Below are 72089 nucleotides of genomic sequence, written 5' to 3'. Positions count from 1 at the left end.
TTGGAAAATGGAAGACACTGGCAGCAATCCACAGGGTTAGAGCTAAGAACATCAAGCTTAGCCTTCCTGCAAAGGACTCCTTGTCCCAATCCAGGAAGATGCTCCTGTACCACAACCTAGGCACCAGTGATTAAATGTGAGTAGAATTTCAAACTCCTCACCCACATCCTTCTCTTATAAGGAGAAGGATGTGTCCAAGCAAATTTGAACATTTTGCTCAGAATAAGTAACAAGAATTATAGAAATATACTGAACTTGTTAAGAAGGAAATTTAAAAAATATATTATATCCCGAATTCTGAAGAAAAATAGTATGAATATTTAGCCACATTTCCATCCATTAATATTTCTCCAAAATATATCACAAATTCATATTAACAAGCACAATTGTTTTTTGCATCATATATGTGTTGTTCTAAGTTTTGCCCATAATATATTATTGTGGCATTTGTACCCTTAAACCACTGGAACATAAGGCCTAGAGTTGGGTAGCAAATGTAAGAGCTGGTCACCAAAGATGAAAGGCTGATGATTAGACCTGCCTTCTGGACTCAGCCATAGCTTTAGTCTCTACTTTTCAATGCCTCTCACTCTAGCAGCTTCCTGTGGGCTTTCCAGGAATACTTCTCCCTCCCAGAGAAAGGAACACTTGCTGACCAATCTGCTCTTTCCTCTCCACTTCTGGTGTCTGAGCCTCCAGAACTTTCTTGGCTCTCTCCTGTGTCCTCTCTTTGGTCCACAGCCTGTAACCTTCTCCCCTCCAACCCTTGCTCCTACCCAATGCCTGTCATTTCTCAAACCTGATACTTAGACCTACCTCAGACCTGAGCTTACTGCAACATCCTGGAACTACCCCAGAACATGGGTCTGCCAGCTAAGATCTCACCCTGGGAACCCTTGACCTTCCATCTCCCCCTGCACAGCCAGCCAACCCAAGTAAGCTTCCTGACAAGCCCCACTTACACTCCTATTATTTGCCTTCCTAAGTTTCTACCTTGGACAGCCTTGGACAGAAAGTATCATTTTAACATATATGTAAAATAAAGGAGTTGAGCATGGAAGACATGTGGTTCAATGTCAATTTTACATTCAAGAAATGGGACTCAAGCTGGCTGTGGTAGAACATGCTTATAAATCCAGTGGCTCTGGAGGCCAGGAGGATCATGAATTCTAAGTCAGCCTCAGCCAAAGCAAGGTGCTAAGCAACTCAGTGAGACCCTGTTTCTAAATAAAATATAATATAGGGCTGGGGATGTTGCTCGGTGGTTGAGTGCCTGAGTTCAATCCTTGGTACCCCATACCCCCCCAAAAAAAGAGAAAAAAGAAACAGGACTCAGCTAAATTGTCACCAGAATATAAAGACAGGGATATCCTCACTAATATCCTTTCAAAATCATTCCAGAGACCATGTCAGCCAGGTGAGGAAAGCATGGAATACAAATTTGGTATCAGCTATGAATTCCAAGGCACTGCCTTTCACAGGTCATCTCCTACCAAATACCCAGCATAGTAGCTTAACTTGTTGAACTTAATGAAGGCCCAAAATAGCAATGACTAGCTTCTTCAGAAGGACTCTAAAGAGTTTCTCCATGACCTCTCACCTGCATCTTTGCCTTAGCTGAGTTACCAAGGTCCCAGTATCTGAGGGTGAGAGGCTTCATTCTGTGTCCATTCTTTCAAACTATTCCAGCTACCAGTCTTCTGAATCCCAGGTCCTCTGTCTATCAGAAGCCATCACATTCCGGAGGTATGAGTTTGGGGATAGGGAGTTCCTATAGACTACCCTCAGAGTGCAGTTCTCTAGCTACTGTCCACAACCTCAGTTATAGCAAAGGCTTTCATGTCTTCAGACATGGCAGGATTGACAGATAAGGCTGGAGAATAGGGACTAGATGTTCCAGCTCTGTGTTAGTTTCCATTGCTATAACAAAATACCTGAGAAAATCACCATGGAGGATGAAAGATTTATTTTGGCTCACAGTTTCAGAGGTTCACTCCATGCTTAGATGACCCCCAGGCAGAAACATCACACTGGATAAGTGTTATAGAGGAAAGCTACTCTCCTAGTGGCTGCCAGGAAGCAAGGAGAAAAAGGAAGGAGTTGGGGACAAGGTATAATCTCCAGGAGCATGCCCCCAGAGACCCACTCACTTCATCTAGGTCCCACCTTCCAGAGTTTCTATCACCCTCCAGTGGTCCAGTCAGCTATGAATTCTCCAATGAGTAATCCACTGATGAGATCAAAGTTCTCACAATCTAATCACTTCCCCAAACCTTTGAACATAACAGCATTGAGGACCAAATCTTCAATCATTGAGCCTTTAGGAATATTACATATTCAAACTCTTAACAAATACCATAGTGTGACTTCTGCATGTTCTCTCCTGCCCAAGAAAACCTATATATCATTCCCATGAGAGTGATAATGTTTACCTTAAGTTTACAAGATTTGTTATAAAGTTCTGGGAAAAGGAGGACCTACTACCATCCTATATCACTTCATGGGATTCATTATTTATATTTTTTAAAAAAAAAGTGACCCAAGTTCTTTATCATTAGTGTTCTCCATTAGCAAAGCACAAGTAAATAACTGAGGCAAGATTATGACAGACTTAGGACGCTCAGGATCCACCCAAATATCCTAGTCAGAGTAAGTTTCAGTTGCTTCAGTCAGCAGGGGTCATTCTCAGAGATCACCAGTCCAGGGAGGGCAGTGGGCCAGGGACTACAGGTGATATTCTGACATGGGATGGGAAAGACCCTAACAATGGGGCATATTTGACCTGATAAAGGTTAATTGCCACAAAGACTTACTTTTGGCTTGCATGTTGGAGTGGGCAGGAGATCAAGAACACTTTCTTCTAGATGGCCTTTGAAGTCATGAGCTGACGTTCAGAACACACTGGTTTCTCCCAGATGAATGAACAGCCAGGAGATTAGCTGACCTCTGAGTCACTGAAGGAGAGTAATAGCTGAACCTCTTCAACTCAAAGTAACCAAGACCAAAGATATATCCCTCAGAGGAGATGGAGATGTCCAAGGAGCTATACTTCTCTTAGGGATGTTTTGGGAGTATGCAAGTGCCTTTCTTTCCAGATGCAAACACCTAGGCATAAGCAGTTTTCTTCTGGAAAGCCTACAGTTGCTTGTTAAAAAGGATAGAGAGAGAACCTAATTCCAGACCAAACCCAGAATCAGGCACAATTTCCAAGTTTTAGATCTTTGCATCAATCCTGCCAATCCTTCTGTGCTCTCCCAATGACTAATCCTCAGTATTCTCATATTTTTTTGTCTTGGGGAGAACAGAATCACAGCTCTTTAACTTTTCCCACAGCAAAGGATTATAAGAAGGCATTGAAGAGAGAGAATGACCCTAACCACAAAGGGGCACACTCCTTAAAGGCTGTGATTCAGATAAAATTTGTGATTCAAATATCTGTGACCATACTCTGTATTAGTCTGCTAAGTCTGCCATAACAAAGTAACATAGCCTGGTGGCTTAAACAACAGAAATTTATCTTTGGTTTGGGAAGCAAGAGGCCCAAGATCAAGTTTCTGGCAGGATTGGTTTTCCCAGGGCCTCTCTCCTTGGCTTGCAGGTGACCACCATCTTGCTATGTCCTCAGAATGGTCTTTTTTCTGTGCGTGCAAACCCTGGTCTCCCCTCTACCACCTATGTCTCTGTGTCTCTCACTCCCATCTCCTTAAAAAGACAGCAGTCATTGGATTAGGTCCCATCCATATGCCCTCTTTAGCCATAAACACATTTTTAAAGACTCTATCTCCATATAGTAACATTCTAATATTGATGACTAAGGGGTTCAAAACACAAACTAGAGGGAGACAATTCAGTTCATAGCAGGGCCTCTGGTGGAGCTAAAATTAACATGGAACATCAATGGCAGCATTTAATACAAATAATAATACAAATTCCTTTACTTTCAAATACACTTTCAAGAAAAGCCTACCAAAGGGGGATTTACATGAAGCACAGAGAGAGAACCTGGAGAGCAGCAGATTGATTTGCACCTGGATGAAGCCTCTGAAGTGTAAGAAGTGATTGGCCCTGAGGCAGAGGTGCAGGCAAGCATGAGAGGGAGTCAGACCCTGTGGTTTGGATTGGACACTGCCTATGGTTTCAAAGCAGTCCATGATGATCCTTTAACATCTCTGAAATAAGTACTTGACCTTATAGATAGTAGAAGAAATTAACATGTTAAGTTTCCAACTGCCTACGAGTAAGAAAAAAAAAATCTCTGCCTAGATATTTAGGTTAGAGGAATAAGTTACATCAGTAGAAGAAAACACAACACCATTTGGGAATTCAGCACATGATGGGAAAAACATGATAGCTGATGATCTTCTAAAGAAAATATCATTACAGAAATAAATTCCTGAGAAAGAGCTCGGGAAAGTTCTCACTGGTAATTGAAGAAGAAGACAGGATGTTAAATTGGCATGAATAGCATATATAGTTTAGAGTTGGCATTCAAAGCCTCAACAACTTTCTGAACAGATGTACAAACAACCAACATCTTGTACGCAGAGCCTTAGGTTTCTGTGAATGCAAGAAATGGTAAATATAAAATGATACACCTACAGTAGTCTGCTTTATTGCTTAAGGGCAAATTTGGGATTTATTTCAAAGGGGAAATAAAATAAAGTCAGGATATGAATATTCAGAGATTGGTATTCAAAATCTGATTATGCAGAAGACAAAAACCCCAGAAGCCAAATAATTGTTTGAGAGGAAGGGGGAAGTAAATACTAGAAATAGGAATCAAACTAGCACAAACAAAAGGAGAAATTTATTCTAAGTGTTTCAAAGTCTCTCTATGTTTCATGGAACTCTGGTAGAGAAGCAATAGAATAAACACTAACACAAATCCCCAATCACCCTCTTTCTTCTCTGCCTCTTTTCATGAATACATATTTTTCCTTACTCTGACTTTAGAGGAGCTTTCTGTTCATCTGCTTTTTGGAATATGGCCATCATCAAGTGAGAGATATGGAAAATAACATCCCCCAAGAAAAGGGGAATGACAGCCCCTGGGGAGAAAAGGAGGACAGTGTGATCCTGAGAGGAGGAAAGGAAGGCAAACAATGGGCTTTGGGTTCTGGGCTTTCATCCCTTTCCAGTAACAATGAGTCCTGGGTGGAGAAGCAAATGATGGACTCCCAATAACAATGAGTTTCAAGCTTTTTTTTTTTTAAAGGAGGAAAAGTTTATTTGAGGGCTCATAGTTTCAGAGGTTTTAGTCCATAAAAGGCCATCTTCATGCCTTGGGGCTCGAGGTGAGGCAGATCATCATGGTGGAAGAGTATGGCGGAGGGAGGCAGTTCACATGGTGATCAGAAGCAGAGAGAAAGAGACTCTACTCTCCAAATACAAAATATATACTCCTAGCTACAGCCCAATTCCCACCTCCTCCAGTCACACCCTGCCACTTCAGCTGCCATTCACTTAATCCCATCAGGGGATTAATTCACTTTTGGGTTAAGACTCTTATAACCTATCTTTTTTTTTCTCATTTTTATTAATTAATTAATCAATTTTTTTCTTTTTTTTTAATTTTTATTGTTGGTTGTTCAAAACATTACATAGTTCTTGACATATCATATTTCACACTTTGATTCAAGTGGATTATGAACTCCTATTTTTACCCCATATACGATTGCAGAGTCACATCGGTTACACATCCACTGATTTACATATTGCCATACTGGTGTCTGTTGTATTCTGCTGTCTTTCCTATCCTCTACTATCCCCCCTCCCCTCCCCTCCCCTCCCATCTTCTCTCTCTACCCCATCTACTGTAATTCATTTCGCCCCCTTGTTTTTTTAGGCCTTGAACTTGCACAACTAGTTTCCTGAATGCCCAACCGGCATATCCTCAGTCTCTAGTGATTAAGTCACACTAAACATTCTGCTATGATTGACTCTCGTTGAGATCTAAAAAACAGACCCCTCTTGTAACCAGTCACCATTTTCCTCCCCATTCCGACAATGCTTAATAAAGACAGCTTGCTGATCTGTTTGAGGTCTGCTTCCATTTTGGTTATTTTTGTTTACAACCAAGAGCTCTTATTATAACTCCTGAATTCAAGAAAGTGACAAGTCCATCCTGGAATCTGCTCTAGAATCCATTCCAAATGCCTTAGAAGGATACTGAGCAGCTTAGCTTGAGTCTGTTGCCTCCTCTGTACAGGTCTATTGGGCCTCAGAATTTCTCTGTCCTGTCCTCTTCCTTTCCAACCTCAGGTACAAGACAGACCAGTTCATTTCAATTTATTCATGCCCTACAGATGCCATTTCTGGCCATGGCTGCCTATAATGCACCACTGAATATGGAAGCATCTCGAAACTCTGCCCAATATGATAGTGCTCTATTAATATCCTTCCTATGTCTTCAAACTTCCAATTCATCTTCAGGTTGTGATGGAGACCCCTCCATCCATGGATGCTCATTTTTAGGCCCAAGTATTTGTTTCCAATACATCATAAGGACATACAATATGAGGACATATAATATGAGAGAAGTACAAATCTTTTTCCCTGAAGGAAAGACAATGAAGAACTGTACTTCTTTTGAAAAAACACTACTCATCAAATCTACTGATTACTCACATATATTGTCGTTTCATACTAGATAGTCCAGATTTGAGTAAAAGTTTGTCAAACAAGGACAGCCTGCTCTCAATTATGAAACAAATTCCACAGAACAGTATTTTTCAAGCTGTCTCCAACCACACTGGTTGTTTTGAAGATGAAAAATCCTAGATCCCAAAAAAAGTGAAAGACCTCTACAATGAAAGTTACAGAACACTAAAGAAAAAAAATTGAAGACCTTAGAAGCTGGAAAGATCTCCCATGCTCTTAGATAGGTAGAATTAATATTGTCAAAATGGCCAAACTATCAAAAGCACTATACAGATTTAATGCAATTCCTATTATAATTCCAAAGACTTTCTTTGTAGAAATAGAAAACACATTCATTAAATTCATTTCGAAAAATAAGAGACCCGGAATAGCCAAAGCAATTCTTAGCAAGAAAAGTGAAGCAGGAGGCATCATAATATCAAGACTTAAATTTTACTACAGATCCATAATAACAAAATTGGCATGGTATTGACACCAAAATAGACATGTAGATCAATGGTACAGAATAGAAGACATAGAGAAAAAAAACACATAAGTACAGTTATCTCATACTAGACAAAGGCACCAAAAACATACATTGGAGAAAAGTTAACCTCTTTGACAAATGGTGTGGGGAAAACTAGAAATCCATATGTAGCAAAGTGAAATTAAACCCCTATCTCTCACCCTGCACAAAAATCTAGGATTTAGGCACTATAACAGAGACCTAGTAGAAGAAAAAATAGGTCCAAATCTCTATCACAATGACTTAGGAACTGACTTCCTTAACAAGTCTCCTAAAGCACAAGAAGTTAAATCAAGAATCAATAAATAGGATGGATTCAAACTAAAAAGATTCTTTGTGAAACAATCAATAATGTGAAGAGAGAGCCTACAGAATAGTAAAAATCTTTTGCCACACGCACCTCAGAGAAAGCACTGATCTCCAGGATATATAAAGAACTCAAAAAACTAAATTCCAAAAAAACAAATAACCCAATTAATAAATGGGCTAAGGAACTGAACAGACAATTCACAGAAGAAAAAATACAATTGGTAAACATATGGCACTTGCCAGTAAATGGATGAAATTGGAGAATATTATGCTAAGTGAAATAAGCCAGTCCCCCAAAAAAGTTTATCTCTAGCAATTAGAGAAATGCAAATCAAAATTACACTGAGATTCTATGTTCTTGAACGATTGAATGGCAATCATTCAAGAACATAAGCAACAATAAATGTTGGTGAGGATGGGGGTGAGGGGGAGGTATACTCATACATTGCTGGTAGGACTGAAAAATTGGTACATCCACTATGGAAAGCAGAATGGAGATTCATAAGAAAACTTGGAATGGAACCACCATTTTACCCACTTATCCCACTCTTCATTTTATACCCAAAGGACTTCAAATCAGCATACTACAGTGATGCAGCCACATCAATGTTTATAGCAACTTAACTCACAATAGCCAAACTATGGAACCAAACTAGGTGCCCTTCAACAGATGAATGGATTAAGAAACTGTGGTATATATACACAATGGAATATTACACAGCCTTACAGAATATTGAACTTACGGCATTTGCCAGTAAATGGATGAATCTGGAAATATTACGCTAAGCGAAATAAGCCAATCCCAAAGACACAAAGGCTGAATGTTCCCTCTGACATGTGGATGTAATTCACAATAAGTGGGGAGGGTGGGAGAATAGAGGTATTTTGGACTAGACAGAAGGGAGTGAAAGAGGGGAGGAGGTATGGGGTAGGAATGATAGAATTAATCATACATTGTTGTGCATGTATGCTTACACAATTGTTATAACTCTAATTCATGTACAACCAAACAAATGAGAAGTTATACTCCTTTTATGTATGATGTGTCAAAAATGCATTTTACTGTCATGTATAGCTAATTACATCAAACAAAAATATATTTCAGCTGGGCACAATAGCACCTGCCTATAATCCCAGCGGCTCAGAAGGCTGAGACAGGAGGATCGCAAGTTCAAACCAGCCTCAGCAAAAGTGAAGCGCTAAGCAACTCAGTGAGACCCTGTCTCTGTACAAAATACAAAATAGGGCTGGGGATATGGCTCAGTGTACAAAAAAAAATTCCTGGACCCCAATATTATTTCCAGAGTCTTTTGAGCTGGGGTGTGAGGTCATTGCAATTTTAATACTTTAAGTAATGTTAGTTGCAACCTCTCCAACCACTCCAATCATATCTATAAAAAGATAGCACTCTTTCTCTCTTAAATACATGGCATGCATCCATTCATACAGGAAAAGAAAAGGTGTGAACTTTTCTCTTGAAGCTATGTATGACCCTGATAAACCCATAGAGTAGAATGTGATCTGATATTAATGACAAGCATCACTCTGAGCACCTTGGATACTTGTATTGTGACTTGTTCATTTTTTCTATTCCTAATACCAAGAAGAGCATCTGACTCAGTATTGAAGTACTTATCAAATGAATGAATTTTACAAAGGCTTGCCTGCGGCATGAAGCAAGCAAGATATGCTTCAATCTTTGTGTTGTGTGATATCCTACTCCATACAAATCACCATTCGAGCCTCAAATTGGGATTTCTGACTTTCTTCTCATTTGACTACGTATAAGTGAAAAAGATTTGAATTTGATAGTTGATTACTTAACAGTAGTCAAGTACTTTCAATAATGTGGAGAATGGGGCTGGGGATGTGGCTCAAGTGGTAGCACGCTCGCCTAGCATGCGCGGGTTCAATCCTCAGCTCCACATAAAAATAAAGATATTGTGTCCTAAAACTAAAAATAAATATTAAAAAAATAATGTGGAGAATATTATGGGTTTGGGAAGTATACCTTTAAAGATTTCAAGATGAAAAAAATGTCATATATACAGAAGGACATGTAAAATATTCAAGTTGAAACAGTGGTAGCAGAAGGTAACAAAGGAAAATTAAAAACAGAAAACAGTACAAAGTTATACTTGCTCTTCCTTCTTCTCAGCCTTTTAAGGAAACTTGCACTGGGGACAATCCCTGATTCCTAAGCAGCCATATCCCATACCACAGGAGCACAAAAGCCCCAGCTGATTAAGCCAGCTTGGGTTTTTGAACTGAGTGTAGACAGATCCACAGACCATGGGTCTATGAACCTAGGAGGGAACAGCAAGCTGAGCCTTTCCCATATACGAAGAATCTGAACTTATAAAGATTAAGTGAGATCTGAGTATACAAATGTCCCGTGACACAATAAGAACAATCAAAACCAAACAAAGGAATGTATAAAGATACAGATAATTCATAGAATAAAATATTAGGAAGAAAAAAAAGAACAAAGCAAATTTTAGAAGTTGTCTGAATCCGTTCAAGGAAGCCAAATCTCTTGGAATCATTGGAAATCACATTCAGAAATTAATCATCCAGCATCATTAATACCTAATCAAATTATATTTCTTATTTTTAAACATCTTTAATCTTCTGGTTAATTTTAAAAACATGAAATAATATATTGCATACTTTAAATAATATTGGAAAATAAAAGTTGACATTCTTGCCACCAAATCACATATTTTCAAGATGACCAGTTTATAATGTAATCACACCCCACTACAACAGTGGGAGTTAAAGTCCTAAAGAAACAACTGTCACAGGAAAATGTCCCCAGAAGAAAGAAGGCCCTGAAACACTTCCTCTTGCGCCCTCTGATGGAGCATGTCCTGATTGCCACAGGATGAGGCCAATCTTCCTACTGGTTCAATTCAGCAGACAGAGGTCTGGCCTCAAGTCTTTCATTCATTCAGCAACTATTTGTCAATTCCATCTCTAGATATCAAGCACTGCCCTAAGAGCTGAGAAAACAATTATAGATATGACAGATATGATTTCTAATTCTCTCTCTATATATACAAGCAAGTAAAATTATGAAGTATGATGAAAAAAGCAAAGAAAGTACATGGGTATAAAATGGATATAAAATATAAAACTACAAGATGGTCAGAGAAGAAGGATGAATATGACTGAATTGTGGAGCAATGGAGAGAAAGTGTATGGAAAGGTCCAAAGGCATGTGGGAAAGGGTCTGGCATGGATAGGAAATAAGAGCACAAGGATTGGCGATTAGTGAGAAAAAAAAAGGACTGGAAAGGCACACTGTAGCTACTGTGGGGAGAACAGATCAGAGACAGAAAGAAAAGTGGAAACACTGATAGGATATGAAGAGATGATGGTGCCTGGGGCTAAAGATGCGGTGGGATAGGTGGAGAGAAATCTAAGCACCAAGCACCCCAAGGTATATTTTTGCTCATTCTTTCCTTTGTTCTCTTTCATGCTGGGAATTGAACCCACAGCCTCACACATACTAGACAAATGCTCTCCCCCTGAGCTACATAAACAGCACCACCCCAACCCCCCACTTTATTTTTAATTTTGTGAGACAGGGTCTCACAATTTGCTGAAGCTGGCCTCAAATTTGCAATCCTCCTGCCTCAGCCTAGGAGGTGCTAGGATTTCAATTGTGTGCCACCATCCAAAGCCTGAGATACATTTTTAATGTATAATCAGTGATCTACTAGGAAGTCTAAAGTAATTTTTATTCTGAGGGATAGGTGTATATCAAAGACTGCCAGGTTTCTGATACATGCAAAAGGTTGGGACTATCACTATTCCTGTGGAGAAAACTAGTTTTTGAGGAATTTTGGAAGTCTAGTATGAAAAAGGGAGATAATAATGTAACATAGTACATATTGTATCTGAGAGATTCGGGGGAGATTCAAATAAAATGGCAAAATATTGAGTACTTAGGTGACTGTGTTGCTCAGGGGTTAAGACTGAACAGAAAATAAAAATAGGAAGAGTGGATTATCAACATAAAGATGTTTTAGGATGAAATAATCAAGGGGATGGAAATGTTCTTTAGAGGAAGAATTTAGATTAGAAAGTGAAAGGAATCTAAAGCTAAGACCTAAGGAATGACAACATTTGGGGTTTGGATAGAACACGAGGAGTAAACTTTTAAAAGAAACTATTCTTTTAAATGATTGCCCTTGATATTACAGCATACACCTTAAATTTATTCCAAGAAGTTACTGATTGTCACTTTTCCCACATTGCCATTAAGTTCAGAACTTTAGCACACTCTATTTCACTTAATTCTTCCTAGCTAAGGTTTTATTCTTGTAATTATTTAAACGCTACATAGCCAAATAATCAGTGAGTTTGAAGACACATAAATAGGAACTTCTGAAACTGGCATTCAAAGAGAAGAAAATGGAAAAGACATAACAAGATATCTAAAACCTAGAGGACAATTACTAAAACTATGCATAACAGAAATGCCATGAAGAGAGGGAAGAGAAAAAGGAACAAAAGAAATATTTGGAGTAATAATGAAAGAGAATTTTCCAAAAAGATTTATGGACACTAAGTCAGAGATTAAAAAAATAGAGAATGCCAAGCAAGTGAAACACAAAAAATAAAAACGAAAAACTACATCTAGTTAGTTATACCATGGTAAAAAGTGCAAAAAAACAGAGGCAAAGGGAAATTCCTAGAAGAAGTCAGATGTAAAAAGTCACCTTACCTATAAAGATACATGTGCTGATAGATAAGTAAAATGAATGGCAGCAATGACATAAGGAACAGGAGGGAGAAGTTAGAATTGTTTTGTTATTATAGGTTACTCACATTACCCATGATGTAGTGAGTGTTATTTGAAAGGAGACTTGGATTATTTTTTCTTTTTTTTTTTTGATATAATGAGGCCATTATACTTTTTTTTAGTTATACATAGCATTAGGATTTATTTGACATAATTATAAAAGCATGGAATATAATTTGTTCTAACTCAGTTTCTAGCACTTCCCCTTTCCCTCCTCTCCTCCTCTGTTTCCTCCCCACCTCTAGTCTACTGATCTTTCTGCTATTTACTCATGGTTTTCTTGTTTTATTTAGTCTTGTGAACATACTTGATGGTAATATTCACTATGATATATTCATATATATACATGGTGACATGGCTCCCCATCTGACAGGCCATGCAGCATACTGGTCCCTGCCGAGAATCCATAGCAGAGTATTAGAGCAGCCCAGCAGAGGTCTGGGTAGATGCAAGCGGTAGGGGCAAGCACAGCCTGTGGCCTTGTAGAGACAGCTATATAGACCTGGTAGTCTGAGGTGCTTCGAGCCGGAGTGGCCAACCTGTCACCCTTCCTCAGCCAAGCCTGGGCATGGTAGGAATGTCTGCTGCCGAAGCCCACTTCATGAAGCCCTGCAGCCTGGAACCTGCAAGACTAGACCATCCTACAACCTTGACCTCCACTTCCTGATCTGCAGAGAGAAAATGAAGGTGTGCCAGATCCAAAGGGAAGTCAGGACTCCAGAGTTGACCAATAGCCACTTAGTACATTTATAAACACTAATTAGCATGAATTTGGACCCATAGTATCAGTACTTATTTCAAACCCAAATTAGCATAAGTTTGGACGAATTGCAGCAACCCAAGTGCCTTATAAACCCCTAGACAAGCACACTCCAATAGAGAAAACCTGCTACCAGGTCTCCCCTTGCACTGCAACAGTTGGCAAGGATGTGGGGGAAAAGGTACATTCATACAGTGTTGGTGTTACTGAAAATATATACTCAGTATATATTTGAATATATACTGAGGAGTGGGATAACTGGGTTTAGTAGTTCCATTCCTAGTGTTTTGAGGCATCTCCATACTGCTTTCCAGATTGCTTGCATTAATTTGCAGTAACACCAACACTGTATGAATGTACCTTTTCCCCCAAGTCCTTGCCAACATTTATTGTTACTTGTATTCCTGATAATTGCCATTCTGACTGAAATGAGATGAAATCTCAATGTGACTTTAATTTACATTTGCCTAATTGCTAGAAATGTTGAACATTTTCTCATATATTTATTGACCATTTGTATTTTTAATTTTCAGCAGTATCTGTTTAGTTCTTTTGCCCATTTATCAATTGAGTTATGGGTTTTTCAATGTTAAGTTTTTTTAGTTCTTTATATATTCTGGGTATTAATGCCCTATCTGAGGTATAGGTGGCAAAGGTTTTCTCCCATTCTCTAAGCTCTCTCTTCCTTCTCTCATTTCCTTTGCTTTTTAATTTGATGCCATTGCACTTAAAGAAGAAAAGATAAAATGGAAAAATCAGTTTTAAGAGTCTTGTTAAGGAAGTCAGATCCTGTGCTGACACATTGGAGTGTTGGGCCAACATTTTCTTTTAGCAGTTGCAGAGTTTCTACTCTAACTGCGAGGTCTTTGATCCACTTTGAATTTTGTGCAATGTGAGAGATATAGATTAAATTTCATTCTACTATATATGGATTTTTGTATTCCCAGCACCATATGTTAAAAGGCTATCTTTTCTCCAAAGTATGTTTTTTGCACCTTTATCTAGTATGATATAACTATTTATGTGGGTTTGTCTCTCTCTTCTAGTTTATTCCATTGTTTTTCATGCCTGTCTTGGTGCCAGTACCATGCTGTATTTACTATAGCTATGTAGTATAATTTGAGGTCCAGTATTTTAATATCTCCTGCTTCTCTTTCCTCTCTAAGGATTGCTTTGGCTATTGGGGGTTTCTTATTTTTGCAAATCAATTTCATACATGCATTTTCTACTTCTGTAAAGAATGTCATTGGAATTTTGATAGGACTTGCATTAAATTTAATGTGCTTTTAGTAGTATGGCCATGTGGACATATTAATCTGCCTGTTCAAGGACATGAGAGATCTTTCCATCTTCTAAAGTTTTCTTCAATTCTTTCTTCAGTGTTCTATAGTTTTCATTGCAAAGGTCCTTTTCCTCTTTCATTAAATTGATTCCCAAGTATTTTACTTTTTGAGGCTATGCTAAATGGAATAGTTTTCCTAATTTCTTTTTCTGCAGATTCATCTTTGGAGTTTAGGAATGTATTTGATTTATGGGTGTTAAGAAATGAAGTGAAATTAAGAGCTGGTGTATTGAAAATATTTACAAAATTATCCCACCCCTCTAACAAGATTGAAAGAAAGAATTTCTAATATCTGGACTGAAGCACTGGATATTAATACAGACCCTGTAGCTACCAAAAGAAAAAATAAAGAAATTCTATGAAATACTCTTTACACACAAGGTCAACAATTTGAACAATATAGGCCAATTCCTCAAAACATCACCAACTATGTCAAGTCATCCAATATGAAATAATTTAAATAGCCCTATAAATATTAAGAAAACTAAATTAGCAATCAAAAACCTTCCCACAAAATAAACCCAGGCCCAAATGACTTCACTGGTGACTTCAAAAAAACATTGAAAGAAAAATTACCACTAATCCTTCACAAACTCTTCCAAAAAATTAAGGAAGGACATTTCTTTATAACTTCTTCTTTGAAACCAGTATTACTCTGATATAAAAATTGAAGACAGTACAGAAAAAGAAGCTATAGACTAACATCACACATCATGAGATAAAAATCCTTAATGAATATTAGCAAACAAATCCCATAAATATGTAAAATAATTATACTATGTTACCAAGAGAAGGTTTAATTCTAGGATGCAAGACTTGTACAATATTCAAAAATGAATAGAAGTTATATCATCCTATTAAGAAGTTCAGGAAGCAAAATTATATTATCATATCAATCAATGCTAAAAAGCATTTTACAAAATTTAAATCTCATTTAAGATTTAAATTGTTAAAAAACTTGCAGAAAACCAAGAAGGAATGTTTCTCAACTTAAAAGAGCTTCCACAGAAGTAAACAGCTCACAATTTTTTAAAGATAAAAGAATGAATGCTTTGCCCTAAGATGAGGAATGAGGCAAAGATATACTTTTTATCACTCTTTTTCTACATAGTACTGGACATTCTTGTCAGTGCAGTAAGACAAGAAAAGGAAACAAATGAATTCATGTTGCAAGAAAGAAATAATAGTGCCCCTCTTCACAGATGGCATGATTGACTATATAGAAATTCATAAAGAATCTCTCCAAAACATTAGAATAAGCTGATTCAGCAAGATGGCAAGATATAAGACAAACAATTAGCATCTACCACATTTGTTCTTCACTAGTAATGAACAAGTGGACAACAATATTTAAAATATAATACCATTTATAATTCTTCAAAAATTAAATACTTAGTAAAAATCTAACAAAATTCATAGGATTTGTATGCTGTGAATTTTTGGTATATATATATATAATTATATGTGTGTGTGTGTGTGTGTGTGGTGGGGATAGAATATTTGTGTTTTCATCACTGTTTCCTTTCTGGTACACAACTCCTAAAACCCTTGGAATTTCTAAAGTGATGAATGTCTTGTTGTATACTAATGGATTAACTGATGGGTCGGGGCTCCTGAATAGCTTCTGGGTGGGAATGTTTACCAGAGGAGCCATCCATGTGATTAGAGGATTGAAAATTTATTCCAACCCCAGCCTCTGGGGAGGAAAGAGGGGCAGCAAGTAAAGTTGAAGACTAATGGCCAATCACCCATGCCTATGGAATGAAGCTTCTATCAAAACCAAAAAGATCAGGATTTCTGAGAATTTCTGGAAAGCTAAACCTGTGGAAGTGCCTAGAGGTAGCCATGTTAATCAATTTTCTGTCACTATGAAAAAATACCAGAGATAAAATCAACTTAAAGGGAGAAAAGATTTATTTTGGCTGTTTCAAAGATTTCATTTGGCCCTGTTGCCTTTGGGCCTGTGGCAAGCTAGAACATCTTAACAGGGAGTACATGGTAGAGCAAATCTGCTTATCTCATGGAGGCTCAGAAGCAAAATGAGAGAGGAGGGGACCTGGATCCCCATATGTCCTCCAGGGGCATGTCTTTAGCACACAAGACTTGAGGGATACTCCAGATTCAATGTGGTACACAGAAAAAGGTATGAAAGCTTTACACCCCTTCCCACATAGCTTGACCTATGAATCTCTTCCACCTGGCTGTTCATTGCTACCCTTTGTACTATCCTTCCAATAAATAGGTAAACAAAAGAAAGTCGTGTCTCTTAATTCTGAGAGCTACTCTAGCAAATTAATTGACCCCAAAGAGGGAATAGTGGGAATGATCAATTTATACCTGACCCATCTGAGTACAGATGATAGCTGATGACTTGTGACAGGCATCTGAAGTGTGGAGCAGTCCTATGGTACTGAGCCTTAACTGGGGGATCTGACCTTACCTCCAGGGAGACAGTGTCAAAATTGTATTGAATTAGAGGACAGCCCACTGATGTTGGCTGGAGTATCTACCAGAAAATTGCTTGCTTTCTGTGGAAAAACCCTCACACACCTGGTGACATAAATGTTGAGTGAATGATTGTGTACAAAGCAGGAAATGCATTTTGGGTTTTGCTCTATCTTATATGCTGAAAATAACAAAACACTTATGAACAAAATAAAGAAATCAAAGATCTAAATAAAACACAGAGGATATTCATGAATTCAAAGATGTAAAATAGTAAAGATATCAATTTTTCTCAAATTAATCACAGTTTTAGCACATTCCTTATGAAAACCTCAGCAAGAATTTTTGTAGATAAAATTTATATTTAAAATTAAAGGAGGGCCTGGGGTTGTGTCTCAAGTGGTAGAGCCCTCACCTAGCATGCATGAGGCACTGGGTTTGATCCTTAGAACCACATTGTTGAACCCTGATGCAAAGAAAAGATCACCAACTCCAATTTTAAATCGAATTAAAACAAGCTTGTATTTGTGTACACAAAGAGAGCTGATCAGTGGCTGTCTCTCCTAACATTGGCTAGAGATCAGCACCCCAGCTCTCCAGGAATGAGGTTTTATAGCAAAAAATGTTGCAAAAGGGGGTGTCTTGAGAACTTACAGATAACAGGATTTTGACAAACAAAATACAAAGACAGACAATAGGTTAATGATCTACGTGGCTTAACATTTCAAGGTAGGGAATAAATTTAGATCGCAACATCAGAATTTATGAGGTGCTGCTGAGGTTTCAGAGAGGGTTGTTACCTGGTCAGGGAAAGCCAGGCATGGATGAGTTCAAGGCATGGGCAGGAATTCCAGACCAGTTTAGAAATCACAGTAATTTATAGTAATACAGGAATTAACTTTTCATGACTTCGTGATGAGATGGCTCCCAATCTTAAGATGGAATTAGGCTGGGTTCATCACACATAACAATAAAAAATAAAGGCATTATGTCTACCTACAACTAAAATGTGTGTGTGTGTGTGTGTGTGTGTGTGTGTGTGTTTATGGAACTAAATAGCTAAAGCAATTTTGAAAAAGAAAAAAGTGGTAGGATGAAGTCTACCCAATTTCAAGACTCATCACTCAGCCGCAGTAATCAAAACTGATTTATTGCTAGGGGATAAACATACAGACTGATGGAACAGAACAGATGCCAGAAATAGACCCATAACAACATGCCCAACTGATAAGAGCAAAAACAGTTCAGTGAAGGGAAAATACCAGTAGTTGAATATCTGTGGGAAAAGACAAAGCAAGACAAAACCTTCAACCTAAATCTCACCTAGTGCAAAAATTAACTCAATATGGTTCATGACTTAAAAATAAAAATGTAAGACTATAAAACTTTTAGAAATAAAATACCAGAGGAAATCTTTGGGATACAGAGCTAGGCAAAAGTTCTAAATGTATAATTAATAAAAGAAAAATTAATCAACTGAACATAATAAAATATAAAACTTTTGCTTACTGAAAGACTGTATTGAGGAGGCAAAAATGGAAGCTATGAACCTGAAGAAAATATTTGCAAACCATGTATTTGGCAAAAGCCTAATTGTTAGGAATAGAAAGTATTCTCAAAATCACCATTAAAAATCTGATTTGAAAATGTATTAAACACAAAAAGACAATTCTGAAAACACAAGAAACATTGCTGAAGAAAATGTGTGACCCATGCAGAGACTAGAATAAATATTTCTCTGTGTTTTATTGGGCCCCAACAGAAAACAGAGCTTATTTTTCCTTTAGAATGGCTGAAGGAGTGCAGTGTAAATTCAAACAGATGAATCTATTTCCTTGATATTTTCAGGTAATGAACCAATAAGTCCAGTGTGCATGAAGGGGCATGCTTAAAGTAGGTAGAGTTGAATTTTGATTAAAACAGGCTTCCAGGTTCATGTTGTAAGTCTTTGATCATTCCTTCCCAGTCCCCTTATGATCTCTTCTGATACAGCTCTCTTTTAAAATGATAGTATACCCTACCATATGCTTCCCTGAGCAATTACACCTATTTTCATACTATATACATTTACCTATGAGATGACTATTCCAAAGTCTCCAAGTTAGATCTTATACATCATCTCTCCCTAGCTCCAGGTGAGTTTGATGTGGCTAAAAAAACACCTATAAATTATGTGCCACAGAGAAGAGCACAAAATTGAAATTGGACAATCAATTTTCTTTCCCAGTGATTAGTATGGGCATTAGGGGAGAAAAAAAAAGATTTCTCTTATTCTGACAGTTATCATTCAAGACAGTGTAAATGTGGAGCTGCCATCTTCTTAGCCATCTGAGAACTGCCTGAGAGTGAACTTAACCCAGAGAAATGCTAAACTAAGGCACAGAGGTGAAGATGAAGTAAAGAGAGAATATACCTGTTGAAGTCATTTCAACTCCCTACTCTAGTTAGATATGAAACCAGTGCTATCCCTTGAATTGACTGTCTACATAAAATATTTTCTCCATGTTGCTTAAGGTAGTTTGAATTTGGGGTTTGTCATATAAAATAATCATAATGATGATCATCATAATAATAAATGATAACTTAACCCTCATCATTTCTTCTGCTATACCTTTCTCTTACTTTGTCCTATGGCTAGCTGCTATATGGAAAAAAAAACCTATTTTATAAGCCTCCTGGGGAATCTTCAGGGTATAAACAGAATCAGTCACAGAGTCCTTAAAAAAGCACTGGCCTAACCTAATTAGAAATATGTTACATAAAACTCTGATAAAATTTTAAGGTACATCAACATATAAAACAGCATTAGGAATGAAATTTTATACAAAAGTGTTGAGAGGCACAGCCGAAGGGGCCCCAGCAAACTTCCAGCTACCAGTTCATGATTGGCTCACAGCGGCCCCAGCAAACTTCTAGCTGCCAGCTGATTGGCTCCTCTGTGGTGATGCTCATTGGGCTGTTTCCCCACCCTTTCAGACCATGGAGCTGCTCATTGGGGGACTTTTTTGGCTCCGCCCATGCAACCCAACCAATCAGCCTCAAGAGCAGGAGGAGTGGGGGGGGTTGAGAGGCTTGTGGGAAGCCTGTGGTGGCAGTTGGACTCTGAGGGAATTCCTGAAGAGCTCCTGTGGTGTGGCATGTGTTCTAAAAATAAAGTTCATTTCTGCTTGATAAGTGGCTCCTGAATTGTGCCCAGCCAGACTGTGGCATTTGGTGGCCTGCATGGGAACGACTGAGGGTAAGTGATAAGGTAAACTGCTCGCCCCTGAGGGCAGGGCGAGAGGATGGGTAGCCATTTTAAGATTCTTCTTTTGTTTTGCTTCACTTTTAAGTTGCCTGTCCCTGGAGATGTGTAAGATGGAAGGAAAACCGCTCACATCTGAGGAACAGATAGGAAGAAAGGACGGATGGACATTTCAGGAGGATAGAAAGGCTATTATAATGATTTTTTGTTGTTCCAATTTTGTTTCACTCTGTTTCAGTTTTGTTTGGCGTTATCTTGTTGGGTTGTATTATAGTTATAGTAGAAATATGGGATCCAAAATTAGTAAAAAACAAACCAAAAGAGTGTTAAGTAAATTGTTAGAGGAAGGAGGAATCTCTGTAAAATCAAGAACAGTCAGAGCATACGTTGATACAATACAAAAAATGTAGCCCATGGCTGTTTAAGGAGGAGTTGTTAAATATATCACAATGGAACCATCATGGTGAAGATTTAAAAAGAATAGAAAAGAAAAGCTCAGGGACTCTGCCAGTTGGAACATTGCCATTGTGGACATTCATATCTTGTTTGCTTAGTCCAAAGCCTTCAGTTCAGACAATGGTAGAGGAAGGAGAAGACATATTGTTTCAAGTAAAAGAGAAGGTCTCTCGAGCTAGTCAGACAGAGGAAAAAATTCAAGTAAAAGAGAAGGTCTTTCGAGTTAATCAGACAGAGGAAGAAAGTTTAGAGCAGAAAAAGCCATCAGGGGAAAAGTTACAACAGGAGACTGCTACTAACACCTTTCTATCACTAGAGGGTGTAAGTGTCCAACCAACAGCGCCACCTCTACAGGAGACTGCTACTAACACCTTTCTATCACCAGAGGGCATAAGTGTCCAACCAACAGTGCCACCTCCATATGCTGGGAGGCCCCCAACCCTCGCAGTTGATAGATGGGATCCTGAGACAGGACCTCAAATATTAACATGCCCTGTATTTGAGCAGGCAGGAGGGCAGCGAATTCACCATGCTTTAGATTTCAAAACAGTGAAGCAGCTAAAAGAGGCTGTAACAACCTATGGTCCTCAAGCACCCTTCACTGTAAGCATGGTCGAATTCATTACCAACTTGATGACGCCAGCAGATTGGGCTAGTATGTGTAAAGCTGTGCTAAATGGAGGACAATACCTGTTATGGAAGGTTGCAATGAGGAATTTTGCAAGGAGACGGCTAGGCGAAATGCAGCAGCTGGTTATCCTCAGAGAAATCTAGATATGTTGTTAGGAAAGGGACCTTATGAGGATCAGCAGCAACAATTTGCATATGATCCTGGCGTATACTCACAAATTGCTGCAGATGCGGTTAGGGCTTGGAAGACTTTACAAGGACAAGGAGGTTTACAAGGTCAATTATCTAAGGTAATACAAGGAGCTAATGAACCTTACGCTGAATTTGTAGATAGGCTTATTCAAACAGCTACCAGAGTTTTTGGGAATACAGAACAAGCAATGCCATTAATAAAACAACTGGCTTATGAGCAAGCGAATCGTTTGTGCAGAGAAGTCATTAGACCATGGAAACATGAAGATTTAAACACATATATTAAATTATGTAGAGACATTAATGAACAAGGACAAGTCGTGGCAGCTGCAGTACAACAGGTTTTAGATGCCAGGCCAAAAACAATCTACAATTGTGAACAAACAGGACATTTTTAAAGGAATTGCCCCATAAGAGGAGGGTTTAACAAAACTAGGTATCAAAGGAGTAGAATACCGGGTATTTGCCCACAATGCCATAGAGGGAGACATTGGGCTAATGAATGCCGTTCTCAAACCACCATAGAGGGTACTCCATTATCAAAAAACGAATAAGGACCAGGTGTTTATCCACAATATTGTGGAGAAAGACATCAGGCTCCATTGCCAAAAAACGGACGGGGGGCCCAATGCTCTGGGGCCCAAGACCACAAATATATGGAGCACTGGAGGAACCCAGGAACCCCATCAGGGTAGTGCCCAGGACACATTGTCCATTAAATCCCTCACTAGACAAACCAGAGGAAGCACAGGATTGGACATCTGCGCCTCTGCCAGAGCAGTACTAACTCCAGAGATGGGAGTTCAAATCATTCCCACAGGGGTAAAAGGACCTCTTCCCAAAGGAACAGTAGGCTTATTATTGGGACACAGTTCTTCTACTCTAAAAGGACTTATGATAAGTCCTGGGGTAACTGATCCTGATTATGAAGGTGAAATAAAAATTATAGCCAGTTCTCCAAAGGGTATATCAGTAATTTCACCAGGAGATAGAATAGCACAGTTACTAATAATACCCAGACTACATGATAAATTTTCCAGTCATACTGTAGAAAGAGGTTCCAGGGGATTAGGCTCCAGAGGTGTAGATTGGGCTATGCTTTCTTTAAATTTAGATTCTCGCCCCATGCTAAAACTAAATATTCAAGGACATGAACTTAAAGGACTACTGGATACAGGTGCAGACCTTAGCATCATCTCTCCTCAAGAATGGCAAAAACATTGGCCATTACAACAAGCCACTCAAATGCTTCGAGGCCTAGGAGTGGCAACTAATCCCCATAGAAGAGCAATGGTATTAGATTAGAAGGATCCTGAAGTCTTATGTATTGGATCATCTTCCCATAAATTTATGGGGACGAGATGTCCTAGATCAATTAGGACTAACATTAACAAATAACATCAATCCAAATGCACCCACTATTATGGCTAGACAAGGTTTTAGGAAAGGAAAAAGTTAGGAGAACAAGAACAAGGTATAGCAGCACCAATACAAATAGATCAAGGAACAGACAGACATGGATTGGATTTTCAGGAGGGGTCACTGAGACAATAAAAATTACTTGGAAATCAGAAAGACCAGTATGGCCCCTGACTAAAGAAAAGATACAAGCAGCCCATGACCTGGTCAAACAACAATTAGCGGAAGGACATATACAACCTTCTGTATCTCCCCATAATACTCCCATTTTTGTCATCAAAAAGAAATCTGGTAAATGGAGATTATTGCAAGATTTAAGAGCCATTAATAATGAGATGGTTATTATGGGACCTGCTCAATCAGGGATTCCTCAATTGTCTGCTTTGTCAAAAACCTGGTATGTTTTAGTTATAGATATTAAAGGTTGTTTTTTTTTTCAATTCCAATTCATCCTGAGGATAGTCCACGTTTTGCATTTACTATCCCTGCACTGAATCATGAAGATCCTGATCAGAGATATTAATGGAAAGTACTCCCTCAAGGGATGGCTAACAGCCCAACTATGTGTCAAATTTATGTTAACAAAGCAATCCAGCCACTTAGAAATCAAAATCCTGAACTACAAATATTTCATTATATGGATGATGTATTATTAGCACACAAAGATAAAAACACATTGCTGGAGTGTTATGTCACACTTACAAACTTATTAAAAAATTATAATCTAGAGATAGCAATAGATAAAGTACAATTAAATTTTCCAATTCATTATTTAGGAGTTCTATTATCCTCAACCATGGTCCATCCACCAAAAATTCAAATACGAGTAGATCAACTCAAATCACTTAACGACTTTCAAAAGTTATTAGGAGACATAAATTGGATAAGGCCTTATCTAGGTATACCAACAGGAGAGTTGGGACCTTTATTTGATATCCTAAAAGGTCCATCAGATCCAAATTCACCCCGCATGTTAACGCCTGAAGCAAGAAAGCCATTAAAAATCATTGAAACATATATGGAAAATATGCATTTGGATAGAATTGATATAAGTTTGCCTTTATTATTTATTGTAATACCAACAAAAAATAATCCTACAGGAGTATTTTGGCAAGAAGATCCATTATTATGGGTATATTTATCTTATTCTCCTAACACTATTCTTACTAGGTATCCTGAGGCTGTAGGACAATTAATACTCAAAGGAATAAAAGCAGCAAAGGGAGTGTTTGGAATTTCTCCCAATAAAATTATTACTCCATATACTATGGATCAAATTGATGAGTTAGCTAATGAGTTAAATACTTGGGCAATAATCATGTGTAAATCTAATGTTTCATTTGATAACCACTTACCATCTAATCCTTTATTGTCTTTTTGGTCATTGCATCCTGTAATTTTTCCAAAAATGACAAGAAAAACACCTATCATGAATGCTCCAAATATATTCACTGATGGGTCAAATAATGGTACATTTTTAGTACCCAAACAATCAGCTCAAAAGGTAGACCTTAATGCAGTATTACAAGCTTTTGTGATGTTTAAAGATTCTGTACTTAATTTATTTTCCGATAGTCAATATATAGTTAATGCTATAGTATCCTTGAAGATGCTGGTAGGATTTCCCCTTCCTCTACTGTTTTCTCTTTGCTTTCCACTATACAAAGTCTAATCTGGGACAGAAAAGATCCATTCTTTATAGGACATATCAGGGCACATACAGGATTGCCTGGAGCCCTTAGTTTGGGCAATGATTTAGCAGATAAAACTACACATGACATACATGTTTTCTCTAACTAGAAGAAGCTACAAATTTTCATTAAAAGTTCCATGTCAATGCTAATACTTTACAAAAGCGTTTTAAAATAACTAAGGAACAAACTAGACAAATAATAAAACAATGTCAAAATTGTGTGACCTTTTTACCACAAGTTAATCTTGGAGTCAATCCTAGAGGACTGATACCTAACCATATTTGGCAGATGGACATCACACACTTGCCAGAATTTGGAAAATTAAAATATTTGCATGTTACAGTTGATACTTCTTCCAGATTTTTGATGGGCCAGAGAAAAAACTAAAGATATTATAGTTCATTGCTTACAATATTTTGCCACTGTGGGCGTTCCAAAACAGTTAAAAACAGATAATGCCCCTGGTTATACTTCTACCTCTTTTAAACAATTTTGCTCATCTTTTGGCATTACTCATATAACAGGAATCCCATACAATCCACAGGGACAAAGCATAGTTGAAAGAGCTCATCAAACTATTAAAATGTACTTATTAAAGCAAAAAGAGGGAATTGGGAAGGGGTATATATTCCCCAAAGATAAACTTAAAATAACCCATTTTACTCTAAGCTTTTTAAATTTGGATTCATCAGGGCTTAGTGCTGCAGAAAGGCATATGTGTCCAAAGAATGTACATAAGCCCAAGGTACTTTCGAAGGATATTCTAACAGGACAATGGAAAGGTCCTGACCCAATAATTGTCTGGAGTCGGGGGTCTGTTAGTGTGTTTCCACAGGGAGAACAGCAGCCGATTTGGATTCCAGAGAGATTAACTAAGGTCCTGACCCAGTGATTATCTGGAGTCGGGGGTCTGTTTGTGTGTTTTAAAAGGTAAACAGCAGCCAATTTGGATTCCAGAGAGATTAACTAAAGCGATTTCTACAGACCAAAAAGAAGATGATTTGGCTCAAATCCATAACAGCTGATATCCAAAACTCCAGTTTGGCTACCCTTACATCTGCGACAGAACCAGGATGCTTTTTTCAATATCTATTTTATTATTGCCCTTTCCCACATCATGAAGTTCTATTTTGTTTTTTGAGCTCATACAGACCTAGGTTAATGTTTTGCTGATCAGTTCTATTTTTTTGACTATAGAGTTTTTAAACATTGCAATGGAGATTTCACCTGTAAAAAGTTATAAGGCCTTTACTATTATGTTATATGTTGTATGTATTATATTATGTGTGCACACTTGTGTTTTATGTTGTATGTTTGTATGTACGTATGTCCATATATCATATATGATGAGCGCTCATGAAAAAATGGATCCAAATTTTTTTTATTCACGTGATTTAAATGGTTTAATTTAAATTGGGTAAATAGTTGTTGAGGATTGTTTTAATATGTGAACAAAAAAGGAGGTTAACAGATCTGTTTGTTTACTTTCACCTTTCCTTTTCATTATATTTAATAATTCTGTTCAAGATAATGTAAATTGTTCAGAAAATTGGTTCTTTTAGTGCCTTCTGGAATGTTACATAATTTTTTCTTTAGCCATTATTGCCAGAATTCCTATCTTCATCCCAGTGCCGGTGAAGACAAAGATAAAACCAATCTACAGCTTCTGCAATAGCTATCACTGAACTGCTTGGAGAACTTGCCTGGACTATGTATCACTTGTATGCATTGTGAACTCACTTGTATACATTGTGAACTATCTGTTGGTGCAGTGACTTGTGGTAGTGTTGGGGTATTTTTGCTGATGGCGTCATCAGTGGTACAATTTCTCCAAAAGGAGCCATCAATTGGCTTGGTGTATCCTCCTCCCTTCTGCTTGTGATGGTAGTTCAGCTAAAATTTGGGGGCCAACAGAGGTGAGGCAAAGAATCTCACCCCCCTGCTGATACAAAGACCTATCCACAGGTGTGGCTGTATGCTGGACCGGTAGTCAATGATGGGTAAGATCCAATTGCAATGGTACCAACCTAAGACAGGAGGCTGATGCCTTGAGATCAGCTCATCCGATGACAGGTAAGAACCATATGTAGTTTTGGACAACCTAAGGCAGGCATGGTCCCTAAGCCACATGCTTGTTGTTTAAACAGAGAGGGGGAGATGTTGAGAGCCACAGCCAAAGGGGCCCCAGCAAACTTCCAGCTGCCAGCTGATGACTGGCTCACAGTGACCCCAGCAAACTTCTAGCTGCCAGCTGATTGGCTCCTCTGTGGTGATGCTCATTGGGCTGTTTCCCCGCCCTTTCAGACTACGGAGCTGCTCATTGGGGGACTTTTTTGGCTCTGCCCACGTGACCCAGCCAATCAGCCTCAAGAGCAGGAGGAATGCGGGGGGAGGGGGGGAGTAGAGAGGCTTGTGGGAAGCCAGTGGTGGCAGTTGGGCTCTGAGGGAATTCCTGAAGAGCTCATGTGGTGTGGCATGTGTTCTAAAAATAAAGTTTGTTTCTACTTGATAAGTGGCTCCTGAATTGTGCCCAGCCAGACTGTGGCACAAAAGGATTCACCACAAAACTCACCAATGGATCTGTATCAAATTAATTTGCTGAGACAACAAAGAAATAAATTCTTCTCCTGTAGCTACCATTGGATTAGGCCATAGGACCCTTGACTGTAAGACATTCCACACCAGTGGGAACCAGAAAAGCTCAGTACTCTTCAACTGAGCAAGGACCCTAAAACTCAAGGTATTAGGCAGTTATATTAAACCAGACACATATGAACCCCACAGGCATTAGCTCACATATCCCAACTTGTCAGGAATTGGGAATTCAGAAAACCCTATCTATTTCCAAGGCTCCAAAATAGCTTGCCTTCAATTTATCAAGATTTATTCATTAAAACATATCATTATCCAAAAGAACTTCCTTTTTAAATGGTCATACATCACACCCTAGAAAGATCCAGTTTGGCTGAAATTCAAATTCAAGAGATCCTGGTCCCCTGAGGCATCAAAAGTTTTCTAGATGAGTTCTGATATCTCTTTCCCTTGCAGCCTAGTTACCTAGTTCAACTTGGAGCAAATATTCCCCCAGTGATAAAACTTTCATTCTTTCTTCCAAAGTGAAAATTACTCCTCACAACATCCTAAGGCTCTGGAAACTTTTAGTCACACATTAAACCTTCTATAAAGCCCCCTAATTGCTGGCTTTACTTTCCTTTTTCCTGAACTGTGGGCACAGAAATATTCTGGTATTTTCTTTTCTGCCCATGCAATACCTATTCAACTCTTAATTAGCTTGTTCTAAAAAGTTAACAAGTATACCTGAAAAAAATATGATGTAAAGAAAACCTAATTTGTCATCTATGGTGTCTAGTCTTCTCTTTTATTTGCAACAGTTGATTCTCAAATGGGAGTGTTTTTTGTCCCTACAAAAGACATTTAGTGATTTCTGGGAACATTTTTATTTTCCTGATTGGGAGAATGCTGTTATATATAGTGGATAGAGGTCTTGGACACAAGACCTACAATGCATGGGACAGTTCTACTTAAAGAGTTCCCAGGCCAAAAATGTCAATAGTATTGCAGTTGAGAAGGTCTGATTCACAAGATCAACATACTTCACTCTAGATCAATATTATATCTGCCTTTCCTTCTTGGGACATCTCATTGAATATTAATAATTTCAGGACAGGGACTTTGCTACTAAGTGAAAAAAAAGTAATTAAGTATTCTGATATAAAGATAGATTTTTAGGTCCCTTTTAGTTCCTGGGGGCTAATAGCTAAAATTATAGAAAATGAAATTAATTTTAAACATACTCGATCATCAATACTCAGTGTTGTAAAGAGCAATAAATATGGGCTGGGGATGTGGCTCAAGTGGTAGCGCGCTCGCCTGGCATGCGTACGGCCCGGGTTCAATCCTCAGCACCACATACAAAGTTGTTGTGCCCGCCGAAAACTAAAAAATAAATATTAAAAAAATTTTTTTAAAGTGGGTCTCATCCCATTGCTGGCTTTAAAAAAAAAAGAACAATAAATATAAGACTTATGCTACCCTCAAAGAGCTTAATAGTCTTGAGGAGATAAGGCATGTGCACTTGAAAAGCAGTGACACTAAATAGAAGTACAGTGTTTAGTATGTAAATAAGAATGACTGGGAATAACATACTTGAGTTGGTCCTTAAACAACTGATTAAAAACTGAATGAATTTTAGAGCTGAAAGTAATTAACAACATTTCATTAAATCTTTATTTTACAGGTAAAGTAACTGAAACACAGAGACCAACTGTTCAAATTAGGATAGCAAATTTCTGAGACAAGAACTGTAGTCTCCTGATGCCTGACCCTTTGCTACTGCCCTGACAACACACTACCTTTGTGGTTGCTGGGAAAGAAGAAAAAAGTAGAGAAGGCTCTGTCTGCTTCTCAGTGAAAATGTACATCATCATCATCATCATCATCATCATCATCATCATCATCATAGCAGACATGTGATGGGTGAGTGAACTGGGGAAGGGTTCATGTTATGAAGCATCAGAAATTCAGACTTGAAAAGAATGGGCATCTTGTTATAAAAAGGTAAGACTAAACAGATTAATAATATTCTCATTCTAGGTAGAATATAGGAATATAGGAATTTCAGAGAGGATCAGATTCCAGAAGCTGAAGGGTATTTATGGATAACTTGGTGAAAGAGGTAGATTGTACCTGAGTATTCTTTCAGGAGGCATGTGATTTGGGAGGACATAAGAATATGATCTAGCATAGAGAAGGCTTTATGGAATTAGGAATTAAGTAAGCCAAGTGACTTTGAAGACTGAAGAGTAAAGCTAACTGGAGTCCAAAGAACTGGGAAACAAGACTGAAAAGGCAGGATGGGTCCAGATTGTGCAGGGCCCAAGGGCGCTGAATTTACTCTTGCAAAGAGAAATCACTGCAGCGGCTTAAACAGATTAATGTCTTGATTAATGTCTTAGGAAGACTCAACTGTTAATAAAGATGTAGAAGATGGACTGTGCCATGAGAGAGAAAAGGAAAAGACAAGAAGCCATTCATTTATCTAGTGAGAATAAAAATTAAGAATAACAATACTATATAATATCTATGATGTATGGAGTAATTACTTTGTTTATACTGCACTAACATGCATTTTCCCATTTAATGCTTACCATAGCCATTTAAAAGTTGGATTATTGTGTAAAAGAGAAAAACAAACCCCTTTAGCTCACTTACCACTCAACACAACACTTCTGATGCCAGAGGTATGGGGTTTGTTTCCTCATAACTAAGCAACCAAATCTGTAGAAGACACTTAGCTGGGTGTCCTCTGATTCAATTCTGACACTCTCTACCTGGAGATAGGGTAATATTCCACAGATAAAGAACTCAGTTCCCCAAGATTGCTCCCTACTTTAGATGCCAGTCACAAGTTACGGTAGTCTGATCCACCAGTCTTAAATTGGGGTTTCCAAATCCCCCTTCTTTTGTTCAGTTAATTTGCTAACATGGCTCACAGACATAGAAAAACACTTATGCTTACTTGTTTATTATAAAAGAATTACAAATGATAGCAATGAATAGCCAGATGGAAGAGACGCATAGAACAAAGCATATAGTAAGAAGGGCACGGAGCATTCATTCCTTCTCCTGGGTTGCCACCTTCCAGGAACATCCAGATATTCAGCTATCCAGAAGCTCTTCAAACTCAATTCTTGGATTTTTATAGAGGTTTCATTATGAAGGCAAGATTGATGATACAACAGGCCTTAGTGATCAAACAGAGCAGCGCCTCTCTCCCCTCTTCAGAAGGCAGGGAGGGGGCTGGAAGTACCAATCCACTAACCATGCCATGGACTTTCTGGCAACCAACTACCATCCTGAGGCCATATAGAAGCTGCCAGCAACTAGTCGTCTCACTATCATTCAAAGACATTCATCATTCCAAATATTCCAGAGGTTTAAGGCCTGTGTGCTAGGAAATGAGATAAAAACTAAGTATATGTGATATGTGTTTATCTAGAGAGACAGAGCATGCTTGTTATAAATCACAAAATCACAATTATCATCTCTGTTCTATAAATAAGAGAATTTAGTCAGAAAAGAACCAACCTAAGTACCTAAGAACAACTTAAGTACAAAATATGAATGGATAAAGAAAATGTGGTATATATACACAATGGAATATTACTCAGTCATAAAAGAATTACTTCATGCCATTTGCCAGAAAATGGATGGATCTGGAGACTATTATGCTAAGCAAAATAAGCCAATCCCAAAAAACCAAAGGTCAGATATTCTTTCAAATATGTAAATGCGAAAGGTAGCAGAATACAACAGTTACTATTATGGTATTATGTAAAAATGGATGTGTAACCAATGTGATTCTGCAATCTTTGTAATATTTTGAATAACCAATAAAAAATAAATAAATAAATAAATAAATAAAAAATATGTAAATGCTAACACACAACAAGGGTGGGAGGGAAATAATAGAAGTTCAGTAGATTAGACAAAGGGAAATGAAGGATTGGGGGACAAGAAATGGGAAAGAGAGTAGAATTAATTTGATTTAACTTTCCTATGTACATATATAAATATACCACAGTGAGTTGCTACATCATGTACAACCACAAGATGGGATCCTAATTAGAATAAGATATACTCCATGTTTGTATAAGTATGTCAAATTATACTCTGCTGTCATGCACAACTAAAAAGAACAAATAAAAATACTTTTTGAAGAGGCCAATAACTAGCCCGTATCACACAAGTAGGGAATGAAGGAGCCAAAATTTAAATAAACAATATATAACAATATAACTCTATAAAATAAGCCTGTACTCTTTACTATGTTAAATAATCTATGGAAGTCCAGCACACGAGAACAAATAGAGTTACTGGTGTTAGGTGTCCTATAATTAAACCAAACTCTGAAAAGAGTCAGGTAGCAAAAAAAAATAAAAATAAAAAGAGGATTCAAAGCAATCAATCAGAAAGGACCCAGTTCACTTGGGCCAGAATTCTAAGGATGTCCCTTTTGCTTTAACCCTATAAGGAAATGGCAATCCATTTTTGTTCCCTGTTTCTGCTTTCTTCAGCCTTTTTCTGTCTATTTTGAAAAATAAGGAGTTGTCTAATTCTGGAATCACAAAAGTTAATTAGCTCTTTAATTTGTTTTGATTTTGTCTTTTGAAAGTCATATCCCCCCATATCATTAATGTTTTACTTAAAGAGTTCAAAAGCAAAATAATTAGAGGTGAACTAGTAAATAAAGGAGAATTTACTAGGGAACAACTGACAAAACTTAAAGCTTATTAAATATATAGAAATGAGAGAGTAAAAACAAAAAACAAAACACAATCATTTCTTAAGTATTAGGAATGTGAGAAAATAATATCATGGATAGAAGTAGCAGAATCACAAATGAGAATCCAAAGGAAAAAAGAGTAATAAATATTTCAGGATGTTGGATTTGAGAAGATGAAAAGATATCCAAATGGAAATTTCAGTACACATCTAAGATTTTAGAAACTCAGGGGAGAGCCAAGAATTGGAAATACAGATTTTGAAATTACCCTACATAAAATGGAGAATGAAAGCAGCAAAACTACTAAAGTCTTCAAGGTTTTAATAAAAGGATTGATCCTTGGGGAAACAGCAAGAGTTCAGAGGCAGAAGAAAAGTGGGTGGAGAGCCAAGGAAGGGTGTTTCAGATGAGAGCATTTCAAGGAGAGAGCAGTGAGCAAGCACAGCTGCCTTTTCTTCATTCCGTATTCCCTCAAGAGAGACCTCATTCTCATCCATTACCTTGGCTATCATCTACTCATATGCAAATGAGTCACATGCCCATATTACCTGGCTTTTCATCTTAGTTTTCCCTAAGCTACACACTCAGATTTCCAACTGTCTACCCTTATCTTCACCAAGGCCATCTCAAATTCAACATGCTCAGAATCAAACACTGCCTCATATAATGTGATCTTCTTCCAGTCTTCCTTATCTCTGAAAATAGCATCCCACTGCACAAACCAGAAAACTATGAATAATCCATGACCTGTCTCTTATACCTCAACCCCAACCAATCCTCATTCAAGTCATTCTTAGCTTTCTTAACATCTCTGGCTATTACAATCTTAGCCTAAGATACCACCACCTTCCATCTTGTACATGCAACTACCTCCCATTTGGACTTTACATATAATCTTGCTCTCCTCCATGTAGACAAGATGATCATTTCAAATGCAAACCTGACTATATAACAAACACCCAATTCTGTTTAAAATGCTTGCTTTCTTAGCTCTTGGGGTCTCAAATTCCTTGCCTTGGCCTACTTGACCTGCATGATTTGGTCCCTGCCTACTTCTTAGTCTCATTACTACCATCTGTATTTTGTTTTGTTTTGCTAGTCCTCTTTCAGTTTCTTGAATCTTCTAAGCTTCTACTCACATAGACCTCTGCATATGCTTTTCCCCTCTACCTAGGAAATGCCTTTCACTCCCATCTCTACCCTCTATATCCTTTTGCCTACTTATCTTTCAGTGATACTGTGCCAAATCTCCCTATTATTAGAAGTTCTTGTTGAATTCTTGCCTCTCCTTAGCACTGACTAATCACAGTTGTAATTTTACAATACTTTGTGATTGTTTGATCAATGTCAATTTCTCCTGACAAGAAGCTTCATAAGGGCAGAGGTTATGTCTTTTTTTTTTTTTAAATTATCAAATCATCAAGACACACCACTGTACCTAACATGGTTTTTAATATTTGTTGAATCAATTATTACATACATATATATATATATATATATATATATATATATATATATATATATATTTGTAGGTGGACACAATACCTTTATTTATTTTTGTGTGGTGCTAAGGATTGAACCCAACGCCTCACACATGATAGGTAAGCACTCTACCACTGAACCACAACCCCAGCCCTACATACTCTTTTAAAAGTTAAAAAAAAAAAAATAGGATTGACTAATAAGACAATTGAGTTGACTATTAAGAATGCTGATGACCTTTGAGTGTACACTTTTAATCTACTGATAAGGTAGAATTCAGAATGAGGGACTTAAGGAGCAATGGCAATAGGGAAGAGAAGATGGACAAGAAGGGTAACAGGAGGCAGCACCAGTTATCAAGGGAAAGTTGTTTATTTTTATTTTGTTATTCTTCACATCATTACTGGTGTTCCCCAGTTCAAGGAAGACTTAAGGAGGAAAGAATTTAAAATGTTAGATACAGGATATAATTAGTGAAACAAGATAACTAACATTGAAGGAGTTTAAAAATGTCAACAAAGTGTGAGGTAAGAAAAGCTGTCATAAAGGAGGGGTCAATTTAAGCACACAACTAGTTGAAATATTTGAAACATAAAGATGATGATGGGTTAATAAATCAATTATACCTGATGGGCAAGGCACATAAAAGAGCGCTGTGGTTTACATCAAAAGGTAAGGAAATCATGTTAAACTATGCCACGTAGATGTAATCAGCAAAATATAGATATGGGAAACTTCATAGAAGCAACAACTTGGTCCTTTAACAAATTGCAAGAGAGATAAAAGTGAACATAATAAAACATTATGTTCCCCATCCACTGAATCCTGAATTGCAAAAATTGAACTTGAGAACCTGAACTGCTTGTTTGTATAAGATGGAAAATATTTAATTTGTAGAATAAAAAAAAAAAAACTTAAAAGACATAACAACAATCACAAAATCACAATGTGTGAATTTGACTGGATCCTAGTTCAAGGAAGCAAATTATAAGAGAGAAAGAAGTGGAAAATTAAACAGTGGATATTTGATATTAAGTAAATGCACTAAATACTTTAGGTGTGATTATAGTATTACAGTAATGCTTTGTTATACTGAAATCAATTTTGGGTGGCTGATATTTGCTTCAGAACAACAAGTATACACATAATATGGAAGCAATAAATTACGAATTAACATTGCTAGAGCTGGTATGGAGTTCATTGGGCTTCACTATAAAATGCTTGAAACTTTCCTTGATAACTTTTAAAAAAGATGAGATTTGGTTTCCAAGCACAAAATTTTCTTTCATATACTACATTTTAGATCACCTTGATTAATGCTTCCTGGTCTACTAGTCTAGTGAACTTCAGAAAACCGTGGTGATCATATCTAGGTAAATTTAAGAGATGCACCAAAAAAACAGGGTTGGATAGAACACTTAAAATCTGAAATATAACAGGAGTAGATCTTTCAAAGTATTATTAAAAGAGTTTCAAGGTCAAAAATTAATATATATGATAACAAGAAACAAAGAGGGGCAGGTCAGGGTAAGGAGTATGTCCAAAACAATGGGTAAAAAAATGATTTCCTCTACTCCCTGTTTCTAAGACACATTCACTGGGGATTCCCTGCCAAGGAAAAAGTCACTCAGGTATAAAATGACCAAACCTGAGCAAAGAAAAGAATGAGATTTTGCAAAATGGAGTAAGGTCACTCAAATCACCACAACCTACTTCTGTTATCTTTTCTGTTTCGTTCATTCTATTTCCTTCCTCCAAATTCCGAATGTGCTTTAGAAGTTAGTGCAAGGCAGAGACAAAGACGGGAGACTAAGAGGTAATAGAAAGTGTTTGTATAAAAGGAATAAAACATTATGTTCCCCATCCACTGAATCCTGAATTGCAAAAATTGAACTTGAGAACCTGAACTGCTTGTTTGTATAAGATGGAAAATATAACCATCAGGATTTGAAAGACAAGTTGTTTAGATTGGCTGCACGGCAGTGACTAAAATATTGAACTATAGAGAACTCTTTCTTAACCAGATCTCATCCTCAGCAATCCTCAAAGCATCAGCCTTTTACTTGCTGGTATATATACAAAAGTAAAAAAAAATTAAAACGTCTGTCATTTTAAATATATTTTGGGGCAGGGGAGTAGTAAGACCATGTGAAGTGTATAGAAAAAAAAAAAAAAAGTATTACGTTCAGCAAGAAAGTCAGTGGTTGGAGCATTGTGGAAGAGTGACAGTAGGAAATGTGGTTGGAGACACAGCAATGGGCTCCCACAGTCTTTATACAGGAGGTGGACATATCAGACCCCGGGGTGGCACATCTGAAACAAAGCAGAATTGCCTGAAGTGGTGCCAAAAGTGCTCTGCAGCCCTCTGGCCGTGAAGAGTTGGCAAGGGTGTAAATTGATCCCAGATTAGGTCAGCCTCTCCAAAAAAACCCAGCTACATCGCCACTAATCGAGAATTGAGAGTCCTCTCCTTTTTCTGGGACCTAACCTTACCGCCAAACTGAATACTTGATAAGGTGAAGCGGAAACGATTGCTGAAAACCAGCCTCAACCTATCGGGTCAGAACAGCAGTTAATTCCACTGCCCCAGATCCCGGGCTTCCTCGTGCCTGTGCTAGAGGGCCGTAAGAAAATATGCACCAATCATAAGGCAGATATGGAGTACGAATCGTCCTCAAGGCCAATAAGAGAGCTGGTAGGCGGGGCGGAGGGCACGGGTTCGCTCCCGGGGTTTAAACCTCCAAAGCCAGACGGTTAACGGCTAGGTGGGTGCGTGGGCGGGTAGTACGCCTGCGCGAGACCGAAGCACTAACCGAAATCTGCGGGGCTCATCTGGTAGGGCAGCCCGAGGCGGGGTGACTTTCGGACGTCGGTGAGGCGGGTGAGCTGGGCCGAGGCTGAGAGCCGTAGGGGCTGGGGGATGCTCGCCCACTACTGTGGGAGCCAGTGCTTCCTTTTCCTCTATTAGACTCTTAAGGAATTGCAGATTCCCTCCCCTTTTTCCTGGAGCGCCGTCCCCTAGCCTGGCGTACTTAACGAATCCTAATTGTGTGTTTCCTAAGGCGCTGTAAGCCTTACTGTTCAGTGCACAGGGCGACTGCAGGCCCTCCAGGTCACAAAGTGTGCCTGCTGATCGTGCGACGCTGCCCGCCCTTCGGTCGGTCGCTTGTGAGCTAGTGCACCGAGCCCTGGGGGAGGTGGTTCCTTTCTCCTGGGAAGGAACCGAACTCCTGGAGCCCCTCCCGGCCAGCTGGTTTCGACTGTTGTCTTTGTTGTTCTAAAGAGCAGACAGAAAAAATAAAAATAATTTTTAAAAAAAAGAGCAGACAGATCTTCTTACCGTCGAGTTACTTTTTTGCGGACTTCTGGATCTGATCATACCAGAAAGGTGTTTGTCTAATGAGTTAGGATAGTGGGTACAAGGACCCTAGGTAGTCTTATCCCAAAATGAAAATAAACCCTTTCTTACTGTAAAATTACATAATCTAATTAATAATGCAAATTTTAAAGAAACTACGATATCCTTTTCAATTGGTAAGATTTTTCAATATCCAGCGCTGTAAGATTGATAAAATAAGCCCCACCCTACCTCACCCCCGCCATACTCCCTATGTTAGGGGTAATTGATTTTTCTAGAGGGCAGTTTATCATCTTGATTTAGGATTTACGTTGTACCATAATTTCTAAGACATAGTCCACTTCCAGGAATTTATTCTAAGGAGATACATCAGACAGAAATGTAGACTTATATATGTACATGTTTTTAGAAATAAATAAGCAATATTAAGTACACATAGATGAGAAAGAAAATAAGTCCACCAGCCACAACTAATCATCAAATAAAAAATACTATTTGATTATATTTTCATGATTATCCTTATTAAAATGTCATTGCTTTGGTTACCATGAATACACAGATTATGTCTTATTCAGTCAGTGCCATATTCAGAACATGTTTCTATGCCATTGTAGCTGAATGAATGGTACGGCTGTATTGTACCATATATTTAGCCAGTCCCCTAATGATGTTTGTTTCCAGTTTCTTCATGATCATAAAATAGTGTGTTACTGGTCGCTTGTACATATACATGTTTGCATTTTATCCAGTGTTAACTTAGAATAAATTGCTGAAAGCAGATTAGGGGTTTTTTTAAAATATTTTTTTAGTTGTAGTTGGACACAATACCTTTATTTTATGTGGTGTGAGGATCAAACCCAGGGCCTTACATGTGCTAGGCCAGCGCTCTACCACTAAGCTACAACTCCAGCCCAGCAGATTAATTTTGAAGTGATTATTTCTTCACACTCATCAGCACTGAGTATTGGGGGGGGGGGGGAACTTACCAGTCTAAAAAGATATCTTAATTTGCATTATTAACGAGGTAAACATTGTGTTTTAGTCATTATTTTTTTGGCAAATATCTTTATTATTTTACTGATATGTGTACTTTTTAATAACTTTTTAAGAAGAATTTTAATTAGTGATTTTAAACATATTACAAGTACTTTACCCAGTTTGTTGTCTCTTTGACCTTATTATGGTGGTATTTGCTTTAAGATAGGGTGTTTTAATACTTTGATTCTTTAAGTTGTCTGCTTACCTTCCCTAAGGTAGAGGAATTTTGTTATAACTCTGCAGTAGACTCCTTATAATGCTTGGAATCTTTGGACTCAGCTCCCCTATCTGCATTTAAAATCCTTCCTCCTGTAAAATCCTTTCAATTTTAACTAGCTAAACCTGGGACAGTGAGTCACTTGAGATTTTTGAAAAAAAATATATTGTTAGGATAGTTTTGACCAAAATATCTATCTACAAAAATATAAGTTGCTCTAGCAAGTTTCCCCTCTAATAGAAAAGATTGCTGTGTCTTAATATTAGAAAAAATTGATGACCTGTGGACCTTATTAAAGTTAGCATCTTAGTGTTTGCAAACATCTATCTTCACATGTTCAAGGACAAATGAATGTGATGTAATTTAAACACAAAGAAAACACTCATGGTAGTTACATATGCCATCTTTTAAAAAATCTCCCCTGGCTTTAGTATCAGAAATCCTCCCAGTCCAGGGTCCCACAAATCACTAAGGATTATCTCATTTGAACCCAACAACTTTTGATATAATTCTTTCTATTCTAAAAACAGATAAAGTAAATCTAATTCCTAGTTTGCTTTCTTCTAACACTCATTGAGTCCCTTCTATGGATCAGATTTGATTTTATACAAACACCACCTCCAATAACAATTTGGCAAAGGTACATTTGGGGTCCTTTCATTTACTCCATCTGTTATGACTGTCCTGACTTTTTCCTGTGGTAACTATCTAAAATGAGGTTACTAAATCATTACATTTCCATATTTGATGATATAATCTGGTCAATCTTGAAACAATTTTACTTAAAATTTGACCCTGATTCTCTCTTTGTTTCTATATAATCTCCTAGCATATAACTTTTACCTAGTGCTTTTTGTCATTACATATCATGGTTTTAGAGTCTTTTTTTTTTTTTTAAGATGAGGAATGATTTCTTAAACTCTCTTTGCCTTTTCTAGGTTTTTGTTGTTTTGTTAACGTGAATAATGCCAATCAAGGTACATTTGAAATAAGGTAAGAAACTGAAAAAAGTAATCAATTTGTTTTCACATGTTTAAGTAAGGATAGTCTACCATGCTCAGTGATTACACTAAAAACAAGATCTTTACATCAAAATTAAATGGCAAAGGAATAATATTTTATGAACATTCAGATCATTGTGAAGTATTGGTTCATCAGATCCCCCAAATTGACAGATATTCAATATCCAGAAGACATAGATCATACAGTTGGTTATTTTAAATAAATTCATTCTGTATCACTATCTTGCCATTTTAAAATGTAAATACATTCTGGTTCCTTCTCTGCTAGGATGCAAGTCCATCACAATGTACCTCCTCACTTGATAGTTCCACAGGATCATCTCACTTTTCTTAGGAAAGTCAGTTCTATGTAATATCAGTATTATTTCTAATGGCCCCATGTGTTTCTTATATTAACAAGCAGTTTAATAAAATCCATATTTGAATACTTGGAGTCTTGAACAAAAAGCAAACTAGTTATTTGTTGAGTGGTAAATGAAACTTTGGGTCTCATAGTAATGTGGATAACACACTCTACAGTAATGGTAGTTAACTAATGAAGCAGAAGTATGAATTCATTTGCTTTGTTATCATTTTTTGTGTTAATAAAAGACAACGTATTAAGAACTTTGAACTCTTTTAAATACATATTGATGTTTATAAATAATATTTTAAGGGTCACTTAACAACTGTTTTGAGAACAAAGCCCCACTTCGTTTTCCTATCTCAGTATGTAGTAGTACCAGCTACTCTTTTGTTCAGATCTCAATCTACAACACTATCCTAAAAGCCTTTCTACTTTTTAACACTACATTCACTCAGACACTGAGTCCTACTGCTGCCTCTTTAACCTCAAATTTATCTTCTTTCCATCCCTTATTACTCCTAATACAGATCTATTCTGTAATCTATTGCCTCAATTACTCCAGTAGCCTCATTGGTCTCTCTTGCCTTTTTTCAATTAAAGTATACCTAGAGCAGTGCTTTTGCTACATAGATCTTCTGTCTAGCTTTATTTCCACCCCCCCAATCTAAGATTTTTAAGGAAGGCCTACAAAGGTCTACAGATATGACCCATGCCTGCCTTTCTAAACCAAATTTTGCCAAACTGAGGTACAGTTTCCTGAATATATATGCTATAATCTCTAACCTTTATACAAATTGCATCTTCTGAGTTATACAGTTAAAGCTCTGTTTTGTTTTGTTTTTTTAAAGAGAGAGAATTTTTAATATTTTATTTATTTTTTTTTAGTTTTCGGCAGACACAACATCTTTGTATGCATGCCAGGCGAGCACGCTACCACTTGGGCCACATCCCCAGCCCCCAAACTCTGGTTCTTTATCCTAAGTTTAACTGATCCCCACATGTTCTGCAAAATTTAGCTTGAGTATCTTCTCTTTAAATTTATTTTTTATTGGTACAGAAGATTTATACACAATAGTGAGATTCATTATGCCTATTAGTACATGCACATTACATAATGTGACCAATCTCATTACCTTTCCTTTCCCTCCCCTGCTCCCTCCCTCTGGAGGGATTTTGGAAGTACTGGGGAATTAAATCTACCAAATTATGCTATGTCCATGTAAGAATATACCACAATGAATCCCACTTATATATATAATGGACTAATTAAAATAATAAAGACTAATAGAGTAGAGCAAGTGTTTTTTACATTTAAGACTTGTTGAAAAGAATATACAACAGACCATTTATGTCTCATAGAGCCTAAAGTAGTATTTACTCTGCCATCTTCCCCCAAAAAGTTTGGCAACTTCTACACTAGATTTATATGCCTCATAGAAAAAGGTCTTGTGCCTTATTTAAGTAAGTAAATTTCTAAAAATATCACTATCACTAAACCAATTTATCCAATTCTTAACTGACTAAATTTAATATTTTTTAATGTCTTAAAAAATAAAGCTCTTGGGCTGGGATTGTGGCTCAGCAGTAGAGCGCTTGCCTAGAACGTGCAAGGCCCTGGGTTCACTCCTCAGCACCACATAAAAAATAAAATAAAAAATAAAGATTGTGTCCAACTACAACTAAAAAAAATAAAAATTTTAAAAATATAAAATAAAGCTATGAAAATTCAGATGAGTAGTAAAAATCTCATTTATCTTGAAAAAGAGCAGCAAAATGAACTAAACACAGGATCAGGTTTTAATGAATTTGTACACAAGGCACAGGTTTCCAGGTGTACATAAATTACAGTTCTTTCCTCTACCCGTTCTAGTACTGAGAATTGAACCCTAAGATGCTTTACCACTGAACTATATCCCCAATCCTTTATAATTTTAAAAATTTTTTCATACAAGTTCTTGCCAAATTGCCAAAGCTGGCCTCAAAACTTGCAGTCCTTCTGCCTCAGCCTCCTCCTGGGTCTACAAGTATGTGCCACCATGCCTAGCTACAAATGAGTTTTGCTTTTTTCATCTCTTAATCCTTTTGGACAAGGATGACAGCCTCTGAACTTTTTCCTGTTTAAGCCAGAACTTCCTTAAGAACTTCCTTTCTTTTTTTCGTCCCCTACCCCTAAAAAAAGCTGGTAATCAGAACTGCTAAGACTTCTTGAATTTTTTTTTTCCTTTAAATTTCATTTCTACTGCCTACCACTAACTGGTTGTCGCTTCCTAGTCCTGGCAAGTTATCTGTGATTAAATGATGCTTTTAATTTCTGAATCTACACAGACCCTCTTGGTTGGCTTCTCCAAAACAGTAGTCTCTTCCTCTAGTGTGTCATTACAGTCCCTTTTGGCTTTTGTTTCTTTATGGAATAAATGTGGGTGTTCAATCCGTCCTCTGCGTACAAAATGCTGGATCCGGGATTCCAAACCTTGGCATTTAGGACGGTCCATGAGGGGTCTATATGTGCGCATTTTCACTCCTTCTACAAAGGCACTGGTCTGCTTTATGATAGAGGGCTTAATGTTTCTCCACTCTATTGCTCCATCCATCTTTGGTCCCGTCCCATAGGGTAATACAACAGAGTCCAGTCCTTGTAGCATACTATATAACATCTGAGTTTTCACAGCATGATTAGCCCATAGTTGTTGCAGGTGAGTAACATTGTACTCCTGAACCTCCTGATCATAGATCCATGTGATATTTTCAAACTTACAGTCGTACAAGACTAGAGGAAATTCTACAGCCATACTAGAGAAAAAGAGAGAAGAAACAGTGTGAGAATCCATAGCAGCCACTTTTTAAAAATTGTTCTTTTTAAAAAAAACTGAGGTTTGCTTTAGCTAAAAAGTAAGGGAAGACTACAGGTATCAATATTGAGGATCTAGTAGCTAAGAAAATAAATATTATCTTATCCTAAAAAATTTATTACAATTTTAAAAAGAAAAAAAAAAGCAACAAACCATGGATCAATTTGGTCTATATTTGGTAAATGTCAGTAATGAGGTGAGTTGACACTGCAGTAAAATCCAGAATAGCTCACAATACTATCCAAATTTGTTAATGTAAACAGTTTGAATATTTCTCCAGAAACTAATAGCAGTGCCTATTAACAAATTCAAAAGCAAAAAAGATACAGGAATGAATATTCAGGAGTTAAGGGGCCTGGTCCAAATACCTGTTTCCTTACTAATAGAATAAAACAATGAGAAAATTAGAATATATTCCCACGTTCACAACATTCTACAAATTAGATTAAGAGCTTCCTGAAATCAAAATCAGTAACTTGGTTATTTAGACAATCTTGGGGGGGGGGGGGGGCGGAGGACATGCTAATTTGGTTTGGTTTAACTTACCTATATTGAGGTTTCTGGGGATTTCTCTCTATGTTCAGCAATTCATCAATAATCTCTGGCTTCTCCAATCCTTGGCCAATCAGAAAAAGGATAGCCATCATACAGCGGACTTGATGATAAAGGAATGCCTGGCCAATCACTTCAAATTGACATAACTGGAAAGGTTCTTGCCATCTCTCCTCACCCATGCTTTGGCTCACTAGCTGTACTTGAGCAGACAGAATCGTCCTCTGAAAATTAATAACTCCATTGGCTACATCCATTTTACACAAATTCCTGAAATCATGGGTGCCAACATACTTCTGAGCTGCGAAATTCATTGTTAAAATATCTAAATCAGCACGAGGGAAAAAATAGCGGTAAGTCCGCTCAAGACAGCTAAACCTGGCACTGAAACTAGGTTCCACAGGGGCCCAGGCCAGTACACGGATGTCTGGAGGAAGCACCCGATTGAGAATGTGGGTGTAACGGATTTCTTTCGCAGCATCATTGGCTTCATCTTTTAAATTAAGGTCCTCTGAATCACTGCCCCTTGGAAACCGAGAACGTAGGTCAAGAGAAATCACCTATGGAATTAGAAAAATATACTGTGTTTTAGAGATACACATAATCTCAATACTCCATGTACACCTATACCCTGGTATTACTTGCTTTGAGAAATAGTGTACTGGCCCTTACCTGTCCAAAGGCACTAACTCCTTTGTCTGTTCGCCCACACCGGTGATAGCTGGAAGTCTGTCTGCTTTCTACTAGTCGAGTCTTGGTTAAAGCCTCAAATAATTTCTCTTCAATGGTATTGTTTGTGTTTTCCTGACTAGCAAAGCCCTGGTATCCCCAGCCCAAATAAGCTATTCTTAGGGCCACATGTCTTTTGCCATGAGCACTGAAGTCAAATGCACGCTTAGCTTTTCCAGATCCTGAAGAATCTTCTTTAATAGTTGGGTCTTTAATGTTGTCCTGTTCTTTCTTAAGTCTTTGCACCTCCTGCTCCAATTCTTGTACTCTTTGTAGGAGTTTCTCAATCTGGTTTCTATCTGTGTCATTTTCAGCCATGATATGACGACCCCAGGAATAAACAAATAGTACTGAAAAGAGAGCAAAGAGATAAAACAATGCCAGCACTAGTTCCTTTGGTGATGTCAATCCTTATGGTGGAACAGCAACTAAGATTTAATTTGATGCCCAAAGAGTATATATAGGCTTTGCTTGCCCAGAGATATAAGCACTAGTTTAATTACTATGGGCTGATTATTCAAGGATATTATTCTTTTACATCGTATCTGGCCAACTGACAGGGGAAAAGAGAATATATTCACCTATTATTAAGGGTTTTTTTTTAATTATTTAAAATTTTGGGGAAAATATTGATTTCACTTTTTTTCTTTATTAACAGATGACTGAAGACTTGTTACTGATATTTTTTTCTCTATGACATTTTCTGTTGATTTCCCATTATTGTCCAACTTTTCTGATATGATTTCCTTACTTGGGCTATTTACAACTACTTCTGAGTTTCTAATGGTTTCTAGTACTTCAGATAAAATAAGTGATTTGTATGTTTTATCAGCTATAATATTTCTGTTTTAAAGGTGGCACAAAATAAGCTAGCCTAATTGAAGAAATATTATCAGTTATTACATTTCACATTGGAAGGACAACCTGGAGACAAGATTCTATTGCTTTCATTAAGCATTCCTCATGGCAGAAAAAAGGTAATTAACCATTACTGACCTTTTATTAAGCCAAATTTAATGTATACTCTGATAAAAGATTGCTATACCTCTGACACAGTTACAAGAGTCAGTCTGATGTAATTTAGATGTCAGTGCTGAAATTTCTATATATTTCAGTAATCTGAGGGCAAATATACTGCATTCTTAATCCATTTTGTTCCGTCATACCATATTGGAACACCTATAAAACCACAATATATAATATATAAATTATATAATTACAATAGCTATAATATTATATACATTTCTAATGTATTTGTAAATTTTGTTGAAATAGTCAGACTTGAAAATTTTTAATTTAATGGATTAAGATTAGAACAGTCCTATACAATCTGATTGATGGTTAGTTATTCTAAAAGTTGACTGGTATTAAGTCTAGGTTCTGCCCTTTGATGAATAGATTAAATGTAAAAATCGAAACAAATAGAAATAACAACATAGAATAATTTTTTCTTATAATACTGGAGGAGGAAAAGGCATTTTTAGATAAAATGCTATAAAAACCAAGAAACTAGAAAATCAAAATATGTGACTACATAAAAATAAAAATTATTGCCAGCAAGGTAATCAATTAATAAAAAAAATAGATGATGGGGGTGCTGAGGTTGTGGCTCAGTGGTAGAGTGCATGCCTAGTACATGCAAGGCATTGGGTTCAATCCTCAGCACCACATATAAATAAATAAAAGGTAATGTGTCCAACTACAAAAAAAAAAAAAAGGAATGATGGTAAAGGTCTAACTTCTTTAGTATATATAAGTACTTCATTAATAATGTAATCACTTTTAACAAAAAAATAAGAAAAAAATCCAACTGAGAGATAAATGGACAAAGACCAACCATTTCATAGAAAAAGAGAAAAAGCTAAATATATAAAAAGAAGCTCAGGTTTACTCACATTAAATAAATTCAAAATATATGAGAAGTTTTCACAGAACTGACTGTAAGGATGAGAAAGTTTGCTAGTCCACTTTGGAGAGAGATTGGAAAACAAAGATCTAATATATTATTGATACAACTTCTTTAAAGATGAGCTAAATATTTTGACAACAGCTATCAAAATTGGACACATTATCTTTTGACCCACCTCTTCCATGTCTAGAAATTTAACCTACACAGTATTTTAAAAGTTGCAAGATATTCATTGTAACAATAGTTTTTTCTCACTTTTTTTTTTTTTTTTTTTTTTTTAGAGAGAGAATTTTTTTTTTTTTTTTTAATATTTTCAGTTTTCGGCGGACACAACATCTTTGTATGTGGTGCTGAGGATCAAACCTGGGCCACACACATGCCAGGCGAGCACACTACTGCTTGAGCCACATCCCCAGCCCTTTTCTCACATTTATTGTTGGTGCACTGTAGTTGTACATAATGATGGGATTTGTTACACATCCATATATGCAGGCAATGTAAACAATATAATTTGGCCAGCATCACTCCCCAGAACTTCCTGTAACATTAAACAAGTTACCATGAACCTAAATAAATCATGTCAATAAGGGTCCAACTAAATTATGGAACGTCCATACATTAGAATTCACTGCAACTTTAAACAAAATGAAGTAAAACTATGTGTGCTATTAATAGCTGGATCACTGCTATTTAAGCTTCAGAAGTTTTCAACTGTGTTGTTACATAGCATAAAAGAAGTACATGTGAATATGTTTGTAGAGAAATTAAAACTGAAGCTGGGTGTGGTTGAGGTGCCTGTAGCCTCAGGACTCAGGAGGCTGAGGCAGGAGGATCACAAGTTGAACACCAGCCTCAGCAATTTAGTGAGGGCCTAAGTAACTTAGTGAGACCTTGTCTCTAAATAAAATACAAAGAAGGACTGGAGATGTAGCTCAATGGTTAAGTGCCCCTGAGTTCAATTCCTGGTACTAAAAAAAAAAGAAAGTAATTAAAAACCATCTTTGAGAGTGAAACCTGGTCTGGAAGGGAAAATTATTTAAAATTATCATAAACCATTTTTCAATTTTGAAAAAAAAAAAATAGTGGGACACAAAAACTAATGGGCAATAGATAACCTACGTTGGATCTTGGCCATTTGATTTAAATACTAAAAGTTTTATCTGTGGCATGGTACTAGAATGAACAGATTTACCTTGGTTATTGAAGATGCTTTAAAATTACTGAAGCACAGGGAGTATTATGCCTACATACATATATGTGTGTAAGTGTAATAGCACAATACTGCTTTTTGATGGTTCTTTAGATTCGATCACTTTTATGACTCAGAGCAAGGACTCAGTCTGAAGCCAGACTGCTGGAGTTAGAATTCCAGTTCTGCTACTTATTAGCTGTGTAACTTTAGGCAAGTTACTAAATTTCTCTACTTCATATTACTCATCTACAAAAAAGAACTAATCCTGTGATTGTGAGGATTACATGAATTAACAAATGTTAAATGCCAGGAACACAGTATATCCACTAGACATGTTACATGATATGCACTAAACAGTATGCCCCAAATATAGTCTCAAGCTTTTGCTTATGCCAGAACTCACTTGTCATAAGTGCTACTAAGTATGGCAAGGGAGTAGAAAGCTGGAGTGAATTAGGAGTAGAAATGAAAGTAGAAAATAGATTCTGTAGAGCTGAGTTAATGCCCCTCTAAACTATTCTGACAGTTTAATTCTCTACTTATTATACTTATAATTACCTTAGCCATTCTTTTTCCATTTGACTATAAAATTGAGACAAGTATGAGTAGCTTATGAGCTAGGAATTTATCAGAAGACTGACCAATGTTATTATCTCTTGCAGACAGTCCTACAGTGTAGGGGAAGCAATGGAGGAACTTGTAGGACCAAATGGACAAAAATGGGCAAATATGGATCCAGAAGAACGAATGTTAGCAGCTGCTACCGCATTTACCCATATCTGTGCAGGACAGGGTGAAGGAGATGTCAGGAGAGAAGTCCAATGTAGCCAGTATGATCCCTACAGTAAAGCTTCAGTAACCCCAGGGAAGCGACCTGCATTTCCTGTACAACTGCAGTACTCACAGATAGAAAGTCATGCCACATCAGAAACGGTCTCAGAGGCTTCCCAAAGACTCCGAAAGCCAGTAATGAAGAGAAAGGTGCTTCGTAGAAAGCCAGGAGGAGAAGTATTAGTGACAGATGAGTCAATTATCAGTGAATCCGAATCTGGTGGAGAAACTGATCTGGATCTCTGGGACTTACGACAAAGGTTGATGAATCTGCAGTTCCAGGAAGACAGGGAATCCTCAGTTGATACTTCACAAAATGTTAATCTACCACACGAGTACCAAGGAATTTCACAAGATCAGCTCATTTGTTATCTTCAAAGAGAAGAAATAGGCCCTCCAGCTTATGAACAAGATCTGATTGTTGCCAGCAGACCCAAGTCCTTTATTCTCCCAAGGCTGGACCAGTTAAACCGAAATCGGGGCAAGATAGACCGGGTAGCCCGATATTTTGAGTACAAAAGAGACTGGGACTTAATGCGGTTACCTGGTGAAGATCATAGGAAGGAGTTACGCTGGGGTGTCCGAGAACACATGCTTTCCCAAGCAGAACCCCAATCTAAGCCTCAGCATGTATATGTTCCAAACAATTACCTAGTACCAACTGAGAAGAAAAGATCTGCCCTTCGTTGGGGTGTTCGCTGTGACCTTGCAAATGGTGTCATGCCCAGGAAGCTTCCCTTCCCTCTCTCTCCTTCTTAAGTCTTTTTTCCTTGTTTCTCCTTCCACAGGATTGTTTAGGATAACCTGCTTCTTTGTATCTCCTTTTAAATAGAAACGACTTGAAAAGCCCACAGAACACTGTATAGAATAAGAACTTTATCAATGCTAGAGAAAGAAAACTTACCTTTTCTTTGTATTTTGTCAAATTAGTAAGCACCATTTCTGTTCAGTAACCTTTTTACCTTGAGGCAGTGTGGATTGCTGTGTTCTAATGTGTTTTTAAAGTTGGTGGGCATTAAGCTTATTAAAGAATTTTGGAAATTCATGAGCTTGAACCTTATTTTATGAAATATTTCCCAAGTAAGACCCTAGACCTTTCTCACCATCTAAATAAAAGCCAAAAAAAGAAAAAGAAACTTGCCTTTATATTCCTAAAGGATGGGAGACAGGTAATGGCATAGATAACCCCATTATTAAATTCTAGTAAATACAGGTACTTTTAAATAGATGCCCTAAAACAGTATTATTATGACACAGTATCCTAACCCAAGTTTTCAGGAATTATTTCAATGAGATATTGTTCTGAAATACCATGCTTTTTATTTTAATATTTATAATTTTTTAATTTTCTTTGGAATTATGCCTGTCATTTGAAGACTCTCAATAGAACTTCAAAGTACACCTGGAATCAGATTTAAATATCAAAGTGTATCTGGACTGTTCAGATCAAATAAAAATTGTACTCATCTTATATTGGAACTTAGTTCTCATTTCTTATTCAATGAAGAATATCTAAAATGTTAAAGTTGTCAGTTTTAGCACTTGAGGCTTGAAGGGTGACAGCAGAAACAGCTTGCTTGTTCTAGGAAGAAATTCTGCATTTTTCAGACTACATGATACATTTGCCCAGTTCCATTATTAGACACTTCGTGACTCAGATACAGGTAGAATATATGTACTGCAAATAAAAACTGCAAACTCCAACAATACTAGGTGTCTTTTTAAATATGACATTAGAATGTCACAGAAGGTAATGAAAAAATGCAAACAAGTAAAGCAAACCTACAGCAGCATCTTGGTCATTCACAAGCAAAGCACTGCAGTGAGTGAGTGGGGGAACAACTAAAACAACTCTGGGTAATGGGATTAAAGGTAACTCAGATTTTCAAAACTAAAAATTACAGGGTGATGTTTTAGAGAAAGTAATTTACCTTCTTTATCAAAAAAAAAAAGTTCCCAAAGTAACCAGACAGGCAAGTGGTCATTAAGCAGATTTATGGTAAAAAAGTTCTTGAGCCCCAGACTCAATTTTTGACCAAGTCTAGAGCTTTTTGCAGTACACCACACCCTACTAAGAGTGAAATATAGTAGTTCCCAGGCAGATGTAACACGTTGGAGGGGCGCGTAAATTACCATAAAGGAGATTCTTGGGTGCGCTCGTCATGAATAGCCACCATCAGGCATTCAATACCTTTTAGAAATTCATAAAGGGATCTTAATCTTGAAAACAAACAAGAACAAGTGGAATGGCGGAAACGCCATTCCTCGTGATAAACCAAAGGGAGGAAGAAGAAAAGTCCAAAGGATTAGGGGACATGGAGGACGATCATTTAATACTTAAAATCAAGTGTGGTGTATAAAGCAAACCCCCAAATAACTTGAAAATTTCCACGACTCCCTCCCATCCCAGACTACTGGGCTTCCGACTTATGTTTACTTTTTGAGCCAACAATTCTCTAGTGCAAAAAAAGAGTCCACGGTCCCTCTAAACTCAAGCCCCTACGGATGGGACTTTCTGGCAGGAACTCCATAAATACAAGATACACAAAAAAAGATCCTAAACCTAGTCCCACTTCTATAACCAACGCCTTCCCGAAGAGTATGGAAAATGTAAAAATGAGGAAACACCCTACAGCTGTGCGTCCCCTTGCTCTTACCGGGGTAGAACCCAGAAAGCAACCCACCACACAGCCCATGCTCACCTTCCGGCCGTCGGCCTCGCGCCCTCAGCGAGACCGGAAGCTGTCACTTTTCACCGCCTACGTGCGCTGAGGCCTCATGGGAGGTGCCGCCGCGGGTGTGGGAAATGTAGTTCTAGGGCCCTGGTGCGGCTCAACCCCAAAATCACCTCCGGGGAAGATTTTTAAAGCAGCCACCGTTTTTCCACCCAGACAAGGCATCCTACGGAGGCTGTTGTATACAAGAACAAAAGGAGGAATTCTAGTGCTGCGCTAAAACAGTAAATAAGAGGTGAATTTCAAATATCTGTTATCCTTATACGAAAACAGACTGCAAATCTTGGCCCGATTTTGTATCTAGTTTAACTAGCAGGGAGTTATCCGTGAGAAATTAAAGTATTTACGTTTGCAATCGAAGCGTAAAGGCTAAAAAGGAATATTTAAACCTCAAAACAAACATCTGAAAAGCCCTGACACTGACAGAACAGAGCTTGGGGGTGCTACTTCAGCACCACGGAGAGATCATGAAGACAGTTTTGTTTGTGGGTTTTTGTGAATTTACCCCCAATTCCAGAGATGCCGACCCAATGCTCGAAATTCCAGGGGAAACTGGGGAGCACGGAGGGGGGAGGAGACCTGGTTCTTTTGTCCAATTTAGCAGTCGCTAGTTCAAGGATTTATTCTGGATTATGCAAATACCTGTGGCCAATTAAGGTTGTACCTAACTAAAGGAAAGACGTTTTCTCGGGGTTGCTTTAACAAAGGACATCTCGGAATAAAAATCAAATTAGCTCTAAAGTTCCCCGGTACCGGCCTATCTAGAGCAGGGAGTTGAACTCTGCAACTTTCGCATTCAGCTCATTCATTCAGGTCAAACCCATTTTGTCCCTCTACTTTCCTATGCAATTCGCTAAGCCTATCTTACATTTTGTGATGTGCAGGAGATATTCAGGGAAACAGAGATAAGAAACTGAAGCAGGGTGTGGGGCACAGCCTCACCACCGGGAAAATTGCTGAGTAGTGGGTCCCAAGCTGTTGGTGGTTCGCTTAACAAAGGTCAGCACCGCGAGAACATGGACTACAGTGATGTCCCCTCCGCAGTTTCTAACACCTGGCGCGAATGACTGGCTCGTCAAACCCCAAAATTCGCGAATCAATACAGCGCTCCAGTGCTCTTTAACGTCTTCCCTCACGCTCATCCTCCGCCCCGCTCCCTCCGCCCCCTCCGCGCTTAAGCCCAGGCGCCTGCGCGCTGCATTGCGGGTGGTCGCGGGGGATGAGCCTGCCCCCTGAGCAAGCCCATTGGCCACCGAGTGGCGCTGGGCCCAGCCTCGAGCCTGGGGTGGAAGCACGTGCTGGGGGCGGGAGCAGCGATCGCAGCTATGGCGTCGTTACTTTGGGGAGGCGACGCAGGGGCTGCGGAGAGCGAGCGGCTGAACAGCCACGTAACCGCCACCGAGCAGGGGAGGGCAGAGGGGCGGGGGCTATAGCAGGAACTCCCAGAGGGAAATCTAGACCAGGAGAGCCCTCCTAGCTTTTGAAGTGGGGTGTCAAATGGTGGAAGGGAGATGTGGAATGGGTTTGGAAGAGGGCCACAGAAAAGGAGACCCACAGGGAGAAAAGACCTTTGGTTTGAAAGGGCAAAGTGAAGATACCTGGAAATCCAGGGAGGGAAAGCAGCTGGGAGTCCTAACCAGACTCTTTTGAGTTTTCTACTGTAATTTGACTATTAAGCTAATTTCTGTCTTGTATCTGCCAACGCACTTTCTTAGCCACTAACATCTTGTCGGCGCTGTGATTCCCAAGTACTGCCTACGGGTAAAGTAGAGGCCTAATAAAATGGAACTGCATGGTGCAGGGACTACAGAAAATCTCCAGTTTTATGATAGTTCATACAGGGAATCTATACCTGAAATGAACCCATTAGTTGATAACATTGCAAAGGAAATAGTTATGGGGTGATCTTCCCTGAACCCCTCCAGTCCCTGTTGTAGGGGAGCACTGGGCTGCCTGATGATTTGCTTAATTTTGGTTGAAATTTGTGTCTTTCAATAGTTTTCAAATCTCATCCACCCCCGGAAGAACCTTCGGGGTATTAAAAGTACCGCAGTCCCAAACATAGGTGAGTGCTATTAGGATAAAGAGGTTAGTCTCGATTGATTAAAAAGTATTGCTTTCATCATGTCCCTGCCAGCTGAAATACCTTTGGGTCCCTTAATATTTGAGACCCTACACTAGCTTCCCAATAATTTTATCTACTATCCCTATGATAACACTGTCCATATATACTGTAGACTTGGGGGGTATGGGGATACTACTGTTTACATTTTTGCTCAGCATTTATCTTTGCATTCATTGTTTCTCTTCTGTTCTTTTAGATGGTTCTCTTAACATCGAAGATGATGATGAAGATGATATAGGTAGGAGATAAATTCGTTTGCATGTATTTACTAGTATTCTGTTTGGTTTATTATCACGTTCACAATGTGAATGAGTAATATCGTAATTGGAAAGAGCCGTCTTCATTTCTATCAATAGTGAGTGTCCAAAGAAATACTAAATTAGGAGAATATTTCTTCAGAGGAAATTGGGATATTCAAGGAGTAGGTTAAGAATTTCTACTTAGCAAGTAAGAGTGGTGGAGATGGATGTTGGTTTGCTTGAGGTTAGATGCTTGTGTGGTGACAGAGCACAAGAAATTGGATCTTCATGAAAGAAGAAATTCTCAGTGCCATATCATTCTTTCCAGAACCTTCTTGTAGAAGAAAGATGAGAGTAGGTTAGGTTTGATTGATTGGTATACAACCACTGAATGGGAGAGAGAAACTTTTTAGATATTTTTCAGGAGGCTTGATGCCCTCCCTTTTTTTATTTTTGCTTTTCTAGTGGACTTGGCAACTAATTCACTCTTGAACAAGTTAATCCGTCAGTCCTTAGTAGAATCCAGTCATCGAGTGGAAGTTTTGCAAAAGGATCCCAGCTCTCCACTCTACTCAGTAAAAACATTTGAAGAGTTGAGACTGTGAGTATTTTAACTTTTTGGTATGGAAAAATGCTAAAGCATAGAACATAATAAACTATTCTGCTAATAATAAAAACCATTGGGATCTTGTTTTCTAATATTCAGTATTAAAATAAGATGTGTATGTTATGCATGCAATTAAGATGTACCTCAAAGAAGAACACCAAGATACACTAGTTGCCCAAGAAATTGAAACATTTTCTTTAGTAAAATATTTTAATTTTACAGCCCAAAGAGAGGCACAGCCATACTGCCATTCTACCTATGAGAATTCAAATACAGGGACATTGATGACTCAAACATCCTTCCTCACCAGCTTTATAAAAAGTTACAAGATTTTTCTTTTCTAATTATATTTTGTTTCAGATGGTATTAAAATTAACAACTTTCCCAAGTGGGTTTACATTCCCTAGGGATTTATCAGTTGCCTTAAGGAAATGTATTTTAACAAAAAGTCACATATTACTAAACCAAGCCCTTGCCCATTGCACATGAATGGGGATGGCAAAACAGGCATAGTTTGGTAACATTTTGGCAAGCCAACTAGGAGGTAAATCCAGACATACTTTTGTTCATGTCTTTTTGGCCACCAACTGCTGAGCTTCTTGTTCCAAGGACCATACCTGGGACTTTCTGCTCTAAACACTACTGACCTTTGGCACATAATTTTACTTTTGCAATAGAGAAATGGTTTGGGGGTCTGGAAAGCATCTTATTCAGTGAATAATTTCAGTAAAAGTTACAGATTACCATTTCTCCTTCTTTCTGGTTTGGGGGAACACCCAGTATTTGACTTCCAAAAGGAAGTCTTGGTTTGGAAACATATGGACTCATGTAAAAGGTAAAAATCCAAAATCCCGATATCCAGATGTTTTGTATGTATTGGGAGCCTGCATAATGATTAAAAAATTGTTTGACAGTCATCTATCAATTAATCTACCAATTAGGAACATCCAACTAGACAAATCACTAAAAGTGAAATTGTTCCAGCTCACTTGCTTTATCCTTATTCTAATATTTTTCTTAAGACTTCAGGAAAGATTTATTAAAAATACTGTCTTGGAAAGGATTACAAGTTCAAGGTCCACCTGGGCAATTTAGCAAAATCTTGTTTCAAAATAAAAAGGGCTAGGGTTGTAGCTTAGTGGTAGAATACTTGCCTGGCATGTGCAAGGCCCTGTATTTTATCCCCAGTATCACAAAGAAGAAAAAACAAAATACTATCACAGGAGGGTAAGGTAATATATAATAAGTCTGAGAGAATTGATAAAAGGATTAAGGATTATCTCAATAAAACTGTCTTTTCTGAAAATTGCTGTAGAAAACATCAGTGTAATTCATGCAAAAGAAATAACAAGTGTCACTTAGTTTTCTGTTTATGTGAAAAATATAACTCTCCTGGCAAACTAATGTATTTTTTTATCAAATGAATTCCCTTTTTGTTTTTTGTGTTTTTTAATAGGAAGTTCAACTTTAGGTTTATAGCATAGCATATGATTTTAATGACTCAACTGTAGAGATGTAATTGTATGTGTTTGGGAATTGAGGTATGAATGATATATTTCTAAATATTTTAAAGCTCAGTTGCAAAGTTGCTTAATTCATAAATATATTTTTCAAGTATGTATCTCTGAGGCTAATGACCAAGCATAGACTTTTTTAAGTGTTTTTTTTTTTCTTTTACAGAAAGGAAGAATTACTAAAAGGAATCTATGCAATGGGATTTAACAGGCCATCCAAAATCCAAGAGATGGCTCTTCCTATGATGCTGGCACATCCGTGAGTTTCCAGGGTAGTGGTATTCCAAGTTGGTTATTTTCAGTCTCTTCTTTTTAATTTATGCCCAGGCTCTTGTATTTAGTTTATGCCCAGTGGTCTCCTCTTTCCTACAGTCCCCAGAACCTCATAGCACAGAGCCAGTCTGGAACAGGAAAAACAGCTGCCTTTGTCTTGGCAATGCTAAGCAGAGTGAATGCCTTGGAGTTGTTCCCACAGGTAAGAAAGGGCTTCGGGAAAGATAGAAGTCCTTGTAATGGCCATGATATTTTAATAATAGGTGGTATCATTGTAAATACATGATCACTACAATGATAAAACAGTATGTGGAATGGCCATTCCTTCATAAAGTCCTAAGAGCATTGGGCAGCAGTATGGGACAAGTATAGTCCAAGGGGTTCCAATCCCTGCCTCTTCACTAATCAGCTAGCTAGGCAAGTTAAAATCACTCGGAGTCTGTTTCCTTGTCAGTAAAGATAGAATTTGTAGAGGCATGGATCATAGTTGATCTGTTCACCCCTGAATCCTAACACCTAGCCAATGCTTGGCTTGTAAAACCACTCATTAAACATTGTATGAATGAATGCTTTTCTCATAGGGTCATTGTGTGGATTCAGTGAAACTCATTTTTAGCACTGTGCTTAGCATAAAGAAGATTTTTTAATAGCCAGCAAGAGGAGAAGGAGACCATATTCAGGCTGTGATTTGTTTTGCCTTCCCTGTAATTCCCATCTTTCCTACATCCCATTCTTTTATCAAATTACCCTTTAGAGGGGAATATGTAAAAATTAGCATTTATCCATCCTTTAGTCCCTCCCCCCTCATGCCCAGCATTTACTTCAAACCTATTGATTGTTAAATTGTATTTGATTTAAAATATTTAATCCAAGCCTCCAAAGTCATCTTTGTGCCTCTCCCTGTACAAATTTTAATGGAAGTTCAAAATTGAACAATTACCTGTATGAATCTTTCTCCTCTCCTCTTCTCTCACAGTGCCTCTGCCTGGCTCCTACCTATGAATTGGCTCTGCAGACTGGCCGTGTGGTTGAGCGGATGGGAAAATTCTGTGTGGATGTTGAAGTGATGTATGCTATTCGAGGGAATCGAAGTATGTACCAGTAAGCCAGACCTGGCTGATTTTGAAAATCCTGACTTCACCACTAATAAGAGTGTTCTAACTTCTCTGTTTTCTCATTTCTGAAGTGGGGTAAATAATAGCACCTGAATCATAGAATCATTATTAGAATTAGATGTTATAGATTGAGCGTTTTACACAATGCTTAAAACATAATTAGAATCTGTAAATATTAGCTACATCACATCCACATCCTGGAGAGGATGCCGTTGTGTATTGTTTTCTTTAAGACTCGGTTATCTTGTGTAGAACATCTTTTATTTGGGGATTTTTAAAGTACTGCATGCTTATTGTGAAAAGAAACTTTAAAAGATAGAAGATTAGAAGATAAAAATTCAAAGACGTTCTTCCTTTCCTTCCGGAAACCTATCCCAAAAATAACTACGCTATTGTTAATAGGCAAATGGTTCCTTTTTTCTTTTTCTTTTCTTTCTTTCTTTTTTTTTTTTTTGAGCTAATACAAGCACATACAAATGCTTATATATGTATTTGTTTTCACTGAGTATTTACAAAAAATGGGAGCACTTTTTTCACACTGCTCATTCTTTTTACTAGCTGAACAATATCCCACAATTTATTTAAAGAAACTTATTGATTGAAAACAACAAAAATGGTGAAGGTTTCCACAGCTTTGCCAGTATTTCTTTAAGACAATAGAATTGCTGCATTGTGGATTTTTTGTTTATTTGTTTTTGGTTTTGGTGTTTTTTTTTTTTGTTTTTTTTTTTTTGAAGACATGGTCTTGCTTTGTTTCCCAGGCTGATCTCAAACTTGTATGTTCAAGTAATCTTCCTATCTCAACCTCCTGAATAGCTAGGATTACAGGCACACTACCATGCATAGATTGCAAGGTGGCTTTTTAAATGACCAAGCAGAAGAATCAAATATGCAAGACCTTTATTCCCATAAACCTAGAAACTTAGTAATTTTTCTTAACACTCTGCAAAATCAAAACCCATCCATGACCCTCAGAGTTTGCACTTGGAAAATTATTATGAACTTGCTTTTGTACTGAGTTCTATGACACATTGCCCTGACCTGCGTGTGGCCTGTTGGAATAAGACTGTTCACATCTGAAGAAGCACTTAAAATCCTTTTTTTCCTAGTTCCCAGAGGCGCTGAAGTCACCAAACAGATTATAATTGGCACTCCTGGGACTGTCCTAGATTGGTGTTTTAAGCGAAAATTGATTGATTTGGCTAAGATTCGTGTGTTTGTCCTGGATGAAGCAGATGTGATGATTGACACCCAAGGATTCTCAGATCAGAGCATTCGTATTCAACGGTAATTTCCAAATTCATCCTTTCTTTTCTTCTTGTGTTTTCTGTCCAGATGAGGAATTTCGTTTGTCTATTGTCCTAATTATTTTGATTGCTTAATTTACCGTCTTTCCCTCTAAAACAAATTTGAGTTTTCATTATTTTCACCGGATCTTCAAACTGCCAGAATTTTCCAACTTCAGCTTACAACCTTGCCTCTCTACTTTCACAACACAGGCTTAGAGATGAAATCTGTACATTGGGTCTGCACCAAATTTCAGAGTAAACAGAATCTGTTGAAGAATCTATTGAGGATACAGTGGATGATTGGGATAGAATAAGGAACACAGCAACCTAAAAAGCATAGGTTGTTTAGACTTGACTTTGCCTCTAATAAAATCTTATCATGAAAATAAAATCATCATTTTCCTGGGATTCTCTATCAGGATCACCTGAAGGACTTAAAATTACGAGATTACCAGACCCAACCTCAGACTTACTGAATCAGAATTTCTGGGAGGTGGGGCTTAGATATCTGTATCTTTTTTAAAAATAAAGTCATATTATTGAGGGTTAAGTTCAAATAGTATCAAAAGATTTGTGATGAAAAACAGTAACCCTCTGACCCAATCCCAAAGAATACCTCTGTTTTTCTGATATTAGCCTTCATCCTTTTAAATAATATGTTCACACTGCTATTTCCTTATATATATTCATTGTCTATCAACTTCCCATTATTAGAGGTGGGACCTGAGTTCTTTTAGACCACTCTCCCTTTCCTGTCTCCTCTATCACCTCTCTGTGATTATGTCATCAGAATCTGGTTATATTAACAGTATTGATATCATTTTGACAGTATAAATACTGTTCACTTCTGAGCCAAACAGTTGTTGTTGTGTTGTTTTTCTCCTAATCTTTTCCCCTAGAATTAATAATTGCCTTTTTTTCTTCATTTAGTATCACTATAGGGGTTTTAAGCTTTTCACTGGATGTGTCTTCGTATGTGCCATGTCAGTGGTATCTCCACATAGTCAAATACATTTTTTTTCTTTTTTTAACTGTTTCATATTAGTTATACATAACATTAGGATTCATTTTGACATAATTATAAAAGCATGGAATATTGTTCTAATTCAGTGCTCAGGACTTCCCCTAATCCTCCCTTCCTTCCTCCCCTGCCTTTACTGATTTTTCTATTATAGTTTTGTGTGTGTGTGTATCTTATAGGTATACATAATAATGAGATTCACTGTGGTACATTTATATATTTACACAGGAAAGTTAAGTCAGATTTATTCCCCTATTTTTTCCTTTTCCTGTTCTTGCCCCCTCCCCCACAATCCCCTTCCTTTACTCCACTGATATTTCTTCTACTTTTATGGAATTCCCCTCCCACATTTCTTTTCAAGCTAAAAAAAAAGATTCTTTTAACTTTAATATTCAGTTAATATTCTCAGCTTCCAATGTCATTGCTGAAAAGTTGAATATCATCCTGATCTCCAAGCTTTTGAGTGTGCCCTTTTTTCCCCCCCTCTCATTAGAAGTTTTGGGGGGTCTTCTCTCTCCTCAGTATTCTGAAACTTCTCAGTGACATGCTTTGGTTTATTTCTTACCTTAGACATATAGTATACCCTTTCATTCTCAAAACTTTTGCTTGTCATTTCTGGGGAAATTTCTTGGGTTATTTCTTTTCCAAGTCAGCCAATCCAGAACACAATCATAGCAGACAAAAATTAAATAAAAATAAGAGAAATAATTACACACATGTTATAGTTTAACATAAAAATATGAAATGAAAAACATGTTTATTTGAAAGTAAATCCAGTGCTTTTTCTATTATATAAATCCTACTATTTAAACAAAATAATAGTATAATTAGTTTACAGTAGTAATTAATAGAATTTTGTGAGAAAATATAGCAATATTTTATAATGTTTTGGTCTCTGATGCAACAGTGTATTTCAACTCTATTTAAACTCACTGTGGGATGTTTATACTTTGTAGGTAATATTATTGTGTACTCTTAAGATTCATAAACATGGGGCTGGGGTTGTGGCTCAGCGATAGAGTGCTCACCTAGCACATGTGAGGCCCTGGGTTTGATCCTCAGCACCACATATAAATAAATAAATAAAATAAAGGTATTGTGTCAGTTACAACTAAAAAATATTTTAAAAAAGATTCATAAACATAAGTCTTCTTACAGGAGAACATAAATACAATAATAATGAATAGAGATTACTATACTTAATTTAAAATGACATGGTTCTTTCTCAGTAAATTTTTTTTTCTCTCATTCTTTTTTTCTTTTCCAATGATATTTTTCTGAACTGCCTATAGTCTTTTTTTTATGGGGTGGTAATGCTGAATATAGTGAAATGGAAACTTCTATTTTGACTTGCAACTCTGTGCCTGTCAAAGTCATACTGATTAGTATCAGTCTGATTTGATGACATCAGATTTGATTTGTAATTTCTGGGGAAATTTAGTTAAAATTTAAAAGTTAAATATCCTCTTAAGAAAAATGTTTGAGCATGGAATACTAAGGATTTTACTTACTGGCAACAGAAGGTTTTTATTTCCATTTGTTAGTTTTTGCAATTTAATTCTCTGATTGTTTTACTTATTTTTACAACATTTTTGAGGTATAATTGACAAATGAAGAATCATATATAATTAAGTTATATAACATAGTGTTTTGATGCATATGTTTACATGCACACACATTTTAAAATGATTACCATACTTAGGCTAATTAGCATAACCATCACTTCATGTAGATACTCTGTGTGTGTGTGTGTGTGTGTGTGTGTTGAGAACTTTTAAGATCTTTCAGACTTGTTAGGATTATTTTGTAGCTCTCTAGAAATGGCCATCCCAGTTTATTTAGGTAGACCAGCTCTTTGTCATTCAGATCTCTTACATCTATAAATTCATCAGATAAGCTATCCACATCTAAAATACCCTTCATTTTTAAATACTCTGCAGTACTAGACATCTCTTTCTCAAGGAAAATGGTTTTAAAAGCACAGAGGTGATTTAATCTTTGAAATTAAAGATGGGTTCTAAGTAAATTACACTTTTGGTAAACAGATGATTATAGATTGAATAGAATTTGTCATAATTTACATTTGCACTACCTACTGCATAAACAGATAGTCAAAGACAAGTTTGGATCTGAGCACCATGGCACATACCCATAATCCCAGCGACTCAAGAGGCTGAGGCAGGAGGAATACAAGGTCAAGGCCAGCCTCAGCAACTTAGTGAGGCCCTAAGCAACTTAGTGAAAACCTGTCTCAAAATAAAAAAAATTAAAAGGGCCGAGGATGTAGCTCATTGGTAGAGCACTTCTACACTAAAAGGTGAGTCATCTATAATCAGCATCCCCCATTTGTTCACCCACAGGACATTTTACATGCCTCCTCTAAACCAGGAAATCTGGCTGTACTCCGTTTTATAGAGATATCAGGGGAACAATGCAATAATGCGAATCATTTGTTTTGTATGCCAAGCTAAATCAGGGTCTGCTGTTTACAGTTGAACACTGGTATCTTTTGAGGAGGCCAAATTTAGAAATTCAGAAGTACTGTCCATCTCATTTTAAAGTTGTGAGATTCATTTTTCAGATATGCTATTCACATCCCATCCACCATGCCCAATCCCAAATTCTTTCCTTCCAGTGGTGTATTATGCTCTGTTTTCATTATTTACCTTTAGCTCAATTGTGTTAACCTCTGTCATTAAATTAACAGTTGTTTAGCTTTATTTTTCTGTTTGTCTGGATCATACTGATGTTGTCCATTTTTATTGTTTATGTTAACATTAGAATTTTTTTTTCTGTTTTCAACTTTGTCTCTGAATTATCTAGGTTTTCGTTTGCTACATCTCTGTCTTTCACAGTGGACCTTTCCTCTTTATAACTAATGAATCTTGGCCAGCCTTTCATAATCTAAGATGAGGAATAAAATTCTAGTTGACAGCCTTATATACATGGCTGGGTCTTATAATTTGGGAAGCTCCAGTGCTTTGGGATGGTTGTCATCTGGACTTCAATGTCACTGATAGATTTCCCTGGAGCTTGACCCTTAGTTTCTGGCATTTGAAGGGCAGGGTTGGGGAACCAGCTGAGGAGATTCTGCCTTTCAATATACATATTTTCATTTAATCCCTCTTTTTGGCTGTGTGCTTTGCCCTCACCTTCTACTGATGCTGGCATCCCCAACTCTAGGATTTCTGCACAGAATAAACCTCTGATCTTTTGTTAGTATATGCTTAGTTGCCTGAAGTAAAGGGATCCAACTTCTCATTCATATTTAAAGTGATTTTGGCCAGAGATCAAGGGAGACTCCCTCCTTGCCATCCTCCTACTAATACATTAGTATTCTTATAAGTGAAAGGAAGTGAAAGATTTAGAACTTCAGGAAAGATTCAGTATGAAACTGGCTTTCTAACAAAGTCCCTTTTATTTTCTACTCAAGAGAATATTGCACATAATGCATCCCACTATGAGGTATAATTATAATGCACCAATAAAAATTTTGGACCATATGGTTGTTCACACATAATATATTATCTAAGGTACGTTATCTTAGATAAAATTTTTAAACTTCCCGTGTTTTAATTTTACAACTTCAAAAACTTAATAATACAATTTTCATTTCTGATGTCTTTGAATAAAACAAGGAACAAAAGCAAAAAAAGGAGAAAATATTGTGTAATAATTAGAGCGCTAATTATTGTGTAATAATTTATGTTGGGGGAGAGGGCTTAAAACATGATTAATGTCCAATTAAATATCTTGAAAAACATGAAATTTTAATTTTCTAATAGCCACATTAAAAAGAAACAGGTGAAATTAATATTTATTTTGTTTAACCCTAGGTATCAAAATATAGTTTCAATAAGTAATTTAATAAGGTTTATTTTTTATACTGTCTTAAAAATCCACTGTGTTCTATAGAACAGCTCAGAATTTTCTTTCCTTATATTAATGTGTACAGAATTTTTCCTTGGAATGAAATGGCCAGGCCTCAGAATCCCAGTGTTTATGCCATCTTTCTCCAGATGAAGAGTTGGGACACAGCAGATGGCCAAGAAGCCCCGGCATGTGAATGCAGAATTTTCCTAGTGTCTTGTAACATGCACCCCATTTTCAGTCTTTTCCCTCTAAGAATCTGGAGCTTTCAAGTCCCAGACCTTTGATGGTTGTGAAGGAATAGCTGGCTACCTTTTCATCAGTTCTCTGCTCTGCAGCACTCATATTCTAGTTTCATCCTCTTTCTGTCTTACCACTCCTTTCTCTCTTCCAAAAATACATTAAAATATGATGTCCATCAGTTTTCTCCTCTCATAGTCTCCATGTTTTTTGTGGATTACTTTTATCTCACATTAGTGAGATATAGACAGCTGAGAAGGTAACACATGTAGATGAATTGTCACAGTTGACTGGAATCTGATTAGATTTTTTTTAAATTTTATTTGCTTATTTTCAGATCATTATTTTAAAACGCTGCCCAGATGATCCAGGCTTCAGGCTTAAAGTAGTGTTTGGGAATTGCTGAACCATATAGTCTCTCACAGTCCCTGTTAGCACTAAGTTTATTGTTCCAAGTATTCCGTGTTCATCCTGAAAGAGGTGATTCCTCTCTGACCTAGCTTATTTATTTTATTTTTTTAATTGACATTTTTAGTCTCCACATATAGCAAGATCATGTGACATGTCTTCCCATTCCTGGTTTACTTAACACAGTGATTGCTGCTACTACCCATGTTGTCGTAAATTACAGGATATCCTTCTTTCTAAGCCTGTATAGTATTCCATTGTGTGTGTGTGTATGTATATGTGTGTGTGTGTGTGTGTGTGTATGTGTGTATGTGTGTATGTATATATATATATAATTTTTTCTTTATCCATTGTTGAATGTTTCCGTTTCTTGGCTATTGCCAGTAGTGCCACAGTGAATATGGGAGAAAAGATCTCTCTACACACTGATTTCCCACTACCTGGTAGTGATATTGCTGCATAAAGTGATAGTTCTGTTTTTAATATTTTTAGGACCCTTCATATTAGTTTCCATAATGACTATACTTGAAAGTTGATCTCACAGAAGGTGAGAGTAGAATGTTGGTTACCAGAAGCTGGGGAGAATAGGGTTTGGGGAGTGGTGGGGAAAGCTTGATCAGTAAATACTAAATTACACATAGGAACAAAAAGTTATGATGTGCTACTGGATAGCAGCATGACTGTGGATAGCAGTAATATAATGTATATTTTGAAAAGCTACAAGAAAGGATTTTGAATGCTTTTACCACAAAGAAATGATAAGTGTTTGAAGGGATAGATTTTTTTTTTCTTAATTTGTTCTAATTAGTTATGCCTGACAGTAGAATTCATTTTGACACATCATACATAAATGGAGTATAACTTCTCATTCTTCTTGTTGTACATGGTGTAAAGTTACACCAGCAGGGCAATCATATATGCACATAGAATAATTATGGCTGATTCATTCTATCTATTCCTAAACCCATATCCCCTCCATTCCCTTCACTCTCCTCTGTCTAATTCAAATAAAAAAGGTACTTTACTCCCTAGCCACCTCCCTTATTATGAATTATCATCTGCATATCAAAGAAAACATTCAGCCTTTGGTTTTTTGGGATTGGCTTATTTCAGACGAGATTGGGCGTGTTCAGGGCAGTATGGGCCGTAGACTCATTTCAATCAGCATGATATTCTCTGGTTTCATCCATTTACTGGCAAGTGCCATAATTTCCTTCTTCTGTAAGGTTGAGAAATATTCCATTGTGTATATATACCACAGTTTCTTAATCCATTCATCTGTTGAAGGGCACCTAGGTTGGTTCCATAGTTTGGCTGTTGTAAGTTAAGCTGCTATAAACATTGATGTGGCTGTATCACTGTAGTATGCTGATTTGAAGTCTTTTTGGGGATAAAATGAGGAATGGGATAAGTGGTCAAATGGTGGTTCCATTCCAAATTTTATGAGTGTACAAAACAATGTATGAGTGTACTTCCCTGCCCCCATCCTCACCAACATTTATTGTTACTAATGTTCTTGATGATTGCCATTCTAACGGGAGATGGAATCTCAGTGTAAAATTTTTATTTGCATTTCTTAATTGCTAGAGATGATGAACTTTTTTATATATTTGTTCATCAATTGTATTTCTTCTTCTGTGAAGTAAATGTCTTTCAGTTCCTTAGCCCTTTTATTAATTGGGTTATTTGTTTTGGGGGTACTTAGTTTTTTGAGTTCTTTTTATATCATGGAGATAAGTGCTTTCTCTGAGGTGCATGTGGTAAAGATTTTTACCATTCTGTAGGCTCTCTCTTCACATTATTGATTGTTTCATGAAGAATCTTTTTAGTTTGAATCCATCCTATTTATTGATTCTTGATTTAACTTCTTGTACTTTAGGAGACTTGTTAAGGAAGTCAGTTCCTAAGTCATGTGATAGAGATTTGGGGCTACTTTTTCTTCTATTAGGTGCAAGGTCTCTGCTCTAGTGCCTAAATCCTTGATCCACTTTGAGTTGATTTTTGTGCAGGGTGAGAGATAGGGGTTTAATTTCACTTTACTACATATGGATTTCTAGTTTTCCCAGCACCATTTGTCAAAGAGGCTATCTTTTCTCCAATGTATGTTTTTGGTGCCTTTGTCTAGTATGAGATTATTTATGTGGGTTTTTTTCTCTGTGTCTATTTTGGTGTCAATACCATGCCATTTTTGTTATTATGGATCTGTAGTAAAATTTAAGTCTTATTGTGATGCCTCCTGCTTCACTTTTCTTGTTAAGAATTGCTTTGGCTATTCTGGGTCTCTTATTTTTCCAGATGAATTTCATGATTGGAGATAGATATGGTTAACCTGTTTTGAGCATTATATAACATACATATTGAAACGTCACATGGAACTCATTAATAGGTATAATTTTTATGTTTTCACGTACCAGTTAAAATAAATTTTAATTTTTTTAAAAGTTGACATTTTGTTGACGTGTAAAATATGTACAGAGAAATAAAACCAATTCCAAGTGTACTAGAGAGTAAACTGTCACTCGAAGCCACATCCATGAAACAATAGCTCAGACCAGGAAATGATATTTATTTACCAGCACCCCAGAAGTCCCCTGGAGACCCTTTCCTATCACTAGCCCATTTCTCTTCCCCAGGATTAACCTCTTTCCTGACTGCTAAATCCTTGGATTCATTTCTCCTTTGTTGGGATTTTATGTAAACTATCCCTTTATTTCTGATGGGCTCAGTATTATTTTAGTTACTGCTCTTTCCCCTTTTGCCCCCTTCTTATTTATCTATAGGTTCTCCCCATTCCAAGTCAAATTGGTAGTGATTCTTTCCTTCCCAAGATACATCTAACACCAGCCATTGAACAACTAGCCTGTATTTTCTTTATTCCCATTTATGTTCGTGTACACCACCCCTCTTGGCTCTATGAGTCTGCCTCACCTAAGGAGGAAATTGGCATGAGAAACCTCAGGTCCTCTGGAGTGTATACCTAAACTTTTTTCTTAGCTCCACCTTCCAGTAATGTGCTTTTCCAAATTCTTGGTGACAAAGAGGGGCAGGACATTTGGCTATTTGGCTGAAGGTGTAGCTTGTCATTGCAGGTAGCACCTCATGCCCTGCAGATGCACATGGAGCAGCTGGTGGCAGTGGACCTGCAGTGCTGGAAGGAGAGGAACATCCTGGCAGCTGGGTGACAGCATCTTCTCTTTTTACAGAGCTTTGCCCTCTGAATGCCAGATGCTTCTGTTCTCTGCAACATTTGAGGACTCTGTGTGGCAGTTTGCCGAGCGAATCATTCCTGACCCTAATGTTATCAAGTTGCGCAAAGAAGAGCTGACCCTGAACAACATCCGACAATATTATGTGTTGTGTGAAGACAGGAAAGACAAATATCAAGCTCTGTGTAACATTTATGGTGGCATCACCATTGGCCAGGCCATCATCTTCTGCCAGGTAAACTTGCTGGATGTGTCTTTATTGTGCCCTCGTTTCCCTACATGTACAAGTAGGGGGGTGGTAATATTAATAGGTGCCAGGTAGACAGGCACTATGTTCAACACTTATCATGTGTTATCTAGTTGAGTCTTCAGAGCAGCTCTGAATAGAAATGATTTGTATTTGAGGGTGAAGCTTAGAAAGGTTAAGGTATGGAACAGGATCTTCAATATGATGCTAAATGAAGGTCTTTCATATTCTAACTTTTCCCCATTTAGATTGGTGTTTATTGTAGTTTTTATAGATACCCCTTATCAGGTTAAGGATGTTGCTTATGAATTTTGCCTTTTTTATTTTCATGTTTATTTTTTGCTATCTGACTTTTTCACACTTGTGTTTTCTTTTCTCACTGCCAGTTAAACACACTAAGGCTTCATGAGAGTAAGGTTTCATCTATCTCATTCATGTCCATATTCACTGTACTGGACTGGCACCTGCCAGTGGACAGCACTGAAAACATAGAATAGAAGAAAGCTCAGCTGTGCCACAGCCTGGCCATACAACCTTGGACAAGTTACCTAACATTTTTAAGCATTGGGTTTTTTTGTTCACTTTTCAAATTTGTTGGATGAAGTTAGGTCACTACTTCATGAAAGTGTTGTATAAACACATGCCCTTTCAGAGTGTCCATTGTTCAGAATAAATGAAAACATTATAATGTAATACATTATATCCTTTTGTCATCATAGCACCATATGAGGTAGGTGCACCATGTTTGTCTTTGTTTCGTGGATTTAAGGAGGTGATGTTTAGAAACCCAGGTGGTAGGAGAATCCCATGCCACATTCTAAGAGTCCTTAAGGTTTGAGAGAGCCATGAAGCACAATTCCTCTGCAGCCCTCTCCCTCCTGCCCTCCCACCCCCTACCCTGATCCAGGAGCATCAAGCATCACAGGCACAGCCAGTCTGCTGTAACCAGGGGTGCTGTGGTGGCTTTTGTTTTTTATATAGACGCGTCGAAACGCCAAGTGGTTGACCGTGGAGATGATGCAGGATGGCCACCAGGTGTCCTTGTTAAGTGGGGAGCTGACAGTGGAACAGAGAGCTTCCATCATTCAGAGGTTTCGGGATGGGAAAGAGAAGGTTCTTATAACGACCAATGTTTGTGCTCGAGGTGTGTGTGTGTGTGTGTGTGTGTATGTGTGTGTGTTTGAACCCTATACTGCCAAAAAAAAAAAAAAAACCACAGGTGTTGAGGTATAAGTTACACAAGATAGCAATTCAAATCTTTAAGTGTACAGGAATACACTTGAGTTTTAACAAGCATACAGTCATGTGTCCGTGTCCATCACAATGATCAAAATACAGAAAATTGGCCAGGCACAGTGGCACATGCCTGTAATCCCAGTGCCTCTGAGGGCTGAGATAGGAGGATCAAGAGTTCAAAACCAGCCTCAGCAAAAGCAAGGTGCTCTATTCTGTGCTGTCCAGTTGGTAGACAGGGTGAGACCCTGTCTCTAAAATTAAAATATAAAATAGGGCTGTGGATGTGGCTCAGTGGTCTAGTGCCCCTGAGTTCAATCTCTGGTGCAAAAAAAAAAAAAAAAATCAGAAAAGTATCTCCCCACAATTTCCTCATGCTCTTTTGTAGTCAGTCTCCTCTTTCTGTCACATGGCCCCTAGCAACTACTGATTAGATTTCTCTCTTCATATTTTTGTGTCTTCTAAAATGCCACATAAAATAAGCCATACAGTGTATGGCCTTTGTGTCTTTCTTCCACCTAGCATAATGCTTTTGAGTTGACTCAGTTCCATGTATCAATAATCCCTTCCTTTTTATTGCTACTAATAGTCCTTTTGTAGTTCATTCACTCACCAGTTGGATATTTGGATTATTTCCAATTTGGGGCTTTTTTTAATACAGCTATGGTAAAAAGTCATGTGTAGGTCTTTGTATAGATGTTATGTTTTGATTTGGGTAAATATCTAGGAGAAGGATTGCTGGGTCATATCATAATTGTATGGTTAGTTTTATAAGAAACAGCAAAGTTTTCCCACAGTGACTGTACCATTCTCACCAGGAGATAGCAGAGTCATACTTGTTCTGCATCCTTGCCAGCAACTGATATTGTCACTTTTTCTGATTTTAACCATCTTATAAGATATGTTGTAGTATCTCATTGTGGTTTTAATTTGCATTTCCCTAATAACTAATAATGTTGAGCATATCTGGAGTGTTTATAGGTTTAAAGCTATTGACTACTGAGGGGAAAAAATCTTTGTTTTTTTAAGAGAAGGACTCTTCCACTTTCTTCATCCTTCACATATCTAGAACTCCAATTTAATTCATGTTTCCTAGTTCATTTTGAGTTCAGCAAATAGAATTAAAAGCCTCCTGCTGGGTTAGGAGTGAGGCCTGAACTCTGCCCTGTAGAAGTACTGAAAAAGAACAAAGTCCCTGCCCCTCAGAAGTTCACCACTTAGGCTCTCACCTCTCTAAACTAGCACCATCTAGTAGAACTTTCTGCAGTTATGGAAGTGCTCTGTTCTGTGCTGTCCAGTTGGTAGTCATTAGCCATGTATGGTTCTGAAGCACTTGAAATGTGGCCAGTCTGACCAAGGAACTAAATTTTTAATTTTAATTTATTGCAATTTAATTAGCCACTGTAGCTAATGGTTACCATATTGGATAGCACAACTCCAGACCTTAGAAGAAAAGAGGCACAGAAAATCCAGGATGAAGACTGAGGGCAAGGAGGTCTAGGGTCATGACCCAGACAGCTTGTTAATGTGGGCAATGGAAGGCACAGGGATCAGAGGTCTTCCTGGACTATGTTAGAGCTGAAAGGTTTTTTGAATTCAGTTGGATGAGAATTTATCCATTGGGAAATGGCAAACCCTCGTGACTAGTGCTTTGCATCGTGAGACTGGAGAGAAGGAGATGATACTTCAGCTACTGTGAAGTCTTGGATGGCTCAAACTTTACCCTGTATGATTTGGGCAGTAGGCTCTGAGCACAAGAGCTCTGAAACTTGCTGTGGGACTGTTGAAGGAGAGATTAGGTAGGCGAAAACCAGTCTGGAAATTGTCCTAGCAGTTGAGGCAAGGGATGAAAAAGATCTGAGGAGAGCCACAGTCATGGAATGGAGCAGAGCAGAAGCCTGGTGATAAGTAATTGGGTAGAGGATAAGAGGCCTGCTGGGGACTAAAGTATAGCAGAGGCAGAAAGGAGCAGGTAGCTCTGTGGACTCTAGGCACCTCTCCCCTCCCCCCACACATGCGTGTGCACATGCTTTGTACATATTTAGACTTCTGTAGAATTAGCCTCTCCTGACTGACTAATTATCCAGCATCATAGACATCACAGCATGCAAGCAAACTGCCTGGACCAAAGTACCTGTTTCAGTGATGTAAAGCCAGGTTTGATTATCTTCTTCATTAATGAAAATTCCTTCAGCAAATGTGGTTCTTAAGTGGCTATGTCCTGAGGATACTGCAAGACCCTACAGTGTTCTTCCTCTCCTAGGGATTGATGTGAAGCAGGTCACAATTGTTGTGAACTTTGATCTCCCTGTAAACCAAGCCGAAGAGCCAGATTATGAGACCTACCTCCATCGCATAGGGCGGACAGGACGCTTTGGGAAAAAAGGCCTGGCTTTCAACATGATTGAAGTGGACAAGCTGCCCCTGCTCATGAAAATTCAGGACCATTTTAGTAAGTAGCATTGCTTTCACAGTAGGAGCCAGGGAGCTGCTTACACTGATGGGGCGAGGTGTACCAGGGTAACCCAAGGTCAAAGGCTTAGGATGGCATGGAGGCAGAAACCATGAGGTGGAAGGCTTCTGTTCATAAGACCAGAGTCCTCATAATATGAGACAGTTGATTAAATAATTCTTACATTGTAGTTAAAGAAAATTTTAAAAATTAAGTAGAATTCGTATGAACTCATTCTGGTATCTGGAGCAGATTTTCATATCCTATAAATATGTACCCTAAGCAAAATCTTAAAATCTTTTAAGATTATATTCTACCACCAACTTCCTCTTTTATTCACATTTTTCTCCTGCTCTTGCCACACCCATAGAATTTAGGAATGGTTCTAATTTCTGAGGCCTGCAGCCCTTCCCTTAGCCCACCATCTAAACAAAGCAGGTTCTGCTAGTCTGCTGGGGCTCTGAACTGACAGGCGCACTAACGGAATCCTGAAGTCACCTTACCTGGCATATCTACTCCTCAGATCACCCCATTCCCCTAAGTGCGTATATGTGTCTGGGCAGTAGAGCAAGAGGAACATCAAGTGCTACTCTCTAGGATGGTGATACTACCTTACTTAACCTTTGTTGAACGCAGTGGGCACTCTCCCAATAAATGCACATGGACACACATATAGCATGTAGAATGTGATATATATAATTTTTCAAGGTTTGCACACTGAATGTTGTATGTACATTCACTGAGCCTTTAGGAAAATAGATTATATACCTCTGTGTTAGGCTGACTGGGAAGGGGCAGAGGAGAAAGTACCTTGGCCCTGTTCCTGTGGTGAGCATCTAAGGATCTAGTCTTGGGAAGTGACCAGTTAGAAGAGCCTTGGTCCTTCCCAGGCTCTTCTCACTGCCCCATGGCATCTGAATGTGTGTGTTCTAGGTGCATTTGCTACCGTTTCAGTTAGTGTTGGTCAGTTTTTTGCTACCTCCCTTCTTTGTGTTCCTGTTTCAAGACTTCCTATTGCAAGGTGTCACATTTTCAAAGGCATCACTGTCTTGAGAAACTCAGAGTTGGCCGAAATGAGTTTTCATTTATGCCCCGGAGTAAGACTGTTTTTTTTCTCTCCTTTGTTCTTTTTAGACAGCAGTATTAAGCAGCTTGACCCTGAAGACATGGATGAGATTGAAAAGATTGAATATTGAAGAAAGAACTCTATTGTTTGTGAGAGATAGTAGTTTATGTGAGAATGTTCCAGTGAGTTTTGAAGGTAGTTTTTTTTTTCTTTTTTTTTTTTTTTTAAATGTTCAGTCTATTTCAATGTGAAACTGTTCACAGATGGCAAAATAAATGACTTGGTACCCTTAGTTGAAGACCTGAGGAATTTTTGAAACCAAATTGATGTGAAGCACATGATTCTTTTGAATAAAAAAAAAAAAAAAGCAAGGTTCTTTCTTATTCTAATCTCTTTATAGGTAAACATGTCTGAATGGGCTTCTGGGATATTTCTGGATTTAGTTCATATAAATTAAGCAGAACATGCCTCTTGCCAGCCAGTGCCACAAGATGGCAGTAGTACTTCGCTGGGTTTTGGAATTTGAGCTGATGGGACAAATGGAAAGGACAAGCCTCACTCACAGGCTGCCCTTTCCAGGCATTAATGTCCCTCCCCTCTCCCCCTTCACCCTCCTCTGTGTGCACACATTCAGAGGCAAAAAAAAAAAAAAATAGAGTAAAACTCTTAAAAAGTGAAATATTGGAAGAAAGAACATTTTGCTTTTTAATATTTCAAGTGACATCCAGAATTTCAGAATATTTTTCTATTTTGCTTTTTACTGTCTTTAAATTAGAGAAAATTTGCTGAATCATCAGTTACTTAATAGTATGAAAATGTGGCATTACTCTAGGAATTTCTTAAAAACAGGCAGTGGGAGTTTAAAAAAAAAAAAAAGGAAAGAAAGAAAAAGCTCTTGCCTTCCTAAAGAAGTAACATTCAGGTAGCCTTAATGGTATATGTGTGAATCCTGGTCACTTTCCTGAAAGCCCCTTTGAGATGATTTCTCTCTTATATTTCCTGCTCAAAAGTGAAGCCCTGAGGTTGAGAACAAGGGATGAATGGCTGGTCTCCCACAAAGCTTGAGCAGGTCATGTAGCCTGCAGCCAAAGCCTAGGCACCAGTTCTGTCATAGCCTCAGGCTGCCAAAAGTGGCTCTTGTGAGTGCCTTTA

The 72089-nt window shown here is 37.7% G+C and overlaps 3 protein-coding genes across 6 annotated transcripts; 2 read left to right on the top strand and 1 right to left on the bottom strand.

Moving 5' to 3' along the window:
• Window positions 1–39503: 39503 nt before the first annotated feature.
• Window positions 39504–50024, bottom strand: Pus3 (pseudouridine synthase 3). Of its 4 annotated transcripts, XM_076846202.1 has the most exons (5): window positions 50000–50019; window positions 47371–47567; window positions 43309–43715; window positions 42631–43196; window positions 39504–42025 (listed from the first exon to the last, which is right to left on the bottom strand). In XM_076846202.1, the coding sequence occupies exons 3-5, from the start codon at window positions 43681–43683 to the stop codon at window positions 41527–41529; spliced, it is 1440 nt and encodes a 479-aa protein (XP_076702317.1). In that variant the 5' UTR covers window positions 43684–43715; window positions 47371–47567; window positions 50000–50019; the 3' UTR covers window positions 39504–41526. The 4 variants fall into 4 exon arrangements, with proteins under 4 accessions (XP_076702317.1, XP_076702318.1, XP_076702315.1 ...); XM_076846203.1 differs by lacking the exon at window positions 47371–47567 and having other exon boundaries at window positions 50000–50024; XM_076846200.1 differs by lacking the exon at window positions 50000–50019 and having other exon boundaries at window positions 47371–48098.
• Hyls1 (HYLS1 centriolar and ciliogenesis associated) lies at window positions 47133–48604 on the top strand. The gene has a single exon (XM_076846205.1). It carries the CDS (start codon window positions 47154–47156, stop codon window positions 48054–48056), a length of 903 nt encoding a protein of 300 aa, XP_076702320.1. The 5' UTR covers window positions 47133–47153; the 3' UTR covers window positions 48057–48604.
• Window positions 50025–51357: 1333 nt separating the features above from the next.
• Window positions 51358–71200, top strand: Ddx25 (DEAD-box helicase 25). The gene is made up of 12 exons (XM_076843581.1): window positions 51358–51420; window positions 52031–52097; window positions 52354–52395; window positions 52862–52997; window positions 54684–54776; window positions 54890–54992; window positions 55767–55881; window positions 57015–57192; window positions 65937–66174; window positions 67168–67330; window positions 69683–69871; window positions 71006–71200. The coding sequence occupies exons 1-12, from the start codon at window positions 51358–51360 to the stop codon at window positions 71065–71067; spliced, it is 1449 nt and encodes a 482-aa protein (XP_076699696.1). The 3' UTR covers window positions 71068–71200.
• The last annotated feature ends 889 nt before the right edge of the window (window positions 71201–72089 follow it).

This window comes from Callospermophilus lateralis, chromosome 2 (genome assembly GCF_048772815.1).
Source record: "Callospermophilus lateralis isolate mCalLat2 chromosome 2, mCalLat2.hap1, whole genome shotgun sequence".
Lineage (NCBI taxonomy): Eukaryota > Metazoa > Chordata > Mammalia > Rodentia > Sciuridae > Callospermophilus > Callospermophilus lateralis.
The sequence above is the reverse complement of the archived record's forward strand: the minus strand, read 5'-3'. Positions and strand labels throughout refer to the sequence as shown.

Coding starts and splice junctions, on each gene's coding strand:
- Pus3 (XM_076846203.1), bottom strand. CDS start 43,683: ATGGCTGAAAATGACACAGATAGAAACCAGATTGAGAAACTCCTACAA. Junction 43,197..43,308: donor GAGTTAGTGCCTTTGGACAG/GTAAGGGCCAGT, acceptor CTAATTCCATAG/GTGATTTCTCTTGACCTACG. Junction 42,026..42,630: donor CCCCAGAAACCTCAATATAG/GTAAGTTAAACC, acceptor CTTTTTCTCTAG/TATGGCTGTAGAATTTCCTC.
- Ddx25 (XM_076843581.1), top strand. CDS start 51,358: ATGGCGTCGTTACTTTGGGGAGGCGACGCAGGGGCTGCGGAGAGCGAG. Junction 54,777..54,889: donor CCTATGATGCTGGCACATCC/GTGAGTTTCCAG, acceptor TCTTTCCTACAG/TCCCCAGAACCTCATAGCAC. Junction 54,993..55,766: donor CCTTGGAGTTGTTCCCACAG/GTAAGAAAGGGC, acceptor CTTCTCTCACAG/TGCCTCTGCCTGGCTCCTAC.
- Hyls1 (XM_076846205.1), top strand. CDS start 47,154: ATGGAGGAACTTGTAGGACCAAATGGACAAAAATGGGCAAATATGGAT.